Below are 53,250 nucleotides of genomic sequence, written 5' to 3'. Positions count from 1 at the left end.
TTCACTAAAGTTTGGGTGCCCACGAAAACCAAGCAATGAGTAGTTAACTCGCCAGCTCATTTGTTCTAGTCGATTTAGTACACTGCTAATCAAGCTGTCGATATGCTTCTTTACATTCAAGTGTTAGTCTCTTCATTAGTTTGTTTCTCTGGAGACTGGTGTCTTCGGGTAAGGACGTAGACGATAGTAATCTGCCCTGTACATTAGTCAGGCTTTTTCCGACTGCCCATAATCAGATGCATTAAAGGAGCTGGTAAGAAAAGCCCAAATTCAGGGTTACACCTCGTAGTCCTCGAAGTGGCTTAATACCACTGTTTCATTGGTTGTGTACAGCAAGCAAAACATCGCAGCACACAATTAAGCAAAAGCAAATTAAAACAGCTACATAGCAGTGTTCGCGTTGAAACCAAAACCAACCAAATTGAAGCAGCCTAATGGCGCCGAGTGCGTCAGTGCCCTCTATCCGCCGGTGAAGCGACTACTAAAATGAATAGATCTATAGGACCCCTACGGGAGTCAGAGTTGCGCGTTCATTCCCGTAGCGCCGTGTTTCCTGCACGGCCTGTTGATCCTGCTCCTCGCGTGACTGAATTCGGCGAATAGAAGCGCCACGCGTTCGAGGCACGCGCACGCTCAAGAACAGGGGAACATACGCCGTGGTGTGTGCAACGTCCACTTTCCCGCACGGCATATAATCCGGCTCTTGGATCTCGGCGAATAGCGGCGCGGCGACACGTGCAAAGCAAACGCGTAACTTTAGCTCCCGTGGGGAGCCGATACAGGAAATCTAATTCGGTCTAAATCGGCCCAATCGACCCCATAAGTGATGGTGTAACTACATGGCGCTGCGCTCCAAACAAAGCGTTGCTAGGGCCGTTCTTACGAACAGAAACAGAGCGGCTCGACGTGATCTTAGGAATTGTCCGATAAAAAAGTAGACAGTTTTTGTGAGCATTGATCTTCTCAATATCTAATCACGCAAACGTTTTCTATAGTCTCTGTGCCATAAAGCGATGACAAAATCCCGCAATAAAGTTTCACAAAAAATGTTGTCTTGCTAACAGACGACTGAATGGCTTCGCAGGTTCACTAGCTCTCTCTGAGGGAGTCCACGGAGTGTGCAGCAAAAACGAGGACGAAGGGGGAGAGGACGCAAACGAGGCACAACTTCCAACTGATTTTTATCGAAACGCGTTGTGGTATTTGTAGCCAAACTTTGTCACAAAACAAAACAAACAACCATCACAGAGTGCAGTTCAGGGTACAGCATTTTCTTGCTCCCAGGTAAGCAGGTTCTTTTTCAGGTGGAGCTATCGAAGGCTTAGCGATACACGTTTCGCCTAAGTAATTATACGCCTCGCAAGTGGGCTCATTTTCGTCTTCTGCGCATGAGAAAGGGAGTAGTGGTGACGTCAGAACGCCGAGCCCTGATTGGCTGATCGCGACCCCCTATCTGAGCGTCGTCTGCTCTTTTGCAACGTCGTTTGCTCGCAACATCGTCTGCGTCTGTCTTACCTTTCCTGCGACTTTCGGAAGTGCAAGTCTTTACGAGCGAGCTCGACTTCGCCTTTCAGAGTGGGCAGACGAAATAACTCGAGCGGTACGTTGTTTTTGTCTAACAACTAGCAGACGCGCATCAAGGAGGGAAGTCAAAGGACTCACTGGCGAGGTGTCCCGAGGCGCCGAGGTTTGTTTGCTAAGAACCGAGAGGTGAGCGTGTTAGTGTCCGCAAGTTCCCTCCCAAATACTTTTTTCCTCCTTTTGTGTGCGGCGAGACCCCTCATTCTTTAACGGCGTCGGCGGGCTGGCGCAGTTAACATCGTCTGCTTTACGCCTGCTAATCAAAGCGATGGCTACTTTACCTTTCCTGCGTCTGTCGGAGATTCACCGCTTTTTCACTGGCGAGAGTCACCGCTGCCTCGGGAAACAAAGAGAGAAGAAGAGGAAGAAATTGACCTCTAAATATAAAATTGAGGTCAGCGATCAAAGTATAATACGGGAAGGGTTCACAAGGGTCGCGCGGGCATATTCTATTCAGCACGCCAGCCGGTCGTGGGCAGACGGTCGCCGAGTCGCGGAGTGCCTGCTAGGCCTCAATGCCGAACTCGCTTGGTCGCGCTCGGTGGAATCGTGGCCGTTGGAGCTCTTCCCGGGTGTTTGTGGATCTAGCGTTCTTGTTCGTCGTGGTCTGTTTCAAGTGCTTTTTACTTTTTTCTTGCTGCTTGAAGTCGGGACGCGTGATAAGCGCACGTAGGAAAATAAACGTCCGTGGGTCGTCGCGACTGCGACGCTGTCGGCCATGCTGATTTGATCGTAAGAAGTGCGTAAGACAGCTTCGGAGCTGTCGTAGGATTTTCCTCGTAACCTGCGCAGAACTTACGAAAATTTCGTTTCGTGAATACGAATTTGTTCTTAAGTTTTGTCTTACGCACATTTTTGGCGTAAAATCGTTTCGTAAATCTGGCCTCTGCACTTTCAAAAGTCGCAGGAAATGTAAGACAGACGCAGACGACGTTGCAAAGGAGAAGACGACGCTCAGGTAGGGGGTCGCGATCAGCCAATCAGGGCTCGGCGTTCTGACGTCACCGCTACCCCCTGCGCAAGAAGCAGACGAACTTGCCCTCCGCATTGGGATCAGCTTCTACAATTTCACGTGTAACGCATCCATCAAATAGTGTTGCATAGCCGCATGCCCTGCAGTGCATCTCAAGAAACCCATCCTTGTGTTTCTGCACATTGTTAGAGGGCCTGCGAAGCCTATTATTTAGGCATCGCCCCGTCTGCCCGACGTACTGCACGAAAGAAGACAGCGGATTGCGATATACCTTGAAATGCGTGGCAGTCAAGAATTATTGTTCAGTGTTTCTTTTCGCATCCGTGTTTCGCAGGCACGTCAAGCTTTGTTCGTTTGCACAATTTGATTAGCGTATTGGGCGCGGAAAACACTGCCTTTACACTTGACTGTAAAGGGATTTTCTTCGAATTGTGCGACACGGTGGTGAATATACCATATAACAACAACTTTTTCTTTCTCTATCGCCTGTTGGCTTCCACTGTTTTCTTTTGAGACAGTGATTTTCTAGAAGGACTGCAGCAACCGCAACAAGAATCTGATTGGAGTACCCAGCTGCGGCCAACCGCATTGTGTGCTGCTCAAATCCAGCAGAGGTGAAATGCTCAGTGGAATGTTTGAATGCATTGTTCAGACAGAGGCTTACAATACTTATTTTGATCAGCTTGGAGTTTGCTGAATGAGAAGGAAGCAGCGGCTTATGCGCGGGCGGATGTCATCTTCGAGAAATAAAAACCTGACTTAAAGAAAGCGCATAGAGTTGTCTACGCGCATTTCATGCGTGGCGTCGAGCATGCAGACACATTACTTAAAGTGGTCATGGTTTTCGCAGTCTCTGCTTCAAACGCGTTGGTATTTTAAGCAGTAAAATCTATGGAATCATCCACGTATCTAAAACTTCCTGTAATTTGGACCCTTGAAACCGGCTGCTAAGAGTGCTATCAATTTGTGCTAAAATATATTGCTGAGGACTGACGTGATACATATGCCCTGTTTTTTCAAGTAATGCTTGCCATCATAGTGAATAAAAGTTGCCAAAGATGACTAACTGAGAATATCTAAAGAGCCACTTGTAGAAATCCCCGGTTTATTTTGAAAGTCTACAGCTCAGTGCATTGACAAGCTTGGTGTGGTAGCCTTTCAAATTATGTCGGGGTTTTTCAGCAGTGTGTTTTCAGAATTACCCAAATATATGGTATAATTGAGTTTTTACGACTCTTTACTCTTTGAAGCAACCGAAAAATGGTAACCCGGACGCACGGTGTAAGATACATTTAGGTGATGACTCTCTGCCCGACGCGGCGACCACATTATATTCGGCGCACAGAGCGCTTCACTCGCACGGGGATAAATGGCGCCCAAGCAGTCATGTCTGCTGGTCGTAAAACCCCAGTTAGAAGAAGGTTCTCCTTCCTTTCGACTCTTCGTATTCTAAACTCGTAAAAATAGGGTATTGCTTCATCTTGCCTACATGCGGTTTCGGAGAAATCATGCGACCATGTAATGTATGCCAGTTTCCGCCGGCAGCTGGAGCAACTGGTTGCGGCTGGATTCCCCACATCGTCGTTTGTACCTGTTCCAGAGTCGCTACTTAAGAAAGTGAGGGGATGGCTACAGTGCAAAAAAAGATAGGCCTAATAACAGAGCGATATTCATTCCCTACCTTCATCAAATCTCACACAATCTAAAAGTGGCCCAGATATACGACACGCTTATGGTGTTTTCTGCAGCTAGCAAACTCGCGCAATTGTGCCCAAGGTTTGCCAACAAAATTGTATCCAAGCGCATTTGCGCAGTCAAATATAGGGACAAACATGTGGAATGTACTATCGCGGACAACATGAGCTGAAAGAGCGCTGCGGCCGGCGGACAGTACTACCTGCGCCGCCTGTCGCCTTGCTCCGCACACATGGCGCACCCTGAGTACGAGATAAATTCTCACTTGCGCTCGCTGCGCCACTGCGCTCTTCCGGCCGTCTGCAAGCGAGACGGCGGGTGCGACAGCGGGCATGTGTGTGGTAGGGCGGCGGGGGGAACAAAACATTACACTTGTCGCCTGTTTTTTGTAATTGATTTACTTTATCGCGCAGAATCCCGTAGAAAAACGCTGACTGGGGAAGAAAAAATATTGAAGTGTCTTAAATTTCAGCTGCGATTATTGTTTTTGAAAGTCACACCAAAAGACGTTGCAGGTTGTTTTTGTCTCATTATAAGTGCACGTACAAAGTATGACATCGTAAATTATAGGTCAAAATCTGCATGCCGGATTTAGTCCAGCTCCAATGTATTTACTTTTTTTTTTTTTTTCATTGATCACAGATGTTTAAATAACGGTAAGCGGATACATGTTACTGAGAAGGTTTTGTAACTTTGACTGGTATGCAAAGAATAAAAAATGGATGAAAAATATCATTTCTGTATAACTCGGCCCATATGTTTGTTTCAAACAAAGCAAGTTGCTGACAAGACACCAGTTCTTTTTCTTTTTTACAAATTTCTAGTATAATAAAGTGGGACGAACAGTCACATATTTGCCAGGAGAAGGAGATTGAAACTTCATCGAAAGAATATTTGCAGAGGACAATGTCATACACAAAAGATTACCAGTCGGCGTGGAAGTTCATCTGCACTATACAAGAAAATCGGGATCAAGGTGGCACCACACAAACGTATGCGTGGTTAACGGCGTCAAACAGTACTAGTACATGTGTCGCAACCGTAGCATCAAGCTTTGTTCCTATCGGCAGAAGTCCGCTTCAGGGGGTCCTGAGACGCAGTAAAACTTACAAAATAATTTAATACCGCGTCATTCTTCCCTTACCCGCGGCCTCGGCTCCCATCCTGTCTGGTTAGAAATCATAGAGCGCGGCAACGAAGTCTGGCTCAGCCCGAAGTCACTCCCATTTACCTCATTGCTTTCCACACTTTGTGGGCACTTGGCGCGGTGGAGGGGACGTGGTGACATGGCTACCTTGATGCGCCTCCAAATGTTTTCGATGATATTCAGATCGGCTTTTTTTAGAAACCAAGGCAGCTTCGTCAGGCAGCACACCTCGAGGAGATACGAGCGTGACAACGCATTTTCCACTTCGGCGCTTTCTTGAAATGCCGTGAAATGCATGTTCGCTGAAAATGTGAACATTGGGCTCCACGGCACACGCATCCAGATGGTGTGCCGTGCCGCTAGCAGACGGCCGGAAGAGGGCAGCGGCGCAGTGAGCGCAAGTGAAAATTTATCTCGGCCTCAGGATGCGCGGTGTTTAGGGAGCGATGCGACAGGCGGCGCAGGTGGTATCGTGCACAAGCCGGAGCTGCTGTTTCAGCTCATATTGTCCGCGATAGTAGTACGACGGGCGTCGTGTATAGGAAGGATTCAGCTGACGTGCGGCGAGGTATTCGTCGGCCGAACGGGCCGATGTGTAAATGAAATATTGGGTGAGCAATGCATGCTTGGTCTCTACGCTCGACAGATGGGGGCACTTCGCGCTTCATTGGGCAAATCGTGGATGCCAGCCCGTCTTCCATCACGTCACGATTGCTGGAAGGGGGGGGGGGGGGGGGGGGGAGAGAGCTCAGACAGCTAGCGAAAGTTTAGAGGCCCAGAAAATCAAGAAAGAGTCTGGGCAGCGTCTAGGCCAAACATCGGTCCCTCTACATAGCGAACAGATATAATATCCGGACACGTGATGAATTGGCCATGCTGGCTGTGAATGCTGTTGTTCACTTCGGTGTTAATTTTCAATCAAAACTTGACTCGAGTATAAATGCTTGTCCTGTGCTCACCTTCTAATTTGTCTGCATTTGTTATTCCCTGTGTCGAATCTACTAAGCATGAACCAACTAGCACGCATCACCACCCTAAATATTGGTCCCGTGCTTCCAGGAACAATATTTTACGGGATTTAAAATTACCCAGTTCTCAGAAGAAACTGACAATCTTTCTGTAACTTCTTCATTTGCGCAACAACCACGGCAGCGAACTGCGGCTTTAGAAGTGAAGGAAATTGGGAAAGGATTTACCACAAGTAACCCATACTTGTTGCGAATTGATAACCTGTAACCGATTAATTAAATTGTTGACTTTCAGTATCCTATCATCGTTCGCTGAAATCACTCGAAAAGTATAAACTTTTGGACACATCGCGCGTCCCATGGCCAGTTTAAAAGCCTCTGAATTATTGTCTCAGAAACATCATTAACTCCTCGCCGTCCCGACCAGGTTTCGGGACGGCCAGGAGTTTAGCAGGAGCCAGAGGGCAACCATGTCGCAGGAAGTCAGGAACAGCATGACAGCAGCCGCCTTGTTAGAGACCCGCGAAATCAGCACTCCACGCCACTCCGTCGTCGTCGAGGCCGATCATCATCACTATCAGCGTTGCGGCACTTCCGGCATTAGCTAGCTTTGCCGCTTTGAAGCTTATGCAGAAGAAGCACGTTTCTGCTGTTGCTATTCTAACGAATTTGGTATATTGAACGTCTGCTTGATATGTGGTCTTAACGCGGACACACTCGGTAACTAGATGCAAAAAGCAGACACATTTTATTTTGTCTCTAAAACGCTAAGCACCTATGCAACACAAGTGATTTCGCCCGAAGGTTGCACAGATGATCTCAGTCTTTGTTTTATTAACATAAAGATATGACCGGTTTTTAGATTTTAATAAAAAGGCACTAAATATAAATGCAGGATTCTGTATCAATTGCTGGCTTGCATGTGCAATTACTAGGATCTTGAACGCACGGAAGGATGAAGTCGTTCATGAAGGGCTTAATTCTAACGAAGTACATCGGGAGATCGGTGACGTTGCATGGCAACTTGGTAGCGGTTATTAGTCCCATCAAGGTCCAGCGGCCATCTGTTGTATTGTACACCAGTGGGCCTCCACTGTCGCCCTGTTTAAGAATCAAAAGGCGAATAGAACAAATTAAAGGGCTTAAATAGCGGAAACCCACGCGGAAGCTAATTTACATTCGTTCACGTCTAATTAGGATATAGCGCATTGTGGGGAAGCCATCGCGCTACTTTGACGCCTTCCATTTTCGTGTCAAAAAAACCCGTGGCTTTATTTACTAATAAGCGTACTCTCATTGGAAGGCACATGGAAAGAAACCTGTCTGCACGGCCACGCAACTTTAATTTGTGTTGTAGCTCAAAACAGGAGCCACTAGACATTAACAAATATTTGAGTGGTGGAACGGGTTTAGTCTATAATTCCCAATGTTACTGAAAGCAGTACAGGCGAAACTATATAAACACCAAACTGCCGACTTAAATGCTTATTGCTGTCTGTCCTGTTTGACTAACACTTTTCTGTCCGCTACTCTGGAAGCTTTAGAAGTAGGGCTGGGCGTCGATTAAAAGTTTTAACCCGATTAATCGCCACCCTTTAATCGATTAATTAATCGATTAATTGGTCTCGTTTATTTCATTGCAAAATATTTAAAAAAAAGTCCTTTTTTTGCTGAATCTGTGATAAACGGTGCAATGTACAACTTAGATTATGAATTAATCTCGATATGTAGTTAAGAAGAGTATCAGAGACCTTTCGCTAAATATTACTTTTGCCGCGTGAGGCAAAGATGTTCGTTGATATTCTCTAGAAAGAGCGGCTTCCTTTCATTGTTCACAATAATCCCTACTGCGCTAAACAGACACTCGAACTACGTAGAAATGGCCGGGGACGTGCGTAACCTCTGTACTTAATCGGATGCTATAAAAATATCACCCCTGTACAGTTTACCTTGTTCAAAAATTTGACTTAAAGGTCACCCTTCGTACAGGCGTATTCGTCCACGTCTGCGTTATGGAAGTGTTTAATTTTGAGTTTTTTTTGGTTCGTCTAAATTTTACCGATTAACCAGTTAAAAAATTTAATCGCGATTAAAGCATTAATCGATTAATCGGTAGGTTAATCGCTCATTTGCCCAGCCCTATTTAGAAGTTATAACAATCAGTTCTAAAATTGCCAATCAAACTTCCGTGATCACCTCAGAGAGCAGTACATCGAAGAGCTCGTCTGGGGGTCACAGAGAAAGTGTGAATACACCTGGGCTCCTATTTCTCGGAGCTTGTTTCTATACCGAGTTCACTCATAAACTGACAGTGCGGAGGAATCAACGTGCTTGTTGGACCAGTTCCATGCCTGTATTTTTCCACACAATCGCGCTTCCGCCCATACTAGCGAGCAGAGAGCGGAGTCAGTTGGTGAGAGGGAAGCGGTTGAGTGATCCGGCGAGCGTGCAGCTGCTCCCACTGCACTGTCAGCTTAGGGGTGAACGAAGTATAGGCAGAATGCTGAGCATTTGGGGTTTGTTGGTACTCTCAAGAAAAAAAGGATGTAAATTGATGTATCGTTACACCCCTTGTCCCATATGATACACCCCAAAGCTTCATTTTAACGTACTGAGCGCTATAGTCGAACAGACGGCCCGAAATTTCACGAGGGGATTGATAAGGGTGCAATATAACTTTTTAAACAGCTAAGGTACGTATCAAAAACCACATAAAAAAAAAAAAACACCGAGCTTTTCGCAGTAGGGTTAAGAAAACCCCGATTATATATATTTTTTTGTAGTCAGTAAAACGTACATTAGCTATTTTAATAAGTTGTACCACACGGCTATCAAGCCCCTCGTAAAATGTCGGGACGTCTGTTCGACTGTAGTGCGCTGTACGTCGAATTGAAGTTTTGGGGTGTATTATGGGAGACAAAGGGTGTAAGAATGCACACGTTTGCACCCTTTTTTCTTAAAAGTGTATGCTTAGCTACACCCTTTTTTCTTGAGAGTGTATGCTTGAGAGTGTATGCTTGAGAGTGTATGACGTAATAAATAAAAGAAAGAAAAAAAAACAAACAGACAAGTCACGTGACTTCCGATTCAAAAAGAAATATGTCCATTAAAGTAGTGGTTGTAGGGATGCAGGTGCGGAATGACGGCAGGGAGTAGCTTTACTTGTCTCGCCTCCAGCACGAGCCTCCGACCTGGGACGACGCTTTGGCGACTCGTGCACACGAAAGCGCGTGCGCCGCCAAAGCACGGTGGAAGGCATAGAACGTTTGCTGGCAGTAGGGCGTTGGAAGATACTCCCTCTTACTCTCATTATCTCCGCGAGCACAATTGACAGCGTTCTTAAAGGGGCCCTGCAATCATATCTGAGCATGTACCTTTTTTGCGATCTCCACGTCTCTTGGGGTTCGGGCAAGCCAGCGGGCACGGAGAGAGCAACTAAATATCAGTGCGTCATATTTTAACCGGACGACGCGGAAACCTCCTCCACCGACGAGGGCGACCCGCGGTACCGAAAGCGCGCAAAATGTGACGTCTTTGGTCCTGGGCTTACTACTGGTCGGAACTGCTAAAAGCTTCAAGTCGAAATAGAATGTATAAGTGGCGCGAACCGTTTCAATTACTTATAAAAGTAGATTTTGTTCAGTATTTTAGATCAGAAAAGAAACGAATGCAGTTTATAAAGAACAGAAACAAGAAATGACCCGTCGAGATACCCGCCACCAAGCGGTGGAAAAGGTGGCGCATACTAGAAAGGAGTAGTGGGATGAGGCGCCGACAGGGAAGGGTCCCAGATGTACGCGGCGGCGCTGCGGTCGTATGGACAGGAGGATCCGACCGGCTCCGAGCGTTCCAAAGGCCTTCGGCAAGAAGCTTTGTCTTGCGGTTTGGCCGGTTCGCGGTGTGGTAGCGGGAAGTGGCTCCCATTCTGAACCGATATTTACCCCGTGTTTGCTGTTGTTTGTGGCCAATGAAGTGTCATGCCGGGTTAGTGCTTAATCGCGCAGCAAATGCAATGAGAGCCGCTCTGGCACCCCGCTGCATGCAGCCTATCTAGACCATGCTTTAGTGGCGCCCTCCTGCGCCGTCAACAAGGAGTGTGGCAGGCGTGAGCGCTCAATGAGCTCACTATCCCTCCACTAGTTCACGACCACTCAAGCAACCAAGGACGTCATGAGGGAGGTTATTTTTTACTTGTTTTTGTAATTTTAATTTTCCTATAACTTTTAAAATAAAACGAATTTTGAGAAAAGAAAAGTTTCACTAAGTTACTACGTTCAGAGCGCACAGGTACGGTGCAAATTAAAAACCAATAAAGAAGTCTTTGCGGGGCCCTTTTAATTGCTGTCGCTAGAAAATGTTGCATTCGGAGTATTTCCAGTAGTAATATTACCGGGAGTGCCTGCACTCCTTGGGCTGCCATATGTTTTTTTAGCGCCGTTCAGCGCCTGCGAACACTTACGTAATATATCGAGATTGACTGCGGAGATTTTGAATCGGAATGTTTTTAAAGCGCTCCGGAAAGAATATCGTTTTTTTTATTTTTCATACTTGCCTTATTTGAACTTAATTGTGCATATGTTACTAAAAAATGCTTGTCCTCACCATGCATGTAGATCCAAAGTTGTGCATAGCGCAAAGGATGTTTGAATGAAGTGACGACTCGTTATACATCCCTTGGCATTCCTCATTTGGGATTAACTGAACTCGGGCCTCTTGGAGCATATCAGGAATTTTATTTTTGGCCCGGGGCACTGGCGCCGTATCAGGATCATAGTAGTCTTCGTCAGTCTCGCTTGTGTCTATAATATGAAATCAGATGGAATCCGAACGATTAAGCTGACCATAATATATTCTTTGTAATTCGAATTGAATTTGGAAACCGTCAAAAAGTTTCTAAATAAGCTCAATCTTGCTAGATTGATCTTCATGATTTGAGTAGAGTTTCATACAAAAAAATTAAAAAGTGCAAGGACGTTTTTAATCCGAAATTGAGTTTAGTATATCTGTATTTTCTTTCCAGCTAAAATAGTTTAGCGTTCGTGGTATGAGGGAATCTTAACGATATTAATTCTCTGGAAAAGGAAAGCAAGTAGAACAAAGGGCATACACAAATCTCTAAACACAGCTAAGGGGCTTCTATGCGACTAAAAATCCACCTGGTCACGGTTGGTAGAGCACTGCACTGGAAATGAAGACGTGCCTGGTTCGATACAAGGGCAAAGGGAATGTTTGCAGTCGTGCACCAGTAACCTAGCTGTGTTTGGAGAATTGTGTTTTTTTTCAGGGATTATTATCGTTATTCTTGTCCAGCTCGCTTGCACCCTTGTATTAATTGCATTAACATCAAGAGGAATTTTTTTTTTGGTATGTTCAAGAGCATATTTCTTGGACGTCGCTGAAGATAGGGTGCCCGGATTTAAATCCCCGAAAATTAAATGATGAGATGATGAGAGTTGCAATGCTGGAACACATTTCAAAACGTGTTGAAGGCGAGTTTAAGCATTACAGCCGTACTTTTGAGTTTTCAAATTAAAGTAGTACTAGCGAGCTATATTGTTAGTATTATATTGCTTCTGGCAGTGTATCTCTATATCTACAGTTATTTGTTAGCACCAAGAATATCGCGGAATCAGAATCGTATTGATACTAAGAATGCCAGTATGGAGAGAGAGGAATAGCTAGTGAAAATAAAGTTATGATTGTATTAGAGATTTGAAGTGTTTATGTCCCAGAAGCATTGATCCAAATGGATACGGTAACCTAAGCTGTAAGGCGCTTTTATAAGCAAGCTAATAACGCAGCAATGTTCTTAAAAGGACATTAAAACCCGAAAGGTATTTTTCTTTTTTTTTTTTTGTTTCAAACGATAAAAGTTGTAGTCATAGACAGAAAAAATACCACAACGCAAACAACATTTTCCCACAAGCTCGTGCTTTTTTTTTTCGGCTTTCTCTTTTTTGAGCTTCTCGTAGCTCCTTATTTGTTACGCCAAAAATATGACATTTAGAAGCTTTGTAAGCGACATTTTCATAATATTTAATAACGACATTCGTAAAACATGTTTTTGAAAGCAATTGCGAACGCCATACGGCCCTTGTTTTGGCAATACCGAAAATCAGAGCCCGGAGTGACGTCAACTCCTGGCTTTTTATCCTCCCTTGGGAAAGCATAGCGGCGCTGGCGGCGCTGGCGGCGCACGGCAGATAAAGCACTGAGAAGTATCGGTGAGAGGCGAATCGGGCGAAGTTCTCATTTTTAAGCGCCCGATGACCTTTTAGACTTTAAAAAGAAAACCGTCAAACAAAGAAAAACTGGGTTTGGTATGTTTTTACCGTAGTTCCGGCTCTGACTCCGCCGGGGCAGCGTTTCAAGCGGAAACGGCGCGAGGTGGCCCCTCAGGTCGCTGACAAAGTACATTGCGCGTCAACTTCGACCTCACACTGTTTCTAAGAATTCGAGATCGCTGAGGAGCCCTGGAATAACTTCAAAGTGAAGCGTCGTCTGCTCACAGCAACAGGCGGCGGGCACGAAGAAGAGAGTTTGATCGCAGGAGACGGGGGAACACGACACTTTGGGTCAGGATGGTTCGGAGGCATGAAAGAAATTTGAGTGGTAGGAGGACTCAATATTTGACGACACTGCACTAGCGCGGATCGCGTGGGAACTTCAAATTCGGCCCTGGGAAATTATTGTTTTTTTTTTTTACTACACAAATACTGAATTCCCAGGTTTCGACGTTTGAGGATAATGTCCAGGCATCGTTTTCAATCATTTTCGATTGAAAAGGAAATCTTATTTTGACCTGTTAGTGCCCTTTTAAACACATCTGAGTGCATGGGTATACCTAGGGTGTGTACTTTCCGGTGTTTATTTGTGAGAAAAATCGGCGGATGTTTTTCGGTGTTTATTTATTTTCAAAACACCGGTGTATTTCGGTGGAACGTCTCACGACGAGGCTAAAATCAGTGAATATCGGTGAAAAAAAAAGCGATTTATCACAGACAGTGAGTTCCAATTTTATTCACATAGTTCATACATTCTCCTCTAGGAAGCAACTATTTCTAACACTTGGTTATCATAGTAGATGCAAGCATACTTTCATGCTTGCATCTACACGCAAGAAACGTGCTGCCGTCATGGCAGCACGTTCCTTGCGGTTCGCAACCCGCAATTATGAAAACGCACGCTCCTGTACGACACGGACGTTGGCAGTGTCTTCCAGGAACCACAGCAACCTCTGAATACATGGCTTGCACCGACATCACTTGGCCAGACACAATGAGGAAAAGGCACGTGAGAGCCTACCCTCCACTGTGTTAATTTTTCCCCAAAAGGGGGCCATGGGAGACACAATAGGGGAAAGGCGTATGGCTTAGCTTCCACTGCGTTCACTACACGCTTTTGACCCCCAGAAAGAAGGGCGGACTGACGCCACCTGCAAGCCATGTATAAACACTGGAAGAATGCAGGATCCACGAGATAACACGTTTGACGAACCTGTACGTGGAAAGGGTTTCGCTAGGTCGGAAACTAGCAACGACCGGTGTTTTTCGGTTTTAACCAGGGCGAAAATATTCAACCACCGGTGTTTTTCGGTTTTAACCGATTTTGTATTTTCGTCACCGACGGATGTTTATCGGTGTTTTTCGGTTAAAACCGGAAAATGCACACCCTAGGTATACCCCACCTTCAGTTGCTTCTTGTGTAGTCATTTCGGAGCTGGAGGTTACTGTTGTCAAGTCTTCTTCGTCATCAAACCCGTCCCCATCTTCAGACCAAGACTGGTTATTCCACATGACCGCTGCAAAAAGTAGAAAAAAGAAGAAGAGAGATTGATTAATGTAGCTGTATTCTACAGGTGCTAGTATCTAGGAGTGCATCAACATCGTTAAATGATTACAGCAAGCTGTTCCGAGTGTAGCCCCAGGTGAAATATATGTATAATTATAAACTATAATATTCATCAAATTCATTAAGGCATTGGCAAAACAGTGTGCCGTGGACGTATCCGGAGCGAAGACGATTTTATTGCTCTTTGGCACCATACATCACAATTGCTATCTTGAGGTTTGATACACACGCTGAGGACTTTAGGGTACACATTATAACGACAATGTCTTTATGCGTTTTTTAAACCAATGCAGACGTATATTAGAACAGTTTTGCAAATTTGGTTCTTGCATCGGGGCGTTGGACAGTATGGAGTGACACGAATAAAAGTTAGTGGGACCAGCAAGCGAGAGTTCACTTTTGTTTTAGAGCGCAGCTCTTAGGCGCCTGTTTCCGGCTTAAGCGGCGTCGCCGTCGCCGTCGCCGTCGGCGTAACCGCGCGGTCCATCATGGGGAAATTTCCCCGCTAAATCTAGCGGAAAAAAATTTAGCGGAAAAATTTCCCCGCTACATCTAGGGGAAAAATTTCCACTCTAAATTTAGCAGAAAAATTTTCCCGCTAAATCTAGCGAAAAACTTTCCACTTTAAATCTAGCGACAAATTTCCCCGCTGAATTGAGCGGAAAAATTTCCACGCTAAATCTAGCGAAAAAATTTCCCCTCTAAATATAGCGGAAAAGTTTCCACGCTAAAGTTAGCGGAAAAATTTCCCCTCTAGATCAAACAAAAAAATTTCCCTGCGAAATCCAGCGAAAAAATTTCCCCGCTAAATTTAGCGGAAAAATTTCCCCGCTAAATCTAGCGAAAACTTTCCCCGCTAAATTTAGCGGAAAATGTTCCCGCTAAATCTAGCGGAAAAAATTTCCCCGCGAAATCTAACGGAAACATTTCCCCGCTAAATCGAGAGAAAAAAATTTCCCCGCTAAATCTAGGAGAAATGTTTCCCCACTAAATGTGTCGGAAAAAGTTCCCCGCTAACTCTAGCGGAAAAACTTCCCCGCTAAATCTAGCGGAAAAATTTCCCCGCTAAATCTAGCGGAAAAATTTCTCCGCTATATCTAGCCAAAAAATTTCCCTGCTAAATCTAGCGGAAGAACTTCCCCGTTAAATCTAGCGGAAAAATTTCCCCGCTAAATTTAGCAGAAAAATTTCCCGCTAAATTTAGCGGAAAAATTTCCCCACTAAATCTAGCGGAAAGATTTCTCTGGGGGGTCAAGTGACTTAAGGGGTCACGTGACCCCCCCCCTGAGGTCACGTGACCCTCAGTACCCTTCTCTACTCCTCCTCAAGAGCTGCGCTCTAATTCGGCGTTAGAGGGAGTGGTAAACGGCTTTCATTTTTTTAACTTGGTGCCTTCCCATCACAACTGCGCTTCATAATGTCATGCCAATTTTGCCAGTGAGCAAGAAACATTTAAAATTACGTGTTGTTTGCTTTGTTGATATTTTTAAAAGGGGATCATTTCTATGCGATTCTAGCGCATGCCGAAATCATTCTCCCAAAATAACTGCCTTGCGCTTTCTGGTAAAATACATTGTTTTTATTTATCTGCTTATATGAATAATAAAGCCATAAATTACTTTGACAGGAATTCAGCTGCCTCAACTTTGATTTGCTGTCCAAATCTGATTTTGTTTTTTCACACTACGGCAGATGAGGCGATCACGTCATATTTACTAAATTTATAGTCTGGTATCATTCCTAAAAAGTTCTTTCATAACGTAGTTTTCTACGAGCTTTGCGAACGACGAAAACGACCTTCTTTCGTCCGCCATTTCGTCTGACCAAAACGCCCCCTATAGTTTCCTGGAATAGCGAATATTGCAGCGCCGCAAGGCACCATCACGGGAGTCGTTAAAATATATTAGGGTGGTTTCATTTGAAATCGAACACGCTTGTCGGGGTGGGTCTTTCGATTTTTTTTGAAAAAATATGTGTAATTGCCCCATTTCTGGATAAAACAAAACCGCTTTCCAAAATTTTTTAAAAATATATTTCGCTTCACAAAAATATAATTGAGTGGAGCAGGGTGAAAATCTGTTTTTTACTGCGTGATTTTTCTACCCAGTTCTGTACGCTGGTATGAATACGGGAAGCATACAAAACTCACAGTAATTTTTTGTACTCTTGTATGTTATTTGGAAAATTTTTTTAGTTTAAAGGAAAATACTTTTGTAGTTTTGTTTATTGAGGTAAAAAATGACAAACATTGTCTCTTTGACAATCCGGTGACATTTTCAGAGCCTTGTAACTCATAAGGTATTATATGTGTCACTTATTGGATACTATGCGGGTGTAGCCCTATACATGGGCTATTGACGGGCAAAAGGTTTGCTTATTTTATTTTCACTCAATTTTTTATATAAAATTTGAAATATCGTCGAAAATGAAATTAACCGATATTTTGAACTCACTTTATCAAAAAAGGCCATTTTTTATTTCGTTCAATTTTTTTATTATTGCTGCCGATCATATGAACTTTCAATCGGCTTGATGCGATTTCCCCATTTTTTTGTTGTATCTTTTCTAGAAGTGATCGAAATCGCTCCCAGGAGACAATGCGGTGACAACTTCAGAGCCATGTAACTCATGAGTTATTGTATTTGTCGCTTACCAAACACTATGCGGGTGTAGCCCTATACATGAAATAGCGACGGGCATAAGTTTAGTTTATTTTATTTTCACTGAATTTTTTATATAAAATGTGAAATATCGTCGAAAATGAAATTAATTGATATTTTCAACCCATTTTATCCAAAAAGGCCATTTATTATTTCGTTAAATTTTTTTCTTAATATTGCTGCCAATCATATAAACTTTCGATTGGCTTGATGCGATTTCCCCCTTTTCTTGTTGTATCTTCTCAAGAAGAGATCAAAATCGCTCCCACGTCCTCTGAACGGCCAAACGCAGTTTCCGCAGGTCGGCTTCGCTGCAAAGACTATACTGCTTATTTGTGTGTTCAAATGCAGCGGGTAAATTCATTTCGATTGAGAACAATCGTGCTTGGCTACATTGTATTTTATTAATTTTTAATGATGGCAACTGACATTCCTTAGTCTGATATTTAGCGGTGCAGCGGATGTTCCATTATCCGATGTTTAAAGCCAGGGCACAAAGGGCGGAGAAAACAGAACGAGCTCTTCATGTAGCCAGACCGGGGTCATATACCTGTACAATCTTTGCATTAAGCTCGGTGCGACAAAGTGGAGGAACTAAAAATCTACAGAGACATTAAGTGACTGCTTTCGCTGCCTTCTGTGCATGTGGGAATCCTTGCTTCTTGGCATCAAAGATATCGATCAGTCTTGAACAAAACCCAACACGTTTATTTTTAACTGCACACACTTGTTCAAACAGAAGGGCCACTGTCAGGTTCTCGCTTTGGCTCGAGTTTTCGTTCTGTTCGTCTCGAATTCCCACGCTGTTGAACTTCTGGGGTGCATCTGACCGCTGCGGTACAAAGTTCAGCTCGCCCCCGCGCTCGATCGTCTCCACAGGCAAGCCAATGCCGTCGTCAAAAAGTTCCAGTATTGCGTTGCTCGTGAACTGGAGTATTTAAAGCACAACAACATATTGTTTTACAAGTGCATCCTAAATATATTAGCGTTAATTAATAAAAGTGACTATTTATCGCCAATTGGTGTTTGTGTTCTGTAAAAAATTGTCTTCGCTTCAAGTAAACTCAGTCCGTTTTCCTCACTTTTTTTCTGCAAACAGCTTTTTCTTCTTGAAGAGGGGCATGTGATATTACATATTTTTGATATACACGCTGACAATAAAGAACAGCCGATTACATGGTCATTTGATCGCACGCGACAAGACACATCATAGATCGGCGCCCGCGCCCGATGCTTCCTGGGTGTAACGAAGATGGGCCTATAGCGCGAAGGGCCGGGCGTGCTGTACGTGCCTTACAAGCCGTGTATAGCACTAACAGATATATGACCCCGGTCTGGCTACATGAAGAGCTCGTTACGTTTTCTCCACCCTTTGTGCCCTGGCTTTAAACATCGGATAATGGAACATCCGCTGCACCACTAAATATCAGACTAAGGAATGTAAATTGCCATCATTAAAAAAATTAATAGAATACAATGTAGCCAAGTACGAGTGTTCTCAATCAAAATTAATTTAACCGCTGCATTTGAACACACAAATAAGCAGTATAGTCTTTGCAGCGAAGGCCAACCTGCGGAAACTGCGTTTGGCTGTTCTGAGAACGTGGGAGCGATTTCGATCACTTCTACAGAAGATACAACAAAAAAGGGGGAAATCGCATCAAGCAAATTGAAATTTCATATGATCGGCAGCAATAATAAAAAAATTGAACGAAATATTAAATGTCCTTTTTCGATAAAGTGGGTTCAAAATATCGCTTAATTTCATTTTCGGCGATATTTCAAATTTTATATAAAAAATTCAGTGAAAATAAAATAAACTAAACTTATGACCGTCGATATTCCATTTGTAGGGCTACATCCGAATGGTATTTGGTAAGTGACAAATATAATAACTCATGAGTTACAAGGCTCTGAAGTTGTCACCGCATTGTCTCGTGGGAGCGATTTCGATCACTTCTAGAGAAGATACAACAAAAAAAGGGGGAAATCACATCAAGCCAATTGAAAGTTCATATGATCGGCAGCAATAATAAAAAAATTGAACGAAATAAAAAATGTCCTTTTTTGATAAAGTGAGTTCAAAATATCGGTTGATTTCATTTTCGACGATATTTCAAATTTTATATAAAAAATTCAGTGAAAGTAAAATAAACAAAACTTATGCCCGTCGATAGCCCATGTATAGGGCTACACCCGCATAGTATTTAATAAGTGACAAATATAATAACTCATGATTTACAAGGCTCTGAAGATGTCACCGGTTCGTCAAAGAGACGATGTTTGGCATTGTTTACCTCAATAAACAAAGCTACAAAAGTATTGTCCTTTGAACTAAAAAATAGTCCGAATAACATAAAAGAGTACAAAAAACTACTGTGAGTTTTGTATGCTTCCCGTATTTATACCAGCGTACAGAACTGGGTAGAAAAATCACGCAGTAAGAAACAGATTTTCACCCTGCTCCACTCAATAATTTTTTGTGAAGCGAAATATTAAAAAAAAAATGTTGGAAAGCGGTTTTGTTCTTTCCAGAAATGCAGCAATTACATATATTAAAAAAAAAATCAAAAGACACACCCCGACAAGCGTGTTCGATTTAAAATGAAATCACCCATAGAATTTTGCAAAAAATGCCTTCGGCACAAACACACGAAAACAGTAGCATGAATAAACTCGAGTATTAGGGAAAGACAAACCGTATGTTATCTTGCAACACATAGGAAAGCGAGTACTATTGGCGTGCGTTTAACAGGTAAAGCAAGCACATTATTACATGTTATTGACGCTGTGCTACTGTGTATCCGATTTCATTCTTGAACTATTGGTGGAATGAAGGATTATTTGAATCGTCGATCACGTACAACGTTCACATTTTTAACTTTGCAATCTTGATCGGAAATTTGCGAAATAATGTATGACTATACTCCGTCTCATCCTACGATGGACTAAAGCCCAGTGCTGCATGCCGGCGGGTCTAACGTCGAGCCTGGTAAAAGCCACGTAATATATTTCCTCCGTCGTTCGGATCAGTGCGCCAAGACGCCTAGGCGGAGGCAAGTTTACCGTCTGCTTATCGAGCCCTAGCGGCGGCTCCGTCTGTTTACTACTACTGAAGACTGCTGAAGGGACTAAAGCCAATGCTGGATGCGATGTGGCGAAGAAAACCCGAGATCAGAAAAAGTGGCCATTAAGGAATGAAGATGATTCGGATCGAGTGTTCGGCACGGGAGCGCATGTACGGACAACGTGCGGATGCGAGATACGGTTCCGGGTACGTACAGAAAGATTGGATTGGCTAATCGACTTTTTATCAGTGCCGCCTGCGTACCCTCCAACTTGTCCAAACAGTTCACAAGTTTACAAAATATTGCATGAATGTTTATAAGACTGAATAGCGTGTACCTTTACTTCACCAACATAAAATTCCGCCCTATCACAACAGAGAACCATCTTCGTAAAATTAGTGCTCTTCGTACTCTGCGCATCGGAATTTCTCCCGCGCACATTTTTGCAATGCGGATGTGCGTTTTTCTGAGGTAGTGCTTCGGCCAACGGCTTTCGGGCCCTAGTTTATCGCAGGGTGAGACGGAGTATAGCACGTACCAAATCTACACTTATCGATTTTTGTTTTGTTTGAGTGCATGTTATACAGCAACATTAACCAAAGGCAGTTTTGACAAAAATACCCTGGCCTAAGTGAAAGTTGCTGATGCTCTCGTAGTAGCCGTATATTAAAAAAAAATCGTGAAGCTTTTCTGAGCACTGTGTCAACCCTAGGTGTGTCCCGTAAGAAAGAGTTTCAGTGTAGTATACGCCAAGGGACTACACTTGGTCACCTAATACTACAGGTTCAATATTTATAGTTCATGGGCAAAGAGGTACATGGTGGCATTTTCAAAAGTCCACCGCTATTTTATAGTTTATACGCCATCTGAAAGTACAATTAGGGTTATCTTGTATAATGATATATTCTGAATAAGCGTCAATATTTCAGTAAACAACACGGGTCATTAGCATATAGCCGGAAGTATGAAAATATATTATTTCGAAGTTCATTAATAAGGATTAAAAACAACAGTCCCAAAGATAAAGATTTCTGTTTCTTGTTATTAAGTGTAAAATGGCAACCCCAGTATAAATACCTCGGGTGGCATCAACTGTTCCTAATTGTTTCCCATTAATTATAACTACACGCAAGCATCTTGACTCGATGTGGACACAGAAAAATTTAAAATATACCTTCTGTTTTTTTATATTATTAGCCTTGTGTGTTTTGAATGACAACTTTATTAATTGATCTTACGTTCAGTGAATCCCCATCCAGCAACATACATGGGAACGTTACAATCCGGATTGTCATTGATGTCGGCGAGACAAACAGGTTTAATAGATTCTGAATATTCCACAGGCTTTTCCAGTGTTATGATGGCAATGTCATACTAAAAAAGAAAAAAAAAAAGAAAAGGTAAGGTAGAGCGGTTTGATATAATTCTAAATTGAGTGAAAACAATATTATGTTCTTTCAGATTAGTATGGTGCGATACTTAAAGAAAAGTTAAATTGAATTGCTAACCCTGTTCATGAGCTGATGTGTGACGTTTAAAATATTAGTAGCGTTAATTGGTGTATTCTGGAGGACGGTAAAACATAATTATCGTGAATGTATAAATGGAATAAGGTGCAAACGTTTTCCGAAATTTATATATAGCCCTAAAGATAAAAGAACCGCATGCGATTTATGAAACAAACCTAATTTTATTTATTATCTTGTGCCGCATTTATTCCAATTCTATGAGATGATGGCAGAAGTAGAGGATAAAAAAATTTCGTACTTCCTAGTTCCGTCTAGTTGATGGCTACCAAGCACTATTTGAGTAATTGGGAAGTGTGAAGTACCAAATAAAGTTTCACAGAAAACATTAAAACAGACATAACACGTTGTACCTTGCAGATTTTTATCATGAAGGCAACAAATTTCAGTACATACACTCATGACATTAATTGTTAGATTGTCTCTTATTTCGCAAGCTACGCAAACAAAATAAATTACTTACTTTCGGGAATACGAGTCATGGTACGCTAAACACCCTGCGTTGCGGAAGAAAAGAATTCTCGCCAGTAATTAAGCTATTGATGTTGAGTTTGGCAAGCCTAGATAGGGGTCGCCAAACCATTTACCAAACTTATTTTGACAGAATATTTGCTTGAACACCTTTGTTAAGTGCATGGATGGATTACTCGATAGGTTAATCTAATAAGTCCTCAACTCGCATAATTACATAAGTCTCATGTGTTTTTTGGTAAAATATCATGATATATTAGTCATGAAAATGTTTTCATGATTTTGACATAACGAATTAGATAATAATATCAGATTTTATTATACCGGAAGGCAATTAGCTTTCATTGGAAGGCGTGATATCCTCAAAATATAGAGGGCGCAGTAAAACTTTGGTGGCAAATGCAATGCCCCCCCCCCCCCCCCCCCCCCTCGCTGAAGTTTCATCATAAGGCTGGTTCACACCCTTGCGTTTTTATGGAACCAAATGCGTTGTGTAGACTTGCGTCCTCTTGTAACGAGATAACACGCTGCCTCGTACACTGATGCCATCTTTGAGGTGGCACAGGAACTGCATTACTCTAGTGTGAAGGTCTTGCAATGTTCTCGATATCAATTGTTTCTTCTATATATCAAGAATGATCGTTAATTACATTGTTAAACTTTTCTTAACCCCATGGTGGAAAAAATGACAAGAAAAGGGAGTGTGGGAACATTTTAAATGCTCCAAAGTTACACGATTGATGACGTCAGTAAGCGCGTAGCCAAGAGGGTTTTCCGGTGTCAGGACCCCCCCCCCCCCCCCCCCCCCCCCCCAAAACATTATTCCCAGCTTCCATCGCAACCTGCTTAATGCGGGTCGCTCATAGAATTTACAACGTTGCCCGTTGCAGCAGAGTTATGAAACGCTTTATTTTATGAGCAACCGAACTCGCTTAAATGATCCTTCTCTAAAGGAGGCATTCAAATGTCCATACGGGTTTCAATTATTCTGTTCTAGCCTTTTGGAAATTTTTTGGGGTTTTAGAAAACTGGAATTTTTAGTCTTCCCTTTAGCTGTAACAGCACAAAAGCATTTCATAATAATATATGCTGTCAGCACATTGATCATCCAGAAAGTGCATGATGTACGTAGTGCTCAAGAGAAAAAAGCGGGATTGAGACAAATATTAGTACATGCTGCAAGAGGCAGATCATTTATATAATTATTTTGATCTTTTTTTTAGTTTTAATAATAAATATTAACTTAGTAGTTTAATTAGTTTAATCAAGCTTGATAACAATTGATTTTTATTCACAACATCCTGGTAAGGAAACAATGTTTTGTCGAGCGTCCATGCGGTCACTTGCCTCGTGTTCTCCGGGCATATATTGAGAGTAGATACAGATGGTTCCAATTGTTTGGTTCCATTCTTCTCTCTCTGTTTTGTGGCTTGAATAGCTCCCGAGCGAAACTGTAAATGATTCCTTGGATGTGTTGCTGTAAGTTGATCATATGCGACTTTACTATTTCTGTGCTTACTCTCTACAATGGAGAAACGTTATATGAACACGACCTGAGACCTAGTGCGTCCTCCTGTTTGAAATTATTCACTAAACGAAGCTTCAGCACAAAAGTTCGAAGAATACTACATAGTGCTCTGCCGAAGACTTAAGCTTTGCATAAAGTTATACTTGTTTCATTCCTGAGATGACGCCGAAAGTGCAGCCTCTACTTTAAAGGCATGGAATGCTCTGCAACGGTACGACATACTTTCAAACTCTCGGTCCGTGAAGCCACTTTACTGTGTAATATATACATGGTGTTTGTTTTAAGTTTTACAGATACGGTTAATGAAAAGCCGTGAACGTATACTTACGCGGTTTGTGAAGGTGAGCTATACGGCCAAAGGACATATTATAAGTGAATAATCATAACAATCAGCCGGCTAATCATGTATAATGTGTTAATGAACCGTTTAATTAGTGACAATGTGACAATAGAGATATGTCTCCAATTAGAAACTTGCTAAGCATCATCGAAACAGCTATATTAACTCTTGTTCGGACAATAAAAGGCTAGTGCGGCATTTCACGGCGTTTTGAAAGGACGCTCAATTTATATGCGTTTCTAGGTTTCGGGTTCTTATCGGAGCCCATCTTTGCACCTGCGGTCACGGTCCCCGGTTGCCGCGACAGGAAGCCACTCCCTCGCCCCTCTCGTAGAGGGAGGCGAGGGGGCGGCGCACGTGTGTTGCGCGTGTCAGCCACTGTGGCGCGATAGGCGCACCGCGCCGCTTTATCTCTATTGGTCACATCCGAGCGACGCCGCGACGCACGGTAGTGACGAAGGGACGCCAGTACCGGTGGCTATGATACTGCCGTGCGGCGCCAGTTTTCATCGCTCATGTGTACCCTGTTTAATGGACGCTGTCCTCGGTGATGCGAGGCACGAGTTTGCAATGGCGTACATAAATGGCGTAGCGATGCTTTCAGAAACATTCGAGGAGCATCTCGTGCACCTTCGCATCATACTCGACCGGATGCGTCAGGCCGGCCTTACACTGTTAACAAGTCCCGTGTATTTAGGGTAAAAAACACGCTATTTACACAAATTACCATAAATTTACACGTGGAGTAATGGATAATTCGCTCAAAAATCACGCGAGGTTCTAAAAAACGTGTTTTGGTTCGGTCATACACGCATAGCTGTGTAGCCGACCTCAAAAAAACGCATCACTCCAGGCGACGACCGCAGCACTGCCGGCTATCGAAGCACCGGAATGCTTTGGAACGCACCTAGAAAGGACCGTCGAGTTGAATGCGGCGGAAAGGAACATGTCTCGGAGACAGATTTGCACCAAAAGCAATTACGCCATGTCGCGGGACGGGGCGAACCCCGCGCTTACCGCGATCGCTGCCATTCTTGCCATTGATTCTGGTCGATGGCAATGCGGCTTCCCTGTGGTCGCCCATGCTTGTGTTTACTTCAGGGGTCTTGACAATAGTTTCTTACACACCACAAATAAAGTTATGGGTCTAATTATTCGTTCTGAACAGTTAAAATGGATATAAAAAGCGTGCCCTTGATCTGAACACTTGACATTGCAGTTGGTTTCGTTTTTGCTTCAACCCTTCTACTGCAACCGAAGATGCCGCCAATTCCCATGCACCCTCCTCAGGAAGCTAGAGCCGGTTTGCTTTCGTTGTTTTTGTTTGGTCAGAGAAAATCTGGCAACAACGCAAGTTTAATATGGCGCCGGTATTGTTTGGGTTTGTCGGGACGCGAGAAGCTCGTCGGTTTGCAAGCACATGTTGCGAAGCCGTGACCGGAGAAGTGCCCCGGTGATAGCCCCGGAAGACGGAAAGTATCAATCATAATCGTCGCGTGTGCTTTGAAAGCGACGGGAGTCACAGGGTTCACGAGTGCGCAACCACAAGCGCAGGTTCACGACAACGTTGACTTTGGCGATCTTGTTCTGTTTAGTGCAACACGGTGGTGCGAAAAAAAGCTGAAACGTTCGTGGTGTTGATGCGGTGCTTGGAGGTAGCAACCCACACTAACACGGAGCGCGAATTGGTTGTTGTGGGGTTGAGATTCAACGGGTTCAGTCCCGCCGTCGTCAGCTGATCCGGTTCAGCTGGTCCGAGAGGACGCATCGAGCGTTTTTAAAAATAAATCTTTCTTCGTTCCGTTTCAAAATGTTGAAGTATCCCGACGCATACAGTAAGTAAAAAGCTGCGGGCGTTTTAACCAAAATTACGCCGTTTTAATTGAACAATGAACTCCGGATTGTTGTCCTAAATCTGCCGTTTTTATGCTTGGTGTTGGACTGCGTTTGCACAGTGACGTGCTTGCACCGCGACGCATACCGCTCGAGTAGATGATTCGGTCCTGCAAACGACCGGTTATACAGAATTTCAGGGAAACTTAAGTCACCACTGATATTTTCCAGTAAATTGCGTGCGAGTTTGTTGCGCTCATCATGCGGGGTGAATAAATTAGGGCAAGATTTCCTACCTGCCCACAGATGCATGAGCTGAGACAATTTTTTATGTAGTGAGCGTAGTGCTTTTTATTTTGGGGAGAGGCGTAGGTGCATTTATTATGGCAAAATCACTTGAGAGTTGAGAAATTGGAGAGAGCGAGCAAGCTCCCCAGCTTTGTCTCTTTTCTCTCTGGCACTGCCCTGTTTCAGTTTCAGTAGGCATATCTACTAGCAGGTACAAACTGCTCTAAAGCCGGTAAAAGACAGGGGAAGCTTAGGACGGTGCGGACTCCGTGTTTCGTACTTTTCGCAAGGTGACCGCATACCTTTGCGAGGTATGCGGAATATGCAAGCGATTTTGTTATGCCCTTCGTTTGCGTCTCTCCAGCAAAACAAATAAGATCATTTACAAAGGCGCAATCACAAGCCAAGATTTACGATAGCAGTGCGTTTGCTTCGGTGGTCCGCGTAGTTGTATTTTACCCTGCTCTCTGCAACACCGTGTCACGACGATGAGCTGGAACGGTCGCGGTTTGTGCTGGCCTCCAGGTCGACAGAAACCCGCATCGCCCCCATCGGCACCGAGTGCACTTGGGCTGTTGATGCTCAAGCCTTTCATCGGGGTCTTGTCGCCAGCTGATCCTGCTGCTCAACGGTGAGGAAGCAGCGAGAGTGACCTCTGAAGTAAACGTAAATCCTCGTTCATCCAGTTATCCGGTGTGAAAGTGTGACAGATGTCCAACGTGCACTGAGGGGGAGAACTACGAGCGTTTTGCCTCGCTTTTACAACCGAAACCAGAGCAACGAGGTAACTGCCTTGCGTACTCCAAAATGACGAAAGCAATAAGTTTCAACAGGTCAAGTACGTCATCGGGGATGTAGGCGAGACGGTGCACATTGTTTAAACGCTTGCAGTATCCACGAGTGGTACCAGGAAAGCGACGTCAACAGAGATGGAGCTCGCGATTCAGCATAATGCAGTGCTACGGGCCCGTAAACCTGATAATGGCAGTATAAAAAAAAAAAAAAAAGACGCATCAGCGCCACACCAGTGATCACGAATGACACCAGTCACAAACCCCCAAGCCCCACCGCTCCACTCAACATAAACAGGACATACGACAATAAACTGCATCAAAACGCCCCCGTACTGCAACTAGCGGAAGTAAACTGTTGGGCGGATGTCCTTCACAAAAACATATAAAAAATGATTTGCGCAAGGATCATTTCCATTTATTATTGTATACGTAATGTCAGAATCCCAATAATTTGTTTTCCTATCTGATTCAAGCTAGTCGGACTGCTCATAACACTGGTCGAGCAAGAAAATAACAAAAATTTGAACTTTTTCATGACCGGTTTAAGATTTATTGTTAATATATCGTTATTTGTCGGAACGGACTAACATTATAGATTTTGCCTCCAGACCTTTTAAACGCAAGCAGTGCTAACAGACGGCTGTCCATTGCGCCGTATTTTCTGTCTTCTTCTATAAATCTGTAACGGCCAGCAACCAAAGAGTTTACTCTCACATGTCAAGCTTATATGCGCCGCGGGGAGAAATGAATGTGGAGTTTTAAGTGTCGGGTGCAGTGTCGTTGTTGTGTTTGTGTCGTTGTTGGGTCATTGTTGGGTTTGTGTACATGTCGGTACTGTGTAATACGTGGTACTCGTGTTGTCTGCGATGTAGGTAGGGTTGCTGGGTAATCGTGATTGTTCGCAGCGTATTAAGACTATTTTATAAAGGCTGCTAAAAACCTCGCTAGGTGGCGTAAGTTACCGCCTGATTCCAAATAGTTTCCTCGAGCTATTTATCCATGTGAGTTCGGCATTCGTTTTTCTGCCTAGCGGCTCCTTCCGTCGTAGCTACCGACGCCGTAGACCGCCGACGACGCACGTACACGTACAGCTGCAACGGAAAAAGAGTAGCACAAGTGACCGACGACCGGAGCGGCAAAATCGCGACACGCGGCGCTATTGTTCCCGAGCGCGCCGATAGCAAGAGTGCCAGTCACGTTCCATGTCTCATTACGGGGGGGTGGCCGGCAAAAAACAGCCCATCCTAAAGCCCTCATTTTAACAGCTATCTTATCTCTCAATTTTCTGCCGGCCACCCCCGCGCTAAAAACATGGAACGTGACTGGCACTCTCGCTATCGGCGCGCTCGGGAACAATAGCGCCGCATGTCGCGATTTTGCCGCTCCGGTCGTCGGTCACTTGTGCTACTCTTTTTCCGTTGCAGCTGTACCTTTGCACGTAGCTACGTTGACTGTTTACTGTGTATAAAAGACAGCGAACGAGAACAAATGCGTCCTGTGTGCTTTCAATTCAGCTGAAAGTTGCGTGGTTCACGGGGCTCGTCTCTCGCCTGTTCTCGGCTGCTGGCACGCTTAAACCATGCTTCGGGGAAGGCAGACACGGTGTAACGTGTTAAGCTTACACGGCACCTCGTGTGTAGACGAATAACACACATGGCTGCGTGTAAAACGAACAAGTTTTGACGTGTCCACTATGGGATAACGGTTTACACGTCTGGGCGTGTTATTTTTGCTAACAGTGTATGATTCATTCAGATAAAACTCAGTTGGCCTCGTCCGTAATCAACCTTCTTGGCTTTGTTGTAGACAGCGTCACGCTGCGCCCTAATGAAGATAAGTTTCGCGCAATAACGGAGTATTTACCCCTTCATGACGTCAAAAGCCTAGAGAGGTATCTCGGGATGATTCCGTTTTCTGGAGATTTCATTGCGCAATGCGCTGAGATAACGGAACCTCTGAACCCATTGTTTCGCAAAAAAACGAAGTGGTGTTGGGGTTGACAGGAACAAACCGTATTTGCGTGCCTCTCAAAGGCTGTGACTGAAAACGCATGTTTAAATCTGCCCGACTTAAACCGTCCGTTGATCTTGCAGGCCGACGCAAGCATTGACGGACTATACTTTGTCTCATCTTACGATGGACCAAAGGCCAAAGCCACGGGCCGCCAGGTCCAATCACGTTCCACGCTACACTATGACATGCCTAGCATCGATTAGGGGTGTACTAATAATGCTCCAAACCCAAAAAAAAACGCTGCATCATTTCTATAGCTTCGACACTGCAAACAGCTTGTTTTTTGCAATGCAAAATTGTTCAGTCACTGAGCGCTATTTTGATTCGAACCACTGTCCGCCCATTTCCATCAGTAATCCGAAACGCGGGCACTGATAGGTGCATCAAAGCGCAATACGCAATTTCTGAGTGACTCGTGATTAGGTCTGGCAGTCCGTCGCTTTTGCCTTTAGTCCATCGTAGGGTGAGACGAAGTTACAAGAGCCGTTGTTTTGCAGGAACATGACAGCGTTTTTCCTCCCGTAGCTTTCGCTAGGCATACGCTAACCGAAGCGGCGCGAAACTACTCAGTAACCGAAAAAGAGTGTGTGAAGATTAATTTCGCGCTTAAGAAGTTTGTCATGTACCTTCACGGCGCTTCGTTTTGCATTCGAACTGACCACATGGCTCTCTCGCGGCTTAAAGGGCTTCAAAATCCTCCAGGACAACTCGCTCGATGGGCCCTTTTGCTCCAGCGGTACAAGTACACAACCGAATACAAGCGTGGAGTCGCTAGCCGCGTTGCAGATGTGTTGTCCCGTGCTTCACTTTTCGGGCAGGATATGCAGATGAATTCCGACTTGGTCGCACGGGGCAATGCGGCGCCCATCACGCCAGATTCGCGGTGGGGTACCCTGGTGAGTAGAGAGGAAATCCGGGCGGGCCCATCTGTCGGATGGACTTCGTCAGAAGGTGATGTACTAGCTGGCAGAAGAAGACGCAGCCGACGCTGCGAATCCCAGAGACTTGGACTCATACCTGCTGAGCAACTACGGCATCCTGCTCATGGTACAACCCCCTGGCGGACGGTGGGTCTAGCGGACCGTCATTCCGGACTGCGATACCACGTAAACTGCGTAAGTCATTTCTAAGATATATGCATGATTCCGCCTTGGCAGGCCACAGCAGTGGGAGCAAAACTTACAAAAAGTTATCCCACATTGCAACGTGGCCAGCCATGAGGCCACATGTAATGAGCATACACGTAAATGCACGGTTTCTCAGAAGGCGAGACCCCGAGGTGGCTAACCATCAGGTTCAATACAGTCGGTCGAAAGCAAGTACCCCTGGGGATGTGTTGCCTGTGACGCTGTCGGCCCTTTCCCCGTTGTCCACGCGGCACTCAATATTTTGCGGGTAGTGACCGACCATTTCACGAAGTGGGTCGAAATGCTTCCTTTGCGCAAAATGGTCTCTAGAAAAATCTGGGACTGACTTCTCAAGATGTTCACGCGCTTTGGCTTTGCCGCAAAGCATATTACAGACAACTTTTCTTATTTTCTTAACAACATGTTTTTGGATGTGTGTAAGATATTAAAAAACACGTTGTTGACTACACAAGCGGACTTCGCCGTACCATCCACACGGGATAATCACGAAAAGAGTCAACCGTAACCTGAAGCTGGTACTTGTAGCGCATACAAAGCTAAGCAAAGACTGGGATGCCAAATTTGCAGAAATGGCATTCGCTAGCCGGGCAACAATCAACCGGTCCATGGGTTTTACTCCGGCTCAACTTAACTTTGGGAAAAAGCTCGTGTTTCCCCCGGGAAACGTCCTTCTTTGCACAGATCCTGTAAGCATGCACCGAACTACCACGCAGTTGTCAGATGAACTTCGGAAGCGTTTCAAGGAGAACCTGCGTGAACCTACGTGAACCTACGTGAAGCTCTAGGGAGCCTCGACGTCTCGAGACTGCAGCAGGCAAACTAATACAAGGAGTTGAGACATCTGCAGTTCTAGGTAGGAGATCTGGTGCTGAGGGCGAACTTATCCGCTGAGTGATGCTACTAAAGGCTTTACGGCCTCTTTTGCAAGGAGATGGAAGCTCCCCACCATGTTGGTAAGAAGCTCTCCAACATGTCTTATGAGCTGGTGCATTGTGAATCTGGTGAAGTGTGCGGGTCTATTCATCTTGCGTACCTAAAAGCTTTTCATGAACACGAAGAGGTAGATGTGTCGCAGGTTCCAGATGGCGACAATTCGGACCACCTCTCGGAAGATTCCAAACCGTCTGCTGCGATACAACTTGAGAGGTAGGTGAAGACGAGGAAAAGTATCACGAGCTCTAAGTGGCTTATATTTACGGCCTCTTCAGTTTTTCGTGGGAAAGGGAAAGTAGCCGTTCTCTCGTGCGCCGTTGGGCAGGCGTGGTTCATGGCCGCGGCCACTTATTCCTGTCGCGCCATGGCCTCATGCTGTTTTTAATTTCTAGTTTCTCATGCCAGACACGCAGCGGCAGCGACACAGCTCCCATCATCAGACCCACCAGAGCCGCATCGGTACTGATCAGAAGTAGTGATGTCGGTCCCGTGCTCGCCGATCTGCAAATACCCTTGCTGACCCAAAAGGAAGGCCCACAGGTACTTCTAGGATGTCTCGTATTTTGTTTTTGAAAGGAGGGGGAGGGGGATCGTGTGGGCAATCTGGGGATGCATGGCGTTTGGCCCCGGTTGCTTCTCCAACAATCATGATTGGTCATCTTCACCGCGAGGAAGCCAAGGGCAACTGGCCACGAGAGCGACGCTCCGTTGCTGATAAAAGGCCGCGGCAGTGCATGCCCAGGGGATCTAGGGATCGCGGCGCGGCGATAACTGTCATTAAATGTCTACATGATGTTGAACCGGTGTGCTGTGTAATTCCCTGAGATGGATAGCAGCAAGAGAATTTCCACAAACTAGACACTGATCTCTGGGGCTAACAGTATTGAAAAATAGTTTATCAGGTTTTTACAGTTATCGCAAAAGAAATCTCGGTTCTGTTTTGCGTAAAAGCCTCGGGATTTGGTGCGGTCACGTGTCTAGTGGTCAAAATTGTACAACATGGCGGCAGCAAGGGGGGGGGGGGGGGCTATTTTTTGCCTGGTGAATGGCCATACCAGATCATTGAAAAGGGGAGGGGCTGAGCCAAAGCCGTTCAGCTTTGAAGCCGTCTCTCGCTCACCTCACCCTTCCTGCTTTTGTCGTGCGAACAGTTTGGACCGTTTGGACCGCTAGGAGGGAAAAGTGGACACGGTGGAAAACGGGCTCCAGGGCTGCGTAGGAAATGTGGTGAATCTTTTTTCGCGTCGACGTGCTGTGAATCGGTTACAGTTCAATCAAGAATTATGAGTGTTCGAGGAAATCAGCGAGGGTCGCGAAATCCTTTTCCGTGGCCGCGTCGATACGACGTTAGAAGCGAGATTTCTCGCTCAAACGAACTGAGCCTATCTGCTGGGCCGCTGGGTTGGTTTTTGGAGCCTTAACTGGCTACGCGGCCTTTACTGGTTCGCAGCAGCAGTTGTGGCTTCCAAGAGGATGTTTATCAGAGGCACCTGGTTACAGGGGCGAAGGCAGTCCTCCCGAGGCAGGTGAGGCAGCGATGAACTTGGCCTGAGGAAGCGGTACGTGTCGAGGACGACGAAGTGGCAATCCGGTTGACCCGGAGAGCAGGAACAAGATTGGAGTTGGCCGCAGGGCTCGCTGCCTACAGACTATGAATTGCTCCAGCTTTTTTCGCTCTCGTTTGCGGGAGTCTCTGGTAGACGTCCATTTCGAGATTCAGGAGCAGCGGGATGGGCCGTAGTGTATCAACTTTACTTCCAAAGGGTTTACTTGGGATTTTGCTCTGCGACGCCTGCATTTAGATTTTGGTGTTTATATCGCAAGTACGCTGTCAAGTTTTATTTACCTATCACGTTTGTTCGCGCGTTGTGTGATCAATATCCGTACGATGTGTCGCGCTTCACTTCATAAAATTGTGTTGATTTCTTAGTTCATCATTCTGGTTGCAATGGTGGTTGTAAACAAATATATACAAAAACATGATGTTAATTTTAATAAACCGCGGTGGTCGCGGGCGGTCTCGGCTAAGAGGTTGCGTTATCTATAAATACGAGCGTTTAAGCCTGAATCCCATGTAAACGATTTAGGGATCGACGGGATTGCGACAGCGACGAGAGTCAGCGACGAGCAGCAAGGATTTCTCCCTGTCGCTCGTCGCGTTAGTCCGTTTTTTGAATTTCTAGAAAATACGGTCATATCCTTGGTCACTTGCTCCCGTCGCTTTCTTGCGGTTTGCCTCGTCGCTCAACTGACCGAGCGACAGCAAAGTGGGTTTCCGTCGCTTGTCTTGTGGCTCGCCAAGTGACTACTATGTACGAGGTGCGAACTATGACCCGCGTGCTCACCACTATCCGAAAAATCGAAAGTGCTTTGAAGGAACGTATCACCGACAATTTGTTTTTCTCGAGTTTTGTGAAACTGTAGTTTATCTTTACACCTAAATGAACTATTTTAGGCTGCTCTGGTATTTATTCAGTAAGAACGTTACAGAATAATAGATCTAAAATTGCTTACGTTAGACAGTGAGCACTTGTTAGGACATGTTGGGAGGTAATCAGGGCTCCACCGCAACGGTGTTCGTCATCTTCTAAAATTTCAACCATCCATGGCCAAGCTCCAAGAGTTGCGTTTGTGCCGTTCAAAATGCGTTCGCTTATCACAAAGTCTGGCGTTGTTGTAACAAGTCCACAGTACTCTGAACAAAACGGATTAGAAACATATTATTGGTAATGGTTACGTGGATTCAGTAGAAGGTCATGCTGTGTAGAATAATTGTAGCCAATCAATGCACTTAATTTAGCTCCGGGATGTAAAACAAAAAGCTAGCAGGATGTAAAACGAAAGCCTCTATCCATTGCTAACTAGAGAAAAAAGTTTTGAATTGAACTTGCTCGTAAGATGCTTAAAGGGAAATATGGTTTACATTATAGCTTGCAACAAAATCCAGCTTAAATACGTCGAATATTGCATATTAAGCATAATGTAGCTGTATAATCTTGAACTTTACAATGGTTTCCGTCCCTCTAGTTGTTAGAACGCTCTATATCTCAGATACAGTTCATTAACGCATGCGAGATACATACCGGTTAAGCGAGGAGAAGATGCAGAGTTGTGTTTTAAGTAGAAGATGATCAAAACCAATACGTATGTTTTCATTTTACGACTTCTCTCGTGAGGTGCGTGGCTCGATGTACGCTTCGAGCTCTTCTTTATCTCTCAATGATTTTTTTTCGTCTGTTTTAATATTGTTAAATGTGCTTTCGCACTTCCTTCCGGATAGCGTTCGTTGACCCAAGGCAGGTGCAAAGAACTAGAAAATAAACACTACGGTAAACATTAAACAATTAAAAAGCGCCAAATGGATTAATAGAAGGGAAATACACAAGCAGCAGAAGCTCACCGACTAGGCAACCTACCTCGTCAAGATGCTTCCGACGTATCTACCTGTTGCGAAATTTCGACAACCCAAAACACTATTCCAACTTCCTCCTGCTACTAAATCATGAGATTAGCATATCTTAAGAACTAAATGCTGAAGATATTGCCGCGTTGATCTTTTGCTCTTAATGCGAACTTAATTGATTTGACCGATTGTTAACTTGCATCTGAAATGTTTAGAATATAAATGCTTTGGTTTCTAACCGTTTTTGAAAACCGGGACTTAAATCCACGTGAATGTGAATTTTCGCACGGACAACCCGAAACTGACTTTAATATGCTCTTGTGCACAGAAGTTAATTATGTCTCCAAAAAATGGATGAAACTTTTAATGAGCGTTTGATCCCTAGTTATCGTTTCACAAATATATTTTTTCTTTAGCCCATGTAGCGATTACTGCAGTAATTTCACTATAGGTGCCATTCACATGACGTCATTCGCTAGGTGAGCTGGCATCGACCACCACGGCCGCCATCTTGGAGGTCTCGTTCTCCTGCCTGGTTGGACGCAGTGCGTGTCGCCTCTCGTTTGACCGTTTCTTTCAGCGTTTCCCTTTCTTTCAGTCGATCGCCAAAGCCACCGTACCAAGAACACGCAAAACGTGACCTCCAAGATGGCGGCGCGACGGCGGAGCTCACTGGCAAAATCGAATCTGCACGTTCAGAGAATACCACGCGATAAATGTTGGTGCAGGAACAGTAGGCGGCCTAGCTGTCGCCTAATTCGAGAAGCTGAGCATTGAGCTTTCCTCTTTCTTTTGTGTTACAGGAGCAACTGAAACAGCTGGTGTCCAGGGTTCGATAACGATCGTGATAATCGTGCAACCCAGCTCCCTGAATGAGCGTTCTGTGTACAAGACCTGCGAAGTGCAGGTATACACGCGCGCGGATGGATAACTCATGTCGGCAAAGGTGGGCGAAAACAGGAAGCGTTGGAAAAATAAAAATGAACAGCGGTAGCGTCGGTGGGTGCAACGCATCTGTTGGGTGTCCACAGAATGTGCAGAGCGATTCGTCGTCGGTCTCGGCAAGCATACGTTGTGTTTATTGAAGTCACCCTCCCCACTTCTCGTGTATAATGATTTTTTTTGAGGGGGGGGGGGGGGGGCAGGGAGGGGGGCGTTTTTTTTTATTCTGTAGAAATACAGCCAATTTAACGAGACGCCGTCGAGGGAAGTCCCGGCGATTCGGGCACTCACATGGTCGTCGTTAGTGAACTTATGTAGGTACAGTACCAGACTTTGGAAATTAATGTTTAAAGTGTCCAATAGCACGTGGAAGGCGCCAAATAGGAATATGCGCCCTATTTTTTTTAAAAGGTTGGCTGTTACTTTGGACCACGGGATGTTTGACACATGTGGATTCGTCATTTTGACTCCAGGGGTCTTTATAGACCGACACGCGGGCTTGACGTCACGGCGCTGCGGCGGCGCTGCGTTCGTGCCGGAGCCGGGGGGGGGGGGGGGGGGGGGGGTGTGGGCAAAACGGAGCACGTTTAGCATGGGCGTCATAGCAGTTCAGCATGCCGCGGAGCTGTGTTGCCGTTAATCTCACCGAAATGTAAAAGAAAAGTAGCGGAGTGAGCTTCTACAAGTTTCCGGCAACCTCTGAAAGGCATAGAAGGTGGATAATATCCGTGTATCGAAAATTATGGTCGCCTCGCGCGAACGACCGTTTGTGCGGCAAGCACTTTCTTGAAGGCAGGTGCGGCTTCCATTTCAATCTCCGTCCCGAGGCTTGCTTATGTGCAGCGAAACCTTCGTTTGATCGAGACCACCCGGATTTCGTTCCCACGGCGTTCGCGCACAAAGCACCGGCCAAGCTCTCGTCGGAGGCTCGCTACGCCCGTGCTACCAAGGGGAAGGGGATCGTCGACAGAACGGCAGTGTTGTAGGCGTTACCGAAAAAAAGTCACGAAATACGTTACTCGGTACTTGCAAATCAAAGGTACGCGTTACTGCGCTACGTTGCCTAAAAAAAGGAACGCGTTACCGCTACTGATAAAAAGTAACGCACGTTACTTCTGCGTTACTTTTTAAATTATGATTTAAACTTTTACGGTTTTGACGCTACAGGTATGCATAAGCTCATATATCAAGAAACATTATGTTCATGCAGAAACTGAACATAATTACTTTATCTCTTTTTACGGTTTCACCTAAATACTCACGAGAAAAAACGCAAAGGAAAACATGGCTTGACGCTTAAAACACGGAAAATATTGAAGTGAAATAATAGTAACGAGTAACGTAACTACGTTACTTGAAATAGTAACGTAAGTACGGTACCCATTACTGTGTCAAAAAAGTAACGAGTAGGTTACTACGTTACTGAAAAAAGTAACGCGTTCCTGGTAACGCCGTTACTTGTAACCTGTTACCGCCAATACTGCAGAACGGACAAAGCGTTACTGCTCGTCATGCCTTGTGGTCATGAGAGTAGGTAAAATAGCATACCTTGATTGAAGACACTGTGTGTATTTATTCAATTAATAAATACGCTTCCGCAGACCCACAGTCTGCTGATCCCGCCGGCGGTGCGGAAACCGAATCGAAGTAATCGTAAGCCTCGAGAGACTTGTACGCCTGCTCCGTGTCGGCCGTGAACTGGCTGGGTGAAAAATCTAAATAAACAACGACGTTAGCCGTCGACCTCGGTGGCAGCAACTTCACGTCGGAAGTCCAGCCCGCCTTGTTTACGGCGTACGAATCCTCGTAGGCAACGCCGTCCACGCAGAGTTTGTTTCGATACCGCCGCCGTTCAGGCTTGGGTAGCGAGCTCAAATAGTCGGGACAAAAAAACGACATACGTTGTCAGAAAACACGACACACAAATAAAGCTAGAAGCGTCCCTACAACGTCAACAACGAGCGCACGCCACACAACGCAATGGCGAAAACACGGAGGGCCGGGTCGCTTTTGCCCACATAACTACCGCGCATGCGCGACCTTCCGGCCGTGTTGGTAAACAGAGCCGCTCCGCGTGTCGGTCTATATGTGGGGTGACTTTGACCAGCCCAAAGGTAGTCTTCTTTGACGGCCTTTTAGAGCGCATCAGAGATCATATCTCGAAAGATTGTCCCGTTTGCAGAAAATATTTCGTAGGGCCCCTCAATTTCGCAAAGATAACATTCTACCACCTGCTCGCATTTCTTATTGTGATTATTGCCCTTACAAAGTTTACATTCCTTTTGGCAGAATTAATTCGTTAAAATATTTTCCATTACTTCTGAGCACAACTTACTAGAATGAGTTGTCAAGTGAACTAGCTCTAAACATAAGTCACGATTACTTCTACTGCTTGACTCTCAACGGCGAATCACAGCTTGTAAACCTGTTTATCGTTTGTTTGGCAACAGCACTTCAGATGTCTTTTTTGTGAAATTTTCTAATCTGTGTGCGATGAGTCGTCTATTCCTTGTGAATTTATCTTTTGATAATCGCTTTGGCGGGATCCCATATTTTGCTATAATATATTTTATATAAATATTGAAATGTTGTTTACACTGCAATCTCTATGTGATGCCCCACTGGAGCCTTAGGAAGTACTTAAAACGAATAAATGCATGGTGAGTTTCTAAGGATGAGCACATTTGGCACGCGTGGCGAAATTCCTGTTCCAAACGTATTTACCTAAAACTAAGCTCGCGAACGTCGTTTTGTAAAAAGGTTTATGTCTCCCTTTTTGAAAGCTCAACTCAAACCTATTGAAACTTAAAAAAAAAAAAAAGAGCACGATGGGCGGTTGTGTGTTTGCTGTCTCCTACACCGGCCTGCTCTTCGTCTGCATACAGGTTTATATTATCGATGCTAGGAGGCGTGGTGAACGCCCAGCTGGGAACGTCATAGGAGAGTTTGTGAAGAGAAGGATAACCAGGATAATGATTTTCGCGAAGATGCACTTTCAGTTCGCATTTAGAAACAACCTAAAATTTCTGTTCGATGAAACATTTTTTTTTTGAGAATGTTTGTTTCATTTTGACGTCTCTTATTTTTTCGCTTCTCCTTCACTGATGTTTATTGTAGTTGGCTGGATCGCGGATCGAGGCTTGCTTTTCTGGAGTCGAGTGGCACTACCGGCGACCATCGCTTGACACTAGCAATGCGTCTAGCTCGTTCGTTATAGCGTAAAATAGAGAGCTTTTCCTCATTTGTACTATATTTTGAATGACCAAACGCTTGTGAAGTTTACAAGGTATGGTGAGAAATTTTTGTGTTGTGAGGCGAATATTTCCTAGACTGAAGTGTTAATGGAAGAACACCCCCCCCCCCTCAGTACCCTTCCCTACTCCTCCTCAAGAGCTGCGCTCTAATTCGGCGTTACAGAGAGTTGTCAACTGCTTTCAATTTTTATTTTTATTTTCATTTTTTTTTATTTCCTTAAATGCTTTTCTTCCTGTTTTATTTTTATCTTCGCTCCTTTACCTTTTCGTTACCTTTTTCTTTTCCCTTCTCTGCTCTTCCTTGGTGGATTTTTATTTGCTTCTTTTTAGTGCGTAAGAGCAAAAGAGAACGAAGATGATGTTTAATATAATCCCAGACTTGACAGTCAGCGCTGCGTGAGTTTTGTTTCTTTGTGTGGATGGGATTTGATGGTTGCTTTTGGTGCGCTGTGAAGTATTAGTATATTTTCCCCTCCTCTGTAGACCGCAAGGTCCACAGAGTTCCAATCATATAAATAAATAACATAAATAATGGGAAGAATGATGATGATGGTCATGGTTCTGGTCATGATAATGATATGTTGCTGTTTTTACAAAACCTTTTGTCGGTACGTCTCATAAAACGATGTTACTTATACGCGTTTTTTTTATGTAAGTATGATCCTTGAATACAGGCCGTAGCGACATTTTCAACGCAGGAGGAAAGGCTCTTGCCGATGGCCGGGTGTTTTGTCGGTCCAAAGACGGTCCGAAGCGTAGAGGTCTAGGACCGTGGCTGCAGCGACTCTTGCCACCGCACAAAGTGTACTCATATATACCTAGTTATTTACCTACATTTTCAGGAAACGGACGTTCATAGGAGGGTGCTGCTTACGCAAATGGGCTACTTATAAAGAGTTTAAGTAGATCGTTCTTATACCTCCGGTAACGATACCATATAACGATAAGATGCCTGTGTTAAGGCATCAACGGAGCATCGGGTGGCGCTATCAGGGTTACTAAAACGTTCTACTCAAACTTCGTAGTAATCTTAAAATACAATATACATAGACTACCGTAAATTGTATTGAGGATTTATCGGCCATAGTTTGGTATCGAGTGCGAGACAAAATCTTTAAAACCCCGCCGTGCTTTCGCGTTGTTTTGTAATTCTAATTTTTTTTTAAAATAAATGTCTCGATATAAAGTGTTAATTGTCGCGATATACGGCGCAAATTATAAACAAAAATAATGAAAGTAAAATTCAAATACATATGAATGCTTAACTCCAAATGAAAGCTGCCGCATATTTGCAGCGCTTATTAAGACTTAAAACTAGTGCTGCATAATTGATCAGCTAAGTTCCCGATTAAACGATAAATGATTAGAATTTTTTAAACAATTGATCGGTTTTGTTTTGTGTTAGGCAGTTTGGGGAGAAATTAAAAAAATGATTGCTTTACAACTTGGTTCATATTCATGAATTTTAGGAGGTTGGGCCCTCGCATTCCACGGTAAGACAGTTCAGTATTTCTCGTCGTGGTAATCGAGCGTTGTAAATTTTCTAACATGTTGTAAGTATGTATAACATATATAACATATTATATAACATGTCTGAAGTATTAAAAAAAATAACGGTTTGCCTTTTTTACGGGGGCACAGGATCAGTTTTGAAATAAGGCTGCGAGTCCCACCACGAATGGCATAGCAATAAGTAGTTGGAAAAATGAGAAGTGTGAGACTTTGTCGTCGTGTCACTTTTTCCTTTCTCTTTTACGGTTTGATTTTTCTTTCGGTTTCTCGCCCCAGTTTCGGCTAATTCAAGTTCAATCCCCAACCCTACCCTGCCTCGTGATACACGATCAAGCATCAGGACTGCTTGGTGCACGTTCAAGACGTCAAGCTATCAGTCGTACTGCACTGGCTAAATTGGTCATCTACAGCGAGTAACAACGTGTGGCCACGTTCTGGCAGGCGAAACTCCTGCTGTTCCAGCAACTAACGACTTTTTTTAATTAAAAGTTTTTTTTTAATTTAAAAGAATGGTAAATATACACAAGCGCGCCTGCACTCTCACAATAATTTCATGGAAATCTAGTTTTTACACTTTTTTTAGATATTATATGGATGGACGTAAATGCAACCGGATAATGAATTAATTAATCGATAAATCGTGGCGATTAATTGGGTTTAAGTTTTAATCAATGCCCGGTTCCTCTTAAAGCATAAAACACGTTTGCTCAAAGTCTGAATTTCAGATCGCTTAATGATTCAAAGAATAACACTGCATACCATTCCAGGATTTCAGCGCCTAACGGAATTGATGTGGGAAACATTAAAAATATATTGTCTTTATTTGATATTCCTATCTAATTTTCAATATATGTATGAATTCAGTCGATATGTTAAATTTAGTATATGTGTACGCTAAGGAACTCAGCAATCAAATTTACTCTAACGATTATCTCAGAACTTGATGTCATATTTTCAGCACTCAAGTTGTCAAGTTTCGCACGTGGTAGTCAAGCTGCAAGTTCACTTAATGAGCAATGTTTAGAGAATAGCAATGAAAGCGAAAAAGGGGAAACTCATAACGGACGATATGCTATGAATTATGTCCTTTAGCTTTTGTACACGAATGGCGAAAGCCTTTTTTTTTACATTTATACGCATGTTGGCTTACTCTGGACGGCAGGTGAGATCACTGTGGATCCTAATATTAAGCAGCTACGCATTTGCTAGGCAGCCGGCTTCAGGCGTTGAGACAACACAGTGTATTGAATAACACGGAAGTTTCCTGAGAACTCATATGTCAAAGGGCAGGCTTAAATATCAACGGATCAACTCTCATATTTTTTCGCTTCAATCTTAGCTTTGTGCTAAAATAATCGTAACCCTTTTTTTTAATATAACACATTTGCCGCTAACTTCGGTTTCCAGAAGATCAGTCCTGGTCGAAGGAGATTTCTCATTCTGTAACGCAGCGCTTCCATCTTCACCTTCTAAATCAATCACGCACGGTGAATGAGGCGTGGTCCTGCGCTTATACGTTTGTGCGTGTTTTGATTTAGCCAATGATTTCAAACGCCCAATAACGACGAAAGCCAGGAGGATCCACTTTTGGCACTGCTCGACTGGCAGCCTCGGGTTGTAGCGTAGGCTGGGTTCGGGTTAAATGTGAAATGTATAAAAGGGTAACAAATTCAGTCTTGCGACATAGATATTAGAAGATACTGATTTTAAATTGCATTTCGTACATACTAGCTAGAGACATATCGAAAAAGACCTCCGATTTATTTTCGGGACAACCTGAATCTTTCAGACTTGAGGGAAGGTTCAGCCACTCATAAAAGTGTTCTAGGTAAATTTTGCTCGAAGTCTACGGGCTAATAGCTTAGGTACTCCTTTTTTCGTGATCGTGAGAGGGAATGTTTACTTACCGAAAAATGTGCTGATAATAAGCAGGAGCCCGAAGTGGCGTGAGCTCAAATTTCCGTCCCACAAGGCTGCTTTCGTTTTTGAGCGTTAGAACAAGGTTATTTCCTATATCTAAGCCACCGATGAACAAACCTCTGGCTGCACTTACGTACAGTTATACCGATACTAAAAAGCCCCTTGCGAGCGGGATTCTTGTTTTCTGACGAGCGCTTGACGGGTGGCTTATATTCGAACTAGCGCTGACGCCAGGACTCGTCCATGTGGAGCAGAGAGTGCGGAGTCCATCAACGCGAATTGCCGTTATCATCTGTGCCTGTGTGCCTGAGTCACCGCGGCATGTTTAGAGTGGGGAAAGGATTTTTGAAACGGCACACGACGGGGCTTCCCCTATCTTCTCCGCATGGAAGAGTCCTGACGTCGGTGCTACTTCCAACTTTAGCTATACACTCTAAAAAAAAAAAAAAAAAAGCCCGTGCGTCTACTTTCTCGCCTAGCACTCGGAGAGCCAATCAGCGCATCTTGCGGAGGCAGCTCAGCGAATGACGATGCCGAAACATAGGTTTAGACCAAACAAAACGCAGTCTGAGTTGTGACATTAAGCAATCCAAAACGTCACGCTTGCAATGCTGAATGTCACAACTCAGCCTGCGTTTTTTTGGTTTAAACAGATGTTTCGGCATCGTCATTCGCTGACCTGCCTCCGTAATATGCGCTGATTGGCTCTCCGAGTGCTGTGTGGGAAAGTAGACGCACTCGCTTTTTTTAGGGTGTACCAGTCCAGCGCTCCTGAGAACAAGAACGGCAGATCGCATGGAGCTATTTAATATCTGCATGGCTGTACATCGCTACGCAGGCTGCTTACGAGCTACGCAACCGCAACACAGTTGAATGAACCCGTTGTCTGAACAATCCTTTTGGCGCACCCCCCTATTATGCTATCCTACACAAAACGTTGAGGTGAAGGTTACAATGCCAAGCAGATTATTCCTTTACATCTCGGTTTGAATTGAAGCCCCTCGCTTAACCACGAGCGCTCATAGAGGATGTTTTGAGATACGTTTGGCAGACCATATCCGATAATAATTTTTAATTTTTACGAAAAATATAGATTTTGTAGACTCAATGCCCAGCAGAGCAAGCCCGAAATGCGTTTTACCAAACAAATGTTTGTCTTTGAGTAATAAAAACTAAATAATTAGAAGCACACTCTCAGTGCGAAGCCCTTTCCAGTGATTGCGCGAAGTTGACAATTCCAGCACCTCTCCCAACCACACTGTCATGGCTGAGGGTCTAGAAATATTTATTCGGAAACTATGTATAAGAAATTGACTCAATATGTTGATCAAGTATGGACGTTCTTATTTTCTAAGAAAAACACGCAAACATGGCACATTTTGCAAAAATACTTACATTTTATTTAATTTTTTGTCCACTCGATTAAATACTAGAACTTTAAAATTTGCCAGCGTGTTGTCCTGTATCTGGTTCATATTGGAGCTAAATATAGTTGCCCTGAGCATCGAAAAAAATTTATGACAAGCACTTAAAGGGAGTCGTTTTTATAATGACGAGTCATTTTAAAACTGAATTAAAGAAAGGTCCATCGTTGATTTTTTTTAACATCTTCCAAATTAAAAAGGCACTGACACACCAAAGGCAGTCTTTTTATTGTTTAAAACCCTCCAAGTTGTAGTCGTAGACCCGCAAAAAAAAAAAGATGCCTACTCGCTGAGAAACGGAGTCTAGAAAAATAGTTGCATCTCAATCCAAACTCCCCGTCTCTTCTCAATTCGTTGTTTTTAATGCAGAGAGGAGGGTATTTTTCTTTTCCTTTTGTCGGGTGTTTCTTTTTATGTTGGCGGACACCTCCCAGCTGCAGGATACTCCCGAATGTCCCCAAGTGTCTGCACGTTACTCCGAACCTTGTATCTTTTAACGTCTTGAGCGTTTATTATCCCCTCTGTTTCGCACCTCTCCCGACTTAATTGTCTACAACGACTTCAGATTTTTAGTAAAAAATTAAATTTTCCTTTAAAGCTGCAATGAACGAAAAATATGAGGAATTGTACGAAGTCTGATGAAAGAATTATGAAAAGGTCTATCTTTTTAGACTTCGAGGCTAAAAAAAAAACAAAGAAAAATAATCCTAGATTTGAGCCTGCCGTTTCCTCTCAATGCTGATTCTCAGTTAATAATAATATTTATAATATATTCTACAAGTTTGCAATTAATTATGATGGCGTTGTTCTTAAAGAAAATTAATTATGTTTTTGCAACTGATCATGGTAAGGTGCGTATAAACGTCAGCATTACGAACATAAAATGAGAGTCAAGAATAGGAATACCATTGTATAATATTCTAGGACATTTTTTATCGCAACCTTAAATATAGAAGAGTTATTAATTTTACGATGTTGTTATCTTCAAATACAACGCTTAAATATAAAGCATGGAAGCATGACCCCCTAAACTTCTTGAAACTTGTACATAAAATATATTAGGATTAGAAAAAACAACTTGTGAAAATGTTACTAAATCAATATTGTGGTTTAAGTAAGTGAAAATTCAGTGTTTCTTCTACTAAACTGATTTACGTTGAAGGTAATGTTTACAACTCGTATTTTTCTTGACACATTTGCCAAGTTCCAATGAAGATGGAAAGTGTTGTGACGCATACCACATTTACAAGGGTGGCCTTCAAAACTTTTAGCGTAGATTCACATTAGCTAAAGGTTACTGTAGTAAAATATATTTGGCATGAGGCGGTTAGTAAAATATGTTTGGCATGAGGCGGTAAATAAACGGAAGCGTAAGGGTTTAAATACATTGCATACAGGAAAACCCTGCGCGCCGCCTACCTAGTGATATGCAATCATCACTCTACGCAGGTGTAAAATAAACTTCTCAGCACTGTGTGTGAAATATATCTTCAGAAATAAAATTTAAATCCCTGTAGTGTTGAGCGGCATTACTTATATATATATATATATATATATATATATATATATATATATATATATATATATATATATATATATATTTAGGAGAGCACTTTAAATATTGGCATCACTTTAAGTCTAACCAAAGTGGTCACGTATCCTCTAAAAAGAACAAAAAAAAAAGCAACAACGAAAAAAATAAACAGATCATTCATCAAGTCTGAGTTTGCGCGTTTAAATTCTAGTGTCCCGGCTTCTATCCAATAAATAACTTACACTTTCTGCTGACGTCACTAGTGTTTTGACCCAAATCCATTTACCTGTAGGCGGAACCATGGCGGGGAAGGTATATCTTTCACAAGAGAAAAAAGGCAATAGTTTTTTAGATTAAGAATTGCAATTCAGTGTAGAAAATGTATATTTGTTGTGTGTAACACAACTGGCATGGTGAATCACAAGCCAGGAGCTTAGGCACTGACTTCCTGGCTGGTTTAAAATTATCATCATAATATTTTATGCCGCGGCTGCTATGTGCTATCGTCACTGTATGTCTGTCACTAGCGTAATCTGTCACGTTGAGTTTATAAATATTTTGTAATATCTTAGAAATATTTTACATATTATGCAGCATTAAAGAAAACAATATTATACACGTACGGTCCTCCTGTTTTAATTCATAGGCCCGAGGCATTTCTTTGTAGCTGCACATGGAGGTTGTCAATTTCCATTTAACCAAAGCCCTTTGTTAGGTGGTGTTCCAAAGCTTACTTCATGTGACTCTAAAGTAAAGCTTTTATACCTTGGTGTTTGAAAATATACCTACATTTAGCGTTAGCCTACATGGGCTGTCATGTGACCGAACACGCGGGAGAAAATAAGATCCAAAAGAGGATTTGAAACAAGAGCTCAGCAAAGGGATCTCTATTCGCCGTTTGAATGCGAACTCCGGCTCCTTTTACTGCCGACGAGACCTGTTCTATGTACCTCTACATTGCCGTGTGAATGATCCATAAAACAGCGATATTTGCGAACTTTCTCTCCTTTCGTCTCCTCTGTATCGATTACAGCATAACTTCGCTGTCGGTGTAGAAGTACTTCTTGAGTATCTCGGAATTTTGTCTCGATATCTATTGGCGGAAACCAAGCGCTACCATCCACGCATTTGTTACTTTTGCTTTTTATATTATTAAGAGAGCAGTAAATTCTACCATGTTGCGTAAACTGTTGAGCTGCTAAAAAAAAACAAAAAAAAAACAACGCAGAAAGATACGTTTTTTTAAGCAGACGAAACAAGAACAGCACGTCTGCCTTAAGTCTAGACTCGTGTTCTAGAAGAAAGAAACAAAGATCAGGAAAAACGTAAGAAGTCGTCGATACGGTGGAAAGTGCATTTTAAGGAGATTGTTAGAGCAATTTAACGAAAAGGTGGGCTTCAGGTCTGTTCAGTAGCAAGACACCTAAACTTTGAGATACCTTGCCGTTTCCTCTGGCAACATGGAATTGTGGATTTGAGAAAAACAAATGGTGAGAACCGTCTATCCAACCGTACCAAACGTTTCGGCGTTTTTTGGTGCGGCGCAGGATAATGGTGGCAAAACCAGGCACCAAGGTGCATGGGAAACACGTCATAGAAATACGTCATCTTAAGAAATTGAAAGAGTTATGACCAAACACGTGCATCAGATCTCGCAGTGCTCGTTCGGCCGACATCGTTAATCGTCATCCTTCTTTCCCCTTATGGCACGTATCCAAGCTTCTCTAATCGTGTGATGCAGTTTTGTCGATGATAATTCATATAAGTTAGCGCTCTTTTTGCGTAGATTTTATTTATGCAGTAATATAGGACATCGCGTGCAAGCATTACGAGAAACAAAGTGACCTACGAAGCAGTCCTCGTTTCCAGAGCGACTTGCAGCAGCAAGTGCAAGATTAAGAACGACGAGCACGCGAATTGGCTTTGCAACCAGATGAGGGTTCTAGAATTTTAGAGGAAGCGGAGCAGCTTTTTTTTTACATATCACCTGCAAGGGCTTTGATGCTCAAACGTTTCATTAAATATTCAACCACTTTGAACATCATAATGTGGGATAATATTTTTTTATCTTTATATGATATTTTATTAAGTTTAGCTACAAATATAGGAGACTTACGAGCTGCTTGACTACAAGTAAGCGTTGTTTCTCTGCACGGTTCGGTTCGGAAGGCACAAAACGTTACACATTTGTAGCTTGGCTTTGTTTTATCTTAAGCTCTAGCGTGGTCAAGGGCTAAGCTAGATACAAAACACACAAAAACAGCTCCTGAAAGCTCAGCCAGAGAACATTTATTGTCCGAATTGTAGCACAAAGAGGACTCCAAAAGGAGGGACGACGGGGGTCCCACTTGTGCAGCCCTTGCATATCCCACGTCGTTTCTTCAAGTCGGGCCCAAGTGGGGCCCGCTGGGGCAGCCCACGTGGGCTCAGTGGGGAGGCCACGTGGGCTCAGTGGGGAGGCCAACAAGGGGATTACCTGGGCAGTCAACATGGGCTCCCCTCGAGGGACCCACAGCAAGTCGACTTTGGCAGCTCACAAGGGCCCTATTTGTGGGAACCATGGGGGACCTATGCGGGAACCCCATATGGGCCCCCCTTGTGCGCAGCTCATACGAGGTCGCCCTGGGAAACTAATTTCGTTCTGCATGATTTAATATTTTCTTAGGGTGTGGGGTATTGCAGTGCATACCCAATTGAGTATGCCTCACATTCCGCGTCTACTTACTGGCTATCATACCATTTTGATAGATTATTAAAACGTCCTGGTGCAAGTCGGTGAAAACTCGGGCATTTCAAGTGTACAAAATGGAACTAAAAAAAAAAAAAAAAAGCCTGTCCGCACTTCCGTATAAAATACCGTTGGACAGGTAATCGGGATACATAGCGAGCCCGAGCTATCTGCAAACACCGAATTTTCAAACTGGTACGAGATTCTGGTGAGGGTGTGGCGGATTCACGCTTAACATTTTTTGTTCTGTGTAAAAAATTCCACTGCACGTAAAACGACCTACTCAACATACAAGTAGATAAATAAGTTAGTAATAAAGTTTAGCATTCTAAAATTTCTGACTATCTCTTAAAATTACAATTCTAAGTTATTTCATATAAAATGAAGGGGATTTTCTAAGTTGAATTTTCAGAGAGTGCAGTAAACATCCTGAATATTAGCAGAAAGTGCCTTCTTGAGAATTGCGCATATAGTCCAGGTTTAGCATGCCCATTCTTTGCTGTCTTGAGCCCACATCTATGCTAACATTTTTGCCCCCTTATAGCCGTGGTGGGATTCACTGGGCATTCATGGGAAACCCAAGTTAAGCATCCCCACGCCTTGCCTCCGTGGAGCATACGTTTGTGCTAACTCGGCCCTGGTACAGCCAAGGTGGAACCTATCTGGGCGTTTTATGTGCTGCTAAAGTTGTGCATGCCCCCGTATAGCCCACCTCTCTGATATATCTCTGCCTCCGTACAGCAGAGGTTGAACCCACGGTGACATTGCATGGCCAGCCGAAGTTGGGCATGCCTATGCATCCCTGGAGCCTGCCTCTTTGTAAATCTGCCCCTGTATGGCCGAGTGAGACCCACAGGTCAGTGCATGGGCAGTCCGCATTAGGTATGCCCTCGCTGTGCCCCCTTGGAGCCCAAGTCTTTGCTAAGTCTGCCCCCGCATAACCGAGGTCGGTCCTACGGGAGCATTGCACGCGGACGGCCCAAGTTGGGCATACCCACGCTTTGCCATTGTCGAGCCCACATGAATGCTAACTTGGTCCTTGCACGAGTGAGGTAAGACCTATGGGGGTTTTACTTCGACAGCCTAAGTCGGGTACGCCCACGCTTTACCACCATGGAGCCTGCACCATTGCCAACATGGCTCACGCACTGCCTAGTTGTGACCCACGGGTTTTTTATCAGATCAGCCCAAGACGGGCATGCCCACCCTTTGCCACCGTGGTGACCACACTGTTGCTGACCTGGCCGTCGCGGAGCCGAGGGGGGAACTACGGGGGTTTACATGGAAAGTCTTAGTCGGGCATGGCCACGCCTTTCTACTGTGGAGCCGGCACCATTGCTAACATGGCCCACGCACAGCCGAGGTGGGAACCCACGGGGCTTTTACTCAGGCAGCTCAAGTTTGGCATAGTCTCGCTTTGCGACCGTCGAGCACACCTTTGTTAAGTTGGCTCCCGTAGTGCCAAAGTGGGATCCATGGGGATTTTACATGGGCAGGCCGAGTCGGTCACGCTCATGCCTTCAAGCAATGGAGCTCCAATCTTTGTAAACTCTGCCCCCGTTAACAAAGGGCAGCCCACCTCGGACACATCCATATTTAAACACCGTGGAGCGCACCTGATTGAATTCGGCAGCCGTAGAGCACAGCTGGGTCCCACTTGTTTTCTATGGGGTAGACCAAGTCGGGCATGCCTACGCTTCGCCACCATGCAGCCCATAGCATCCCAACTTCTACCCCGCATAACCGAGGTGGGACACACTGGTGTTTCGCTTTAGCAAACCAACTCTGGAATGCCCAAGTTTTGCCGCCGTGGAGCCCACAGCATTGCAACTTCGCCCACGTAGAGCCGAGGTGGGACCCACGGGGACTTACACTGGCAGCCCAAGTTGGCCATGCCACACTTTGCCGCAGTGGCGCCCCAATCTTCGTAAATCTGACACCTGCAGAGCCGAGGTGGGACCTAGGTGTGTTTTACATGGGCAGACATTTTGGGCACGCCAACGCGCTTAGCCAACGTGGAGCCCACATCATTGCATTTGGCTATCGCAGAGCCGAGGTGGGTCCCACGTTTTTTTTAATAACTTTTATTTACAAAACGCAAATGAAAGTACACAAGCAGTGGAGGGTCGGCAAGCCCAAATACAAAGCTGAGGATGGCGCAGCGCCGCTGCACCGACTTTGTGCAATCTTTTACGCGGCTGAGCGCCACCACGTGAAAGTAAACGGAAGTGCACAAGCGGAGGAGGGTCGGCAGGCCACAAAAATGTAGGAAATCCTAAGATCGCGCCGCGCAGCCGCACTGACTTTACGCAACAGCTTTCCTTGCGCAAATGCTCTGCCGAGTAAGGCCGCCAGAAAAAAACTATAAATTAAAAAAAAAATATATTTTTTTCTGTGCGGCGGGGGCAAGCCTGCCACTTTTACCAGTGAAAACGGGTGGAAAAAAAAGGAAGACTGGAAAACTGATGAGCAAGTAAATCAAGCGAAAGATAGACAGTTTTAGAATAGTTTTCCCGCCTCTTACGCACGCCATAAGCAATAGCATAGCGTACGCTAAAAACGACGTGCTCGTACCGATTTTCAACGTGCGTTACGTTGCCGAGAAAATATCTCGTATTCTCTTCTTAATTCAACTTGCCAGAGCCGTATATTTTCGCGTGCTTATAGCGCTACCATGGTTCGCAAAAAAAGTTTTGAAAATGAAAACATTCCCATTCATTTTATTTTAAATTTAACAAAGCCGTATCTGCCTGGTGAAGCGCGCGCTTCAGCGGGGGGTGGACGAGCCAAATTCGACCGCGGAGCCTCAGTCAATCGTCCCTTGGAAACGGCACCTTTTTCAATGTTATCGTGGGAAGAAACACATAACCTACTGATGTCCAGTGCATAGCGACAACTTCGGCGAATTCTTGAAGTGTCGCTCGTCCGTCGGCGATGAACTGTGCGAAGAGTCTTAATGTTAAGCAGATCGCAGCGTTCACCCAGACTGTGAGCGGTGAACATTCTCACTATGCACGCCTTCAGCTGCACGGCGATCTGATTCGACCGCGGTAGGTCCCGGAAAGGAATTGCCGAGCTGAACATCACGCAATTTCATGTAACTCTGAACTTCGAGAACACCACGTCGCCCTTGCTGTGCCAGTCGAGGCAACCGCCATGTTGAAACTGGTGGTCTCAATGGGCTCGACGAGATATCTGGAGAGTTTCCCGCAAAGCCCGCTAGCCGGCAACGCAAAATCCGCAGCGTTGCGTGCGTACGCCATTCGGTAGTCCTTCCATTGCGTTTGGCGGCTGCGCACTCCCGACTCGCGAATTATTTGCGTACGCAAAGCTTAAGCGTACGATTAACTAAAGCTGTCTAATAACACAAACAAATATTGTTGTTAGCCGAGGTCTTGGCTACTGTAGTGACTGTAGGAAGGACTGCAGAGAGCTCGTGGCGTTTGTACTCACGAAGATCTAAGCGCCGTTGCCAATTGTAGTCCTTCATCGAATCTACCACAGCGAAGGCTCCGGTCATGTCTGCGCCACGACCGCCTCGTCAACTCCGCAATCCAGACATCACGGCAAGCGAAGGGCCAGATCACGTTATCGGATACAAATTTCAGTGCTTCATACTAACAAAAACACTTAGGTTGGCTTTTTGGGGTTTTCCAAGCTTAAAACCATGCTGCGCAGTCCAAAAAAAGAAAAAGAAAAACCAGGGAACTCGACCGCGAGTTGAAACCAATCGACGAGTTCCGCATTATTCGTAGTTTACGTATAATCGAAGAACTCGAATACTTTTAACATTAAAAGTGTGAAGCGAATCGAATCGAGAAGGAAGCACTCGTCGCGGAGTATTTGAAATTTTGAATATTCGCACAGCCCTAGCCGTGCAATGCCCGGTTAAAGAAGTCGGGCTCATTTTACTCTGTTGTGTATAGATGACCTGATTAAGCGGATTCACCAGGATTGTAGTCGTTCATTTATTAGAGAAATATTAAACTCACAAACAGAAGAACCTTTTACCGACAGATTCCTCTGCGCTTTCGATAAGGTATTCCTACATGTTCCCTAGAGATACGAGAAATCCACTTTAGATACGGATCTGGCATGCCCATATCAAATTAATTAAACGAGTCAACCTGCATGAATATACAATAGTATTCTGATGTGCAGACCTCCATACACGCATAGTATATAATGTGTCTTAATCCACAATGATTTAAAACATTGCAAAACACCGAATTCATAGCTTAAACTGTAGAGTATATGTGCCCGCAGTTTTCCAGGGCGTTAATCATGTAATCACAATGATTGTCATCTGATAAATTTGGTTAACAGCTCCAACTGAAAATCAATTTTAAATAGTGTCTAGCGAGTTTTTATCGCCAGAGTATCTTAGATAACGAAAATAATCCCTGGAGAAGGGGAACAAGAGGGACAAAGGACAAACATAAATCTCCAAACACAGCTGGGTGACTGGTGAGCGACCGAAAAAATCTGCCTGGTCCGGGTATCGAACCCTGGACCTCTCCATTACAGGTGGAGCTAACCAGGGATTAGACGTCAGAAGAGCAAACGGGTTTTATCAGCTGCCGCCAGTCTAACACCAGCAAGGGTGAAGCTTGCAAATTTAAGGTTATAATTATAATGCAATTAAATGCAAAGCTGCAAGCGAGCTGGACAAGAATGACGAAAATAATCCCTGGAGAAGGGGAACAAGAGGGACAAAGGACAAACATAAATCTCCAAACACAGCTACTCAGTTGGTAGAGCGCTCCACCTGTAATGGAGAGGTCCCGTGTTCGATACCCGGACCAGGCGGATAATTATATCTTAGATGTTCACTTTTTCCGGCAAATTGCATTAGAATGGCACCTATATTGTGGCTAAATTGGCGTGAAGGGCATCATACTTGACAAGTGCCTGTACTATCCCACAAAAAAACATCGCTTCTCTCAATATCACAAGCACTAATGGCACTCAAAAAGAGCCTCAAACAGGGTTCAAGTACAGCGGTGTTAGCTGCTAAAACTGCGCAATAAACGCTGTCCCTGGGTGCGCCCCTACACAGATCAGTTAGCTGTTTCTTAGATTGTATTCTAATTTAAGACACGGCTAGATTGTTGCGCTGAACATAAGGCTGAATCATTCAATGGAAATTTACCAAACCATCGTGTTCTTCATTTATTTGCGGTGTCGTGCTTAATTCACCTGATTTCAATTTGATTCTTATGTTTTCCCATTGAACGCTTAACATTGCAAAGCCCCCGAGGCTACAGATAAGAAAGGACGCAGCAGCTCTATTTGATACGATTCAGTGTTTCTGTTGTTTTATGCCTGCGGTCTCGGGTTTTAGTCATTTTTAATCTACACCAGCTCACATGCGGATTTACTTTCAACTCATTTAGGGCTGGTCTCTTTTTGTACAAGTGCGAGTGCACGTCCTAAGGAAAACGTTTTATGTCGTCAAAGTCCCTTAGGATGCCCCTCGATGTTCGCTTTCACGTACAGGAAGCGCATCGCATACATTTTCCTGATTTCGCATGAAAACTGATAAACAGGCATGATCAAATTCAATTCGAAGGGACTTCGCAGGCGACTGTAAAAGCAATACTTGTCCCGGCAGTCGATAGGCGGCCCGAGGGTTCTTACGAAGAACTGTTTTTTTCTCGGTTGCCGCAGCTCAAAAAAATAATTGCCAGCATTCATGCTGCCAGTATGTCGTCAG

General features: G+C 44.2%; 1 protein-coding gene across 1 annotated transcript; it reads right to left on the bottom strand.

Moving 5' to 3' along the window:
- Nucleotides 1–7,195: 7,195 nt before the first annotated feature.
- LOC115332727 (plasma kallikrein-like) lies at nt 7,196–33,973 on the bottom strand. The gene is made up of 7 exons (XM_040215404.3): nt 33,901–33,973; nt 33,332–33,512; nt 23,288–23,417; nt 21,182–21,317; nt 14,052–14,165; nt 10,967–11,163; nt 7,196–7,465 (listed from the first exon to the last, which is right to left on the bottom strand). The coding sequence occupies exons 1-7, from the start codon at nt 33,971–33,973 to the stop codon at nt 7,244–7,246; spliced, it is 1,053 nt and encodes a 350-aa protein (XP_040071338.1). The 3' UTR covers nt 7,196–7,243.
- Nucleotides 33,974–53,250: the final 19,277 nt, after the last annotated feature.

The sequence above is a fragment of the Ixodes scapularis genome, unplaced genomic scaffold (genome assembly GCF_016920785.2).
Source record: "Ixodes scapularis isolate PalLabHiFi unplaced genomic scaffold, ASM1692078v2 ptg000890l_1___fragment_3__unscaffolded, whole genome shotgun sequence".
NCBI classification, from domain to species: Eukaryota; Metazoa; Arthropoda; class Arachnida; order Ixodida; family Ixodidae; genus Ixodes; species Ixodes scapularis.
Note: the sequence above shows the minus strand (reverse complement) of the source record. Positions and strands in the feature narration are given on the sequence as shown.

Bases quoted from the DNA above. Each gene is read 5' to 3' on its own strand.
- LOC115332727 (XM_040215404.3), bottom strand. From the start codon at position 33,973: ATGAAAACATACGTATTGGTTTTGATCATCTTCTACTTAAAACACAAC. The intron at 33,513-33,900 runs GTATGTATCTCG...CGTTTTGTTCAG, and splicing joins ATCTTCTCCTCGCTTAACCG to AGTACTGTGGACTTGTTACA. The intron at 7,466-10,966 runs GTGAGGACAAGC...ATTCTTAAACAG, and splicing joins ACTTTGGATCTACATGCATG to GGCGACAGTGGAGGCCCACT.